Raw genomic sequence first — 72,089 nt, forward strand, 5'->3', positions numbered from 1 at the left:
ACTTCACTGATCGCAATGTACAATTTCCTATTTGTTTGCTTCTTTGACCATGTCTCTCATTATAGGTCAGTTCCTTAGAGGGAGGGAACCTTGTCTTTTGATGTCATTATTGACTCAGCATCAAGCTCAGGGCCTGGCAGAGGGGTGACCGCTTGTTGGACACAAAAACTAATCTGACAAGGTCCAGTGCTGTGAGGCAAAAGCCTACCCAGAGACCACCTATGACCTGGCCTGTCACGCTCCTGGCTGCCCGCCGTCCCCCAAGGGACCAAGTGAAAACATTCTGCATGCTTCCAGCGGTGTGCCCTGTGACGTCACACAGGGCAGGGTTCTCTACCCTTTGTCCTTGTTACAGCTACGTTTTTCATAATACACTATGGAGGGGAGGGAGGAGGAAGGGGGTGGGGGTATCCCCAGCCCCCGGATGAAATAAATTCAGGGATACTATCTGCTCACATGTTCAACTTCAGAAGCCAATGGGTAGAAAAGCTGCATTTTGGAATAAGCTAATGAAAAGAAGGAAGAGAGGAATGAGGAAAATAAAGGCAAAGGAGATAAAAAGAGAACTGAAGAAACGAAGAAAGAAAAGGAAAGAGAAGAGGAGAACACACAAAGTGGCTGTGGGTGAGGAAAAAAACCAGGTAGAGGAAGATGAAAAGGAGGAGGAGGAGAGGAAGAGAGGGACTTAGGCCCTACTTGGCTTTGTAACTCTTGGGTAATGACCAGCTTTGGTGTGGAAGGATGGGTGGCTCTGGGCGGTAGATTCCCAGGTATCTTGTTGAGGGGTCACTTAAATTCCTCAGATGTCACTTAAATTCCTGAGATGTATATTAAGAGCTCGAATAAAGTCATCTCAAGGGTGACTGTCCTGAATATATTCACAATAGTAATTTGGGAACAAGGAATGTAAATCTTTTCTTTAAATCAGAATTATGGAGGAAGGTAGAGGGAGTCGCAAGTAGACTAAAATTTGTTCCAAATTTTAAAATGTTAATCCTAACCCACGAGCTTCCTAGTTCGTATCAAAATGTCCCTGAAAGCTGTCTCCAGAAATAAGAAATAATACGAAGGTGCAGCTTGATGGGCAAAAATCTTTTAGTTCACATTTTCTATTTGTCTTCTGGTACAATTGACCCAGATTCTCCTACAAGGGTAGAACAGAGAAACCGGGAACGAACGCCTAAAGGAAGGAAACTGAGGCAAAAGCTTTCCGTTCTTTGGAGTCCACGACTGACCCTGGTGCTTACTGAATAAGGCAACAACGTGCTTTTTAAGAGCACTCCAAGTGGTGTCGCCACAGGGGGTTTTCCATTTCAGAATGTTAATGAGTCCACTAGCATGCTAATCATGCTGCTACTTGTCTGAAGTATTAAGGACTCCAGTAAGGTAGAGCTTCAAAGACCTTTGATCTAATTTTCTTTGGAGGGGGGCAGGCGTGGATAGAAAATTAGGAAATATATCCTCCAATGATATTGGCACCAAAATGCAGAGTATTATTTGTATTTTGTATACCTGGAAATGATCCATGTTCATCTTTCCCTAAAACATTCTAATCTCCAAAATATTAGGTAGGGGGTTTGGGGCTTCCTTGAAGATTTGGTCTGCCAGTGACCATGTGATCCTGTTGTTAGGTTCTCTCTGAAAGGTACAGAACTTTCCCTGAAAAGTCAAGTTAAAAAAGAAAAAAAAAAAATTGGAGGTAGCTTTTAGATTTTAAAAAGCAGTTAAATAATGCTTGGTGAATGACAAAAAGAAAAAACTGTCTTTTTTTAATCTAAGAGAGCGACAACGTGGTCCTCAAGAGATACAAAGTAACAGGGTACAAATTCCCAGTTAAACTCCCGCGATAAACTGGGGAGGCCTCCTCATAGATTTATCTATTTCCCCGCCAGAACTCAATTTGGCTAGCATGTTTAGGTGTTCTTTTTGGCGCTCTTGCCCCCTACAACGAAGTATCGTGTTTGTTTTTTTCTTTGTATAAACCGGAACATCTTTTAAACATGAAGATTTTTCTTCTCTAAACTCGTGTCCCCGCAAATGCAGTAAAAGCAGGGCTAAACCAGCCGAGAGGGAAGCGCGCCGCGACCAATGGGAAGCCGAGCTAGTGACGCACTGCTTCCCGGCCCCCTTTCATTGGCTGCGCAGGCCCCGCCCCACCCCGACGCCCACACGCGGCGTGGGTCAGCTGTGCTGCTGTCCCGCAAGCTGGGGTGGGTTCTGGCGGCTGCACGTGCAGCTGCGTTAACTTTAGCGCATCCCCAGCTCTTAGTAGAAAAGGTTGTTACGTTTTCTGATCATCCTCCAGATGCTGAAAACATCCTCAGTTCCATTAACCTCTTTGGAGGTCGCTGGAGGGTCCGTGACAGAATCACGTGACTGTCTAACTTGCAAATAAACACAATGCGGGAGCCCACGAGCCACCCGAGGAAAACCTGCCGGAAGCTCGGAGTATGTGCCCTGGCGTGCGGCCCGTGCCCTCCCACTGGCGGGGTGGAAGGGCGCGCGGCCGAGGTGTGGGGCCGCACCCGCGTGGGGCCCGTGGGTGCCACCTGGAGAGGTGTGGCGGCGTCCTGGGCACCGATCCGCAGACCTGGGAGCGGGTGTGTGCGAGCAGGGGACCCCAGCAGGCGCGGAGCCCAAGTCCAACTCTCCCCGCCACGGGTTCCGAGCGCCGTCCACCCGCGGAGCTCCAAACAGCGGCAGACACCGCCCAGGCCCCGGCGTCGGACCGTGGAGGCCCTGATTCTGGCTCCGACCCGGGATCCCGACGCTCCCTTCGGTCTCGGCCAGGGCGCCCGCCACCAAAGGACAGCAGCCGGAGAGGCTGGGCTGGGCGGTGACGTCATCAGTGGCCACCCCTCCCCCGCCGCAGTTTCGGCCCCGCGACATCCGGGTCTCTCCAGCTGCTGCGCCGCACCGCAGCTGTAGCGGCGGCGGGGCGGGGCCGTCGTGAGCGCGCCTGCGCGGGGCCGCGCTAGAGGCGGCGGCGGCGGCGCTGGAGACGGGCGCGCGCAGGAGCTGGAGCGCAGTGGTGTCCGCGCCGGCCGGCTAGGAGGCTTCGGGTGCCCGGCGGTTGCGGCTCGGGAACGGGCTGCTGGGGAGGGGGGTGGGGGGACGCCAGGCAGGTGGGGCGCGAAAGCGATGCGTCCTCGGCTCTTCCTCCTCCTCCTCCGGGTCCCGGTCTCTGCCGCCCGCCCCGGCGCCCGGATGATCTGAGCCGCGAGGGCGCCGAGAGCCGGGGGCCCGGACGCAGCCGGGCTCCTCCCGCCGCCTCCCCGCCCGCCGCCGCCGCGGTGCCCCCCTCCGCGCCCCCTGCTGGGCCGCTGTCGCCGCTTGAGCCGACCAGGGACCCGCCCGCCCGCGGCTCCTCCGGGTAAGCGCGGCGCGGGCCGAGGGCGGCGGGCGGGCCTGCGCGGCGGCGGGCGGGAAGGCGGTGCAGGCCCGGGGCCTGTAAACAAGCGGCGTCCGCCGGGCGCTCGGCGGGAGACGCCACAGCTCCGCCCCCGGCCGCCTCCTCCCCAGGCGGGCGGCGGGGGTTGGCGGGCGCGGGCGGCTGGGGCACGACCCCAGGCGGGCGCGGGCGGCGGAGGCTGGGCAGCTCCGCGGCGCGGGGGGCGGGCGGACCGGCGGGGCGGGGCGGAGCGGAGCGGTAGGCGCCTCGGACCGCGGGGGCCCGGCCGCCGGCCTTTCGGGCGTGCTGGGAGGAAAGCGTCGAACTCCGGGCGACAGTGCCCCGGTTCATTCGTGACCGAGGTTCGAACACATGCCTTGAAGTAAATCCTTCCGATTTCGCATCATTTTAGACGTGTAAATGGGGCAGAAGTTCTTGTTGAGGAGTTTGGTCGAGGTATGGTTCTGTAGATGTTAAATAAACTTGGAGCCTTTTCTGTCCCAACCGCAATTTTAGATACGTTTTGAAAATTTCATCACTTGAGGTATTTTTTTTCTTCTCATGGACCACATGGTACTTGAAATATCCACAAAGGTCACGTACTTCAGTTGTCCAAGCCAAGGAATCTGTGCCATCCCCACCCCAAATTGACTGCTAATTGGAATAATGAGCCGGATGTGTTTTAAAAAGGGATTGGAAGAGTGTGGGATACAGATATTGTTCCATAGAATAAGTGGAAAGTAGAAATTTTTAAAAATTGTTCTGAGGAAAAAGGTCTCTTCAAACTTGCATGTTGGGATTTTAAACACAGCCAGCTTTTTAGGTGCAGGGCACTCTGAAGAGACATAGAATTTATTTATTTAAGCAATACTCTGCTCAGCCTCTTTCCAGAGCCTTCAGGAATCCAGCAGATCCCAACTCCCTTTAACTAGAACACTTTATTTTTATATTTTCATCTTTCTATATATCACACTTTTGTCACAAATTGTATTTCAGTGATTCCCTATTTTACAGATGCGAGAGCTAGACAAGAGTGACAGTCCACCCCTATTTCCTAATCTTAGATGTGACCTTTATTGACTTAATATTTCCTTTGCCAATAGATAATTCCCATCAGAGTAACATTTCTTTCCCGATGTTACGTTTCTTTTCTTACGTGTACCATGATTAAACATTTAATCGTGTAAGGATGATTACTTTCAACGTGGAAGTTTACAGCGCTACCACGTTATTGAAACAGTAATGAACTGCATGTGAAAATTGCTTACGACATTTTTATTTGATACTATAGGTATTTTTACCTCAGTGAAATAATTGTAGAAGTGGTATATTAAGACTGATAAAGGTTTGACATTAGCAACCTCGATATATATTTGAGAAGTAATATGGTTGGCTACTGAAGTCCTCAAATTGCTTTTTGCATAGTTTGTATCATTTATATTTTTTACATGGATTGTATCATTTTATATTAGTATAAAGGGCAGAAGTGCTGACAGTTACAGTATAACCTGTTGAAGGGAACACTGCACTAGGAGACAAGAATTGTTCAGTCATGGCTATGCTCCAAAATATGTGTCTACGGACAAGACTTAACCTTTTGAGTCTCAGCTTCATATCAGTAAAACCAAATGGAGTAGATTATACTGTCACATGTACTGTCCAATTATTAATTTTTCCATTTTTCTTACTGTTGTGTATCTGTTCAATGTACTTTTAACAAATAGATGCCTGGTATGTGCCCGACACTTTGATGTTTTAGCATTCTAAAAGTGATTTTTCTTTTTATTTAGCAAACATTTAAGTTGGTGATTGTGTTTTGGGAACAGTATTCCTGTGGGTCGCCCTCACTGATTTTTCTGTTGGATTGGGAAGTCAGAAGAGGCTCCTGGGGGGAAGGAAGGTAGCGATTACACTAAGGACAAGTTTGGTTCAGGCCTTGGGTTTGAACAAGTCTGTAGCCCTTGGTGGTAGCTGGATGAGAAGGGCACTGTAAGAACATATCATGAAGATTGTTTGGGCAAGTGAAGCCCCATCTTAATAATTTTGTCTTGTTAACCTTTTTTTTTTTTTTTATTGTTCCCTAAACCTCATCCACTGCCCAAAAAAGAAATCCATAGCGGCATTATTTTGTCATGTAGTAAACATTGTTGAGCAGTTAGCAAATACAGTCTGAATTTGTTAAGAGTAGCCCTAGACTGTTTGCTTATTACAGTGACTAATAGAATGTATAGCTGATTCTGGTTTAACTATGAATACCTATTTATTTTATAATTTTAAACAAAGACTGTATCCAGGAAGCCTGTTATCTCTGAAATAAATGTTCATCTGCTAGAGGTGGAGTAATATTTCTGAGGTGTTAGTCTGTGCTGATGTAAATATTAATTTTTCGCAATATGGTGATGTTTGTTTCAAATGATTCTCAGTTGCTTGGGTGTGTGACTCAGAATGCTACTCTTGAAGTATTTTCATTATTAATCAAGTCAGAGTGAGACAAACTTGTAATAAAATCAGCCTACTAGTAAGCAGAGTTTTCTAAGGAAGATACCCAGGAAAATAAAACAGGTCAGAACAAGGTGTGGTTCTGTAAAATATATGGACCTTGGGAGTGGGGAAAAGTTCATGTGAGGCAGTGAGGTAACAGCTGTCTTCTTATGCTTTGGGTATGAATTGTAGGTCACGATATGACCTGTCTTCCATCTTAGTAGATAGATGTCTGTTTTCAATACTGGAAGTTGAAGGCAGAGCCTTTGGTTACCCTGAGCTGCATCCCTAGCTCTATTTCATTTTGAGTCAGGGTCTTGCTGAGTTGCTGCTTTCTTCATTGTGAATCTCCAGAATATAGTCTTTGATCATTTTTGACCTTTGTATGTTCTAGCTATCTAGATAATCTTTTAAGCTTTACTTTTGCAGAGATAGGTGAGAGGAGCTAAAGAAAGTAAACTGTTGAAGGAGGTTTGCTCTGCCTATCTTTGTCTAAATGACTTACAAATTTTTACAAGAAACTGAAAAATATAAATTATGTATATCAGTTGATTACACTGTTACTGTGTTTGTAGTAGTAGAAATGTTTTAAGCATTCTTTTAGTAAATGTTTAAAAATGGAGCTTGAGTTTGTTCTTTTTGTCTTTTACAGTACTGGGGGTTGAACCCAGGGCCTCATGCATGCTACACAAGTGTCCTACCACTACACTACATCTCCAGCCATCTTTATTTTTTGACACTGAGTCTTTTATATGTTGCCCAGGCTGGCCACAGACTTGTGATCCTCCTATCTCAGTGTCCAGGGTTGCTGAAATTATAGGCATGAGCCTCATACCAGAAAGTTTTTATAATTCTTAATGTGTTTATTTGGAATCCATGGACACAAGCATACATTGTGTTTATTTTTAGGGGTCTGATTGAAATTCATTAGTTTTTGTGGTTGATAAGATTTGAATCAAAATCCTATGAGACCGAACTACTTTTAGATACAAGAGGACATAAATAATAAAAACTATACTTTATTGATCATTTACTTATGTCAGGCTTTAATTTCCACCACAGCCTTCTAAGATATATGCTGTCTTCATTTTACAAATGAAAAAATACAGTTAGCCTTCCTATGTGTTCTGCATCCATGGATTCAACTAACCTTAGACTGAAAATATTTAGAAGAAAACTGTGCTGACCATGTATGGACTTTTTTTGTCATTATCCTTTAAACAATACAGTATAACTATTGATATAGCATTTACATTATGTTAGTTATTACAGGTAATCTAGAGATGATTGTAAGTATATGAAAGGGTGGGTATAGGTTATATGCAAATGAGGAACTTGAGGATCCACTTTTATATCCCTGTAGTCTTGGAACTAATCCACAAGGATAACAAGGGATGACTGCATAGGCATAGAGAACCCAAGTAACATGCCAGGATCGGGTCTATATAGATATAAACATAGTTTTAAAATAGTTCTCAGTGGATTCTTCATAATTATATGAGCCTTCTTGCCCCTGGGAACCAAAATTTTAAAAGCTGAATGTCAACATTTCTATCTGTTCATAGATTTCTAGAGTTAAAAATGTGGCTTTGTAAGTGTATATAGTTGTCTTCCAATGCAAGAACCTCATTTAAAATATTCAAAAAAGATGTACACTTTTAAGTTCATGTTCTCATTTCCAAATTTTCAGAAGTTAATAGAGCCAAAATATTGTATGTTTTTAACAGCCACAGTCTAGTTTGAGGACTGGAATCAATATTAATTTTCAAACGGTTGCTATCCTTAATGAAGGAGTTGGGGAAATATTTCAGTGTATATAATCAATAGACCCATATCAAAGGCCCCATAAAGTAGATGGTAAAGGTAGCCTTTAAATTCAGATATAACTGAGTCTTGAGTACTTGCTCTCCCCCTTTCTGGTGAGATGATTTTAGGTAAGTTTCTTGATTTCTCTTAAGTCACTGTTTTCATTATCAAGTGGAAATTTTCTTATAAGGTTGCCTTGAAAGTTCAGTGAATTATGTGAAGTGCTTGATATATTTTCAACAGTGAAGAGAGTGCCAAATAAATGGTAGCTGTTGTTCCTAAGTATATGAAATCTTGAGATACTTGGGGGAGTGGAGACTGACTGGGTGTGAGATTGTCTCTGAGTATAGTTTTAACAGTAAGCCTTGAAGCCTAACTAGAGGCGATTGAGAATTTAGAACAGGTTTTAAAGACTGTGAGTATATAGAACTTGCATATGAGTGGACTAAAAGTTAAAATGTAGTAAAGAAAAACTTGAGTATGAGTAGATTTATTTGGCTATCTGAAGTTGGAAGCATGTCGGGGCCTTGGAGCGAATGATTAAGTGGGAGTAAATGGTTAAATTGTAGATGAAGAGTAACAGTAAGAAAGCAAAGGTGAATATTCAGTCTAGAATGATCAGTAAATAGGGAAGAACACAGGTTGGCATTTTGAAGAGAAGTTATATTTCATGGTTAGAAAGGTGTAAGAAGATACCATTGCTACAGGAAAAGATACAAGGGAGTAAGGAAAGTATTGTTTAACAGTTCTACCTGTCGTGTTTTGTTTTAGCTTTATAGATGGGTTCTGGGTTTTTTAAGGTTGAACCCAAACCAAGATAGTACACTCTTCTCTTCCCTTTAGGGCACCCTGTACTGCACCCCATCCCCACCCCATTCTATAAAGCGTTGCATAGTTTTTTCTACAAATACTGCTTATTATTTTATCTCCATAGGTACTCCATGACTCCCTTTTGCATTTAGAATAAAGTTCAGATTTCTTGGTTTTGCATTGACATTTTCTGTGATTAGATTTCAGGCATGATCTGTTTCAATAACCAAACTTGTACACCTGCCATCTCTGAAGCACATCCTTTAGTCTGGAATTGTTTCTTTTCCTTCTCCAGATTTTGTTTTTTATCAACTCATTTTTAATATTTCCTGCTCCACAGAGTCTTCCTTTTCCACCAGTGTTTAGCTCTCCTCCCTCTATACATTGATAGCAGTGTTTATGTACTACTTGTATGGTTTTAACCATGTATTTTACACTAAGTATTTGTGACTTGTGTTCAGTTCTGAAGAGGAAAATATAATAATTTATTATACGCACAGCCTAACACTTGCTTTGTGGATAGTAGACATTCAGATATTTGGTAAATATTCAGCCAAATCTACCTAGGAGTGGGAATTCTAGGAGGAGGTGGTAGAAATAGCTATTAACTTTCTGGAAGCAGACATTTCTGACTCTTCCTGTATGTTTCGGGTACACCTGGATATTTAAATGTGATGACTGTACAAATCTGAAATGTAGCAGAGTTTTTATGTTGGTATGGAAGACTAGGTTGAGTGATTCTGGACCTACAGGTTTCATTTTAACTTCCTGTGATTTTACTTTGAAGTTGAACAGGATACATAATCAGGTAGCTCTTTCCAGAATATTTTATATTTACAGATAATAACTAGGTTTTTAGTGGACAAATTCTTATGGTCAGTTAGTGACTGCTTAGATCAATTTTATATTTGATTCTTTTTGAGCCTCTCATGATTTTCTAGCCTTAACATTAGTTACTAACAACCAGCATTTATATGCCCAGAACTATTACTAGAAATTTTCAGTTATCTTACTAAATCTTCACAACACCCCTATGAGATAGATATTGTAGTGTTATTACTTATATCTTAACAGATGAGGAAATTGAAACAGCAGTTATTTCCCCAAAGTTTTAAGTTGGTAAGAGAAGCCAAATACATGCCCTTGGACTTTGCAAAATAATTATATATATAATATTTTTATATATAACATATATGGGTCATTGCAGTTTTATTGCTATTGCTGCAAGTCTGTCAACAATTATGATGGATCAGAAAAAAAATGAAGGATATGACTGCAGTTCTATTTATCCAGAGAGTGAATCTTATGAAGTAGGGATCTAGGGTGGCATTGTACACCAGGTTTAAAAAGTACATTATCATGTCACATCAGCTCCCTTTAAAACTTTTCCCTGGTAGAGTTATACTAAAGGAGCATCTTAAGATATAACTAACTGTGCTACATTAGTTCTGCGAGCTATACCCAATTTTTTCTTATGGCCAATTTGTGTGTGTGTGTGTGTGTGTGTGTGTGTGTGTGTTTGTGCTCACTACTTTGAAATACCCCCCCCTTTAATTAGTACATGTTTGCAGTTCATGCAGTTTACAGTCATCTTGAGGAGTGCTTACATGTACATATTACAACTTGTTTTTTTTAATCCCCTTCATTCCCCCTCCCCCCTCCAGTTTCCCCATCCCCCTTTTCATACTAATTGATATTATTTGTCTTAGTTCAAGTTATAGCATATAGTGTTTACATTAATTGGGGTTATTAGGTTTCTGTACGTGGCACATCTTTATTCATCTCATTTCCCCTTCCCCTCCTCTCATCCTTCACCCTTGTTCCCTTGGGCCACTTCTCTATTGTAAGTGATCTGTCCTCTTGTCTCTTTCTAGTCATCCTTTATCATTTTCTTTGTTTGTAGGTTACCTCTCTCAAGTTAGAGATACTATATGGTATTTAAGCTTGTATGTGTGGTTTATTTCACTCTAACATATTTTCCAGGTACATCCATTTTCCTATGTCTCAAATTTATCATACTTTATAGTTGAATAGTATTCCATTAGATAGAGGTACCACATTTCCCTTATTCAGTCATCTGTTGATGGGTATACAGGTTGTTTCCAGAATTTAGCTATCATGAATTGTGCTGCTATAAACATTGGTTGCATGTATCAGTGTAGTATAATGACTTAAGCTCTTTGAGGAAGATACCTAGTAAAGGGATAGCTGGATCTTGAGGAATTTCTAGTTTCATTTCTTTGAGACTCTCCATACTGATTTGCATAATGGTTGTACTAGTTTGCATTTCACCAACAATGCAGGAGGGTTCCTTTTTCACCACAGCCATGCCAGCATTTGGTATTGTTTGATTTCATAATGATTGCCATTCTTTCTGGAGTAAGGTGGAATCTTAGTGTTGTTTTAATTTACATTTCTTTACAGGACAGAGATGATGAACATTTTTCGTATATTTGTTGACCATTTGTATTTCTTCCTCTGTGAAGTGTCTGTTTATTTCTCTTGGCCTTTTCTTGACTAGGTCTTTAATTTTAGGTGTTTTAATTATTTTGGGTTCTTTGTATATTCTAGATATTAGTCCTCTGTCTGAGGAGTAGCTGGCAAGAGGTTTTTCCTATTCTTTAGGTCATCTCTTCTCTCTATTGATTAATTCAGACTAAAAAGCTTCTGTACAGCAAAAGAATCAATCACATTTGAAGATTTTTGTTGGTATTTCTTGTGTGATTTAAGTTCTATTTAGGAAATCCTTTCCTATACCTAAGTCTTCAAGTGTTTTACCTATTTTATCTTCCAGTAGGTTTAATGTTTCTGTTTTAGTGTTTAAATCTTTGATCTCTTTTAATTTAATTTAGTATATGGGGAGAGATAAGGGTCTAGTTTCAATCTTCTGCAAAAAGATAATCAGTTTTCCCAACACCACTTGTTGAATAGGGTGTCTTTCCTCCAACATAAGTTTTTGGCCCCTTTGCCAAAAATCAAATAGTTGAATATGTCTGGGGAGGTTTCTGTATCCTTAGTTCTGTTCCATTCATCCATGTGTCTGCTTTTGTTCCAGTACCATGCCATTTTTAATCACTGTTGGCTTTGTGTAGTATAGCTTGAAGTCAGGGATTGCTATGCTGCCTGCTTTGCTCTCACTTTTATTATTCTGGGTCTCTTCTGGCTCCATGTGAATTTTAGGATTGTTCCTCTAGATCTATAAAGTTTGCTGTTTGTATTTTGATTGGGACTGCATTGACTCTGTAGAGTAGTTTTGGAAGTATGGCTATTTTGACAGTATTGGTTCTGCCTATACAGGAGCAAGGGACATTTTCTGATGTCCTCTTCAATCTCCTTCAGAGTACTGTAGTTTTCTTTGTAGAGGTCTTTCACTTCCTCGGTTAGGTTAATTCCTAGATATTTCATTCTCCTTGAAGCTACTCTGAATGTATTGCTTTCATAATTTCCTTCTCATTCTGTTCATTGTGGTGTACAAATACTAATGATTTTTCCATGTTAATTTTGTATACAGCTACTTTGCTGAAGTTCGTTATTAACTCTTAAGAGGTTTTTTTGGTGAAGCTTTTTGCTCTTCTATGTAGAGTATCATGTCATCTGCAAATAATGATAATTCGAGTTCTTCCTTTCCTATATGTATCCCTTTTATTTCTTTCTCTTACCTAATTGCTCTGGCTAATGTTTCAAGTACTGTGTTGAATAGAAGAGGTGATAGTGGGCATTCTTGTCTTGTTCCTGATTTTAGGTGGAATGCTTTTCATTTTTCCCTATTTAGTATGATGCTGGCTATTGGTTTGTCATAAATAGCCTTTATCATATTCAGGTCCTTCTGTTTTTCCTTAGGGTTTTTATCAAGAAAGAGGGTTGGATTTTGTCAAAAGTCTTTTCTGCATCCATTGATGTGATCATATGGTTTTTTACCTTATTCCTGTTTGTGTGATGTTACATTTATTGACTTTACATATGTTGAACCGTCCTTGAATCTCTGGGATGAAACTTACTTGATCATGATATATCATCTTATTGATAACGTGCTCCATTCTGTTTGCTAATATTTTGTTGAGGATTTTTGTGCCTATGTTTATTGAAGAGATTGGCCTATAGTTCTCCTTTTCAGTTGGATCTGGTTTTGGAATCAGGGTGATACTGGTTTCCATCAGTGAGTTTGGGAGCACTCTATCCCTTTCAATTTCTTTGAAGAGCTTGAGGAGCATTGGTGATAACACATCCTTAAAGCTTTTAGAATGTAGCAGTGAATCCATCAGGTCCTGGGCTTTTCTTAGTTGGTAGATTCTTTATTACTGTGTCAATTTCATTGCTTGTTAAGCATGTTTGTTTTCTTGGGTTAGTTTTGGTAATTTGTATGTGTCTAGGAATCTGTCCTTTTCTTCAAAATTTGTTAATTTGTTGAAATATAATTTTTCAAAGTAGTTACTATCTTCTGCATTTAGACAGTGTCTGTTGTGATTTCACCTCTTCCATTTCTGATTCCTTTGATACAAGTCTTTTCACTCTTTTTCTTGGTGTGTCTAAGTTCTTATCTATTTTAAATATTCTTTCCAAGAACCAGCTCTTCAATTTGTTGATTTATTTTTACAGTATTTTTAGTCTCAATTTCATTGATTTCCACTCATTTTTATAATTACCTTCCTTAATTTCAATTTGGGGCAGGTTTGTTGTTGATTCTCAGGTATCTTAAGATTTCTCAAGGTTCTTTATTTGGGCTTGCTGTGTTTTCCTAATGTGAGCACTGGGTGCAATGAATTTTCCTTTTAGGACTGCTTTCATACTCTCCCAGAAGTTTCATTGAGTTCTACAGTCATTGTCATTAATTCCTAGAAATTTTTCAATTTCTTTGATTTCTTTGTGACTCATTGATTGTTTAGGAGTATGTTGTTAATTTCCCAGGAGCTTTTGCCTCTTCTGAAATTTCTTCTGTCATTGATTTCTATTTTCATTGCTCATTAGTCTTGAGTATTCATTGGCTGATTTCAATTCTTTTATATTTATTCCCACACTTTGTGGACTAGTATGTGCTGCTAAAAAGAATGTATACTCGTGTAGAGATAATCTGTTAAGTCCATATGTTCAGGGGTATGGTTCAGCTCTGAAATTTCTTTATTGATTTTTTTGTGTAGTTAATCTCTTTCTTTACAAAAGTCTGGTTTTAGAGTCCTCTGCTGTGATTGTATTTTTGATCTTTTAATTTCAGCAGTTTTTGTTTTATAAAGATAGGTTCTCCAGTATTCGGTGCATGTATGTTTATTGATATTATCTCTTCTTGTGGGATTGTTCCCTTAACTAGTATGTAGTGACCTTCTTTGTCTCTTCCAATCAGGGTAGTTGGTTGGTTGGTTGGTTGGTTTGTTCTTTGAGACAGGGTCTCCCCATGTAGTTCAGGCTCTTCTTGAAATCACTATGTAGCTCAGGCTGGCCTTGAACTTGTAATGATCCACCTGCCTCAACCTCCCAAGTGCTGGGATTATAGGCATGTGCCACCATGCTCGGCTCTCTAATTGCTACCTTGCTTGCTTTTGGCGTCCTGGGGTCTGTTTCCATCCTTTAATTTTTAGTCTATGAATATTCTTTTTGGATTAGATGAGTTTCTTGAATGCAGCAGATTGTTGGATTGTGTTTTTTTATTTAGTCTGCTAGTCTTTGTCTTTTGATTGTTGAGTTGAGGCTGTTAATATTGAGAGATGTTACTGAGAAGTGTTGGTTATTTACTGTCATTGCTTTCTTTATCTGTTGATGAATCTTTTCTTTTCCTGATTTTTTTTTTCTGTTTATCTGTTGACGTCACCTGTGCATTTAGCTGTGTCCAATTGATTGTTTCTGTGGAGAATATTCTTGAGTATTTTCTGTGGAGGTGGTTTTGCACTCATAAATCTTCTGAGCTGATCTTTTTCATGGAAATACCTTATTTTTCCATCTAGTATATTTTGAAGGATAGCTTTGTTGGGTAAATTAAACTGGGTTGGAAATTATTTACTTTTAGGGCTTAAAATACTTCAGTCTGAGCTCTTTTGCCCTTCAGGGTTTATGCTGAGAAGTCTGCTGTGATTCTAATTGGTTTGCTTTACTATGTGATTTTTTTGTTTTTCCTCTGTCTTTAAAATTTTTTTTGCTGGATATCTGTGAATTTAATAAGGATATGCCCTGGTGTCATAATTTTGTCATAATTATTTGGTGTTCTATAAGCATCACTTACTTATATTTTAAACTCTTGTTTGGGAAATTTTCTTCCATAATTTTTGTAAGCATGTTAGTGAATCCATCTATCCTCTACTTTTTCTGTAACTCCAATTAGCCTTAGATTGGACCTCTTCTTGTTGTGTCTAGTAGCTGCATAGTCTTTTCGGCTTCTCTGAGCTTTTTATTGTATGTAACTCACTATTTTGTCCTCACTGTCAGACACTCCTGTCTTCACATTGTCTTCACATACATTTCTGCAGTGTATGAATTCTGTACTGTTTTTTATTTCAGGCATTTGTGTCTGACATCTTTATGTGGATTCCATTCCTTCTTGATTCTGTTGTTCAGATTTTGAACTGTTTTGGTTACCTCATCCAGTTTTTTGGGGGGGTTTTTGTTTGTTTGTTTTTGTTTTTTGGTACCGGGAATCAAACTCGGGTCCTTGCGCTTGCGCAGCAGGCGGCGAAACCACTGAGCTAAATCCCTGGCCAGCTCATCCAGTTTTTACCTATTTCCCCAAAATTCACCATGGGCTTATCAAGGATAATTGCTGTGAACTTTTGGTTCATTTCCTTTTAATTATGTATAGCTTTCTCTTTTTTCTCCTTTTTTAGGGGGAATGGGGTAGTGCAGATTGGGGTCTAGAGAAGTGACGAGAGTTTGAGGCTTATACGGAGATTTTTAATAGGATGTTGCCCACTTGTGAATAATTTTCAGTTTTGTATGTCTAGTGCTAGTATTTACTCCTTCTGCTATTTACTTCAACCCATTTTGACTCTGTCCCTATGTTTTGCCCAAAGAATTGCTTCTGGTTATTACAGTATCCACAGATTCAGTCTTACAACACTTCTATATGCTTGTACTTGCTGTTACACTTCCCCTTTTTATCTGTTCTCTTTGTACACTATGACAGTTTATTTGCTTGAAAAAAAATATGGAACACTTCACAAATTTGCATGTCATCTTTTGCAGGGGCCACGTTAATCTTCTCTGTGTTATTCCAATTTTAGCACATGTACTGCTGAAGCAAATAACCCCTCTGGTTTTTGTTTTTTTGTTTTCTTTTTAAGATAGGATCTCACCATATTGGCCTGGGCTTGAATTTGGATTCTCTTGTCTTGCCCCCCGTGTAGCTGGGATTATGGGTGTCTGCCAGTCGCCTTGCCTGGTATGTTTACTACTTTGGAAACCCACCATTCTAAGTTAATTCATTGACTGCTCCATGAAATGTTTATTTTTTGGTGCCAGTGCTCAAACCCAGGGGCTTTCACTTGCTCAGCACACACTCCACTGCTTAACTATACTCCCAACCCCCCAAAAATAGTCTTTAAACACAAGCTACCTAATTGGCTTTACATTAGAGATTATATTGTAAATGAAAAGTTTCATGTTAAATTTATTGAAAATAAATAGCTTGAAAACAGTGACCTTTCATTCATCTGAAATAGGTCTGCAGTGTAGGACTGTTTAATCTTTATACTGTCTACTTATTTTTGAAAAACACTTGAGAAAATTGAATGTGAGCCGGAAATATACCAAACAGTGGGAAAGCACAGGTCATGTATAATACAGTTTAAATTTAAGCTAGTGCTTTATACTACTCTACATGACTGTTTTAGGCAGGGATGTAGATAAACTTTTTCTGAGTCATGCTATATATAGCTTAATTATTTTAGTTAGAGAATACGTCCCTTGCAGACATGGTTTTGCACACCTTAATCCCAGTGCTCTGGGAAGCTGAGGCAGGAGCATCCCAAATTCAAGCGCAGCCTGGGCAACTGAGCAACTTAGAAATAACGTGTCTCAAAATTTAAAAAATAAATAAGGGGTGATGGAGCTCAGTGTGAAGGTCCTAGATTCAACCCCAGGACCAGAAAGAAAAGACTGATTTAAGAATTGTTTATTGTACTGTTTCCAAGAATAAAAACATAATTTACTACCAACTCTTATTATCCTGGATTCTTACCACTGCTTCTTTTTTCTTTAGTGTGAATGGTAAAAAATTTCATTAAATTGGATATTGCATTTATAGAAGATGCAGCTTGCCTGCCCTTGGTACCAAAATTTATAGAAATGAAAGTATTAATGATTAAAGTTAAGGAAAGCATTGCTGTGTATTTTGTTTTGTTTTTGTTTTTCTTTTCTAAACAGAATCTCAAAACTTACCTTTAGAAAAATACACTTGCAATATGCCACCATGCTTCAGAATGTTGAGTGTAAATAAAATCTTCACATTTTAAAAGCAATAGAATATTACTAAGAGTCTGTGATGTAAGACTGTTACGGGTGTCAAGGAGTTGATGTTAAAAGTGGCAGCTTTTGTTCTACTGTCAACCTATAGCTTATCCTGTGTTACTCTGTATCTGTCATCTTTGTTTTCTCTGTTGGGGAAAATGCTTCCTCATATTCTGAGTGCATCAACAACTAATCAGCCATCTAGTGATGTTGTATTGCTTTGCTAGTCAGGAGAAAAGGAGCTTGGTGCAAATGGGATTATTTGGTATTTATGTAGTAAAACTGCAAGACTAAGGCATTTTTGTCTAATTACATTAGAGGTAGATTTCTCTGCTCCCAGAAATTATTCCTCTTTGTGTCCAAATTATTTTATTCAATGCTTTTCATGTAGAAAAGACTAAGAAAATTAACCTATCTATGAATGTTCAGTAACTGAACAGATGAATAAATAAATAGCTCAGGGAAGGAAAATGTGTGGGCTCTAACCTCTAATCATGACTATATATTTTTTCTTTTTATCATTTCCATTATATTGTATATGGCATCTTTCAATAATGGGTGTGTGTGAATAGTGATGTTGAGAAACTGTTTCAAGTCCTAAATGAAGACTGAGGATATAACTGGGTGGTAAAGAGCTAAGCTAGCATGCATGAAGCCCAGAGATCAATCCCCAGCACTGCACAAAATAGTTATCAATGAGCATGTATCTGTCGAGTTTTTGATAAGTTGATGATTTGCTTTTCTGTGCACGTTTTTTCCCCTATTACTAGGAAATGAACCCAGGGCCTTCACTGTGAGCTGTGCCGTCCCACCTCCCTTTTAAAAATAATTTTTAAATTTTGAGTCAGGGTTTCACTAGGTTGGTAAATGGCCCAGACTAGGCTTGAACTTGGAATCCTCCTGTCTCAGCTTCCTGGAGTGCTGGGATTACAGACATGTGCCAACATGACTGCTGAATGCAATATTTTCTTATTAAGGACTTGTTAAAAATATTTTTGAAGGGAATATTTCTGAAGGAAAAACTATATTCTATAGAATAATCAAGATGAAAATGGTAGGATGCAGTTTGTTGGCAGGTCACTTTTTATAAGAATACCTATTTCTGTATAGAAAAGATTCGCTGCTGAGGAGGGAGAAGTCAGAATGATGGCTGTCATTCATTTGTCCCACACATTCATTAAGTGTTGTATGCTAACTACTAAAATCAAAGGCATAATCTCTTCCCTTATGAACCTTAAATCTAAAGTGAGAGGTTATTCATGTAGTAAAAGCTATAATGAGGGAAATAAATGATTCTGTGAGCTTATAGCTAATGGTAGATCTGTTTCCTGAGATAAGAAAAGTGGTAGTAGTGACTTGAGAAGTTCCCTTTGGCCCATGTCATTTGAGGTGAGGCTATTTAAGTGTTGGAAATAGTTGGCTATAGTTTTGTTTTTTTGTTTTTGTTTTTGTTTTGAGACAGCGTTTCACTTTGTAATTCAAATTGGCCTTGAACTCACTGTGTAGCCCAGGCTGGCCTCAAACTTTCAGCAGTCCTCCTGCTTCAGCTTCCCAAGGGCTGCATTACAGGTATCCGCCACCACACCCAGCTCTGGACATAATTTTTAAGCTACTAAATTTTAAAAAGTGTTCATTTTAAAAATATTTGTTTTTCTCTCTTCCCCAGCATCCATTAGTCAGTGCACAGAACATTTAATATCACAATTTGTAGACTGAAATGTTAGTATTTCCCCTTTTCAAATTACATATGCAGGGTTATCAGCAAATACTTAGAAATGTTCTATGTGAAGAGTTTTGTTTATTTAAGCAAGAGAAAAAAGGATAGATTGGCCCTGGGAAGTTTCCTATTGTTTTCTGGGTCAGTCTTAATTTGAATCCTCAAATATGCAAAGATTAAAAAATAGCAAACTAGGAATTCACTTCTGAATTTATAGACAAGTTATTCAAAACCATAAGTTTGAATTAATTAGTAGTTGAGGCCAGTTGAGACTGCAAATACTAGGACATTCTTGGAAAACTTTGAAGATGAAGTAGCATTGTGCCATGTAAATCTTCAGTATTTTTCTTGTACTATAATTGTGTGCGAAAATAGGTCAGTATTTTACTTTTATAGTCACTGGAGCCCTTCAGCTAAATTTAGATTAGATATTTTTCAGGCAATTATATAGTATACTTATAAAAATTACTTTATTATGCAGAACACACCTTTGTAGAAATTTTAGACAGCTACCTTATTCAGTAGTAATTCAGAACAAAGCATACTTATCTAGATGATGTTGATACATTAAGAAATCATGAAACATGAAGGAAACATCAGAAGTGGCAAGGCTCTGTCTTATATGAACTTTGCAAAATTGAAATTGCCACTAATATACAAGCTGTGGTTTCTGCACTTGTAAATTTTTATCTGATATGGTAAAGGCTATTTTTCCTTAATTGGGGGGTAAAGATGCTCTCTTACACAGAAAAGCTATATCCTTATTTTGGCTAGTCGTTGGTTGGCATTAGTTTACTTTTTGAAATTTGTTTTTAAGCTTTTATTTTGGATAAATTTAGCCCAGCAGTTCATTTGCATTAAAATTGTTTGAGTGAAGTTTAGTTGCTTGGACAGAGGGTAAGTTAAATATTTAATTGAAAAAGTTAATATTTAGTTGAGGCTATAAGATGAAAACTTTGGTAGTTGAAAAATTTCCAAGTAACTTTTTTCACCTTTGAAATTAACAAATATTTTCCATATTAATATATATATATATTTATATTCTATAGTCATTTTCAATCATACTGTTATCAGGGTTCCAGAGTGCTGTGGACTCCTTCTAGAGATTCTTTCCAGATTCTTGTCCTGAACAGTTGCTCAAGATACATGCAAAAGGCAGCAAGGTTTTACATTTATTAAAGGTAGAAAAGGTACATGCTTGGAGAGTGTGAGCCAAAAGAAGTAGGCTCTGCAAGGTGAGAGCAGATCACTGTGAAAGAGAGCACAGTGGCAAAAAGGTTCATGCCTGCTGTCTTGTATCGCCCATTCTGACGTCAGATCTATGCAGCTATCAAAAACTGCTTAATCGCCTGCTGAAAGACTTGAACATAGCATTTTCTGATTGGTCCCAGGTGCAAGGCTTGATGCTTGTGTCCTGGATCTTTGTGATTGACAGGTCATGTCCACTTACCCAGTCGCCTTGCCAGGCCCTAATTGCCTCTCTCAATTTGTAAAATTCATACAAAACCACAAAAAAAACTGTGCTGGTGTTTTAAGAAGCTTTATAACTCACATGTCTCCCTTTTTATTTTTCCTCAGTGCTCAGGATTAAACCCAGGCCTTGTGCATATCAGGCAGGGACTGTACCATTTTAAAAAGGATATCCCCATCCTTTTTAAAATTTTCTTTTGACACAGTGTCTGGTATCAACTTGGATCCTCCTGTTTCAGCCCCCTAAGTAGCTGAGACCACAGATGTGCTGTGCCATGCCTAGCTTTACCACTGGTTAATCTTGAGATATTTTAACAACCCCCAAGAGAAAGCCTATGCTCATTAGCAATCACTCCCTGTTTTCTTCTTTCCCAGCCCTTGTCACCTTCTCATCTACTTTTTGTCTATAGGTTTGATTTTAGGGGATATTTCGTATACAGTGTAAATAGAATATAGGTAACTTTCATCAGTGATTTTTATCCCTTGTATACATTATGTATGTTTCATAAAATAGCCACCTATGAGTAGGTTAGCAGTTTCTCCCCCCCCCCCCAAAAGGTGTTGCTGCTAGTCATGGTGCCACACACCTGTAATCCCACCATTCAGGAGGTTGAGGCAGAAGGATTGCCCCAAGTTTGGGGACACCTTGAATTACATAGCGAGACCCTACTCAAATAAATAAATAAATTAAAGAAGGTGTTGCCATGAATTCCAGGCCAACCTTGAGTTCATATCCTCCTGCCTCAGCTTACTGAGTGCTAGGATTATAGGTGTGTGCCATCACACCCATCTAGCCTTCTTTCACGGTTTAAAGACTTTACTTCTTGTCAGCCAGGGAAAATTATTCAGTAATTGGGAGGTTGTATCCAAATTTAAGTTGAGTCAAGCTTGTCACTACTGTTATAACAGAGTAGAGGAGCAGGTGCCACTGGTCCTCACTTTCCCTTGGTGCATTCACTGTGGTTCTCGGCAGCCCTCAGCTTTCCCTGAAATGCCTGTATAGTGACCATTTCTCCTCTACCTCAAACTCAGACTGTTATGAATGAGTTCACTGAAATACATTTGCCTTTGCAGCTGCCTTGCCTGGATTCTAACATCTTATTCTCCTATCGAATCCAAGAATGAGGGAGGAAGAATTAAAAACAAAACATAATAGAAAAAATAATTGCTCAGGCTGGGAAGGGACAAATTGGCAAGAAAGGATAAGTAAGGGATATTCAGATTTCAAGGATACTTGCTGTGGCTAGCAGTATATAACTTGCAAGCTGTTTAAGAGAGAATAGGCCTAAAAACAAAAAGCAAAGGCAGTATAATGTGGTAGAAGATAAGTGAAATTTAAATTTTCAGCTCTGAATTTTAAATTTTAATCACATCACTGAAACACAAAGGATAATTCTCTTTTCTGATGAGATTTAGTGCCTTGATATACTTTCTTTCTAGAACTTTGTGTAGGAATTTTGAAGCTGAACTGTAATCATGTGCTGTCTTTAGGATCCAGGGTCTTAAAGTTGGAGCCAGGTCAATCACCAGAAGACTGTCACCATTCTCCTGGACTTTCCAAGGTAGAGCAGGAGAATCCCATTCTGGGTTCCACCCATACTCAGTGGGCTGCACTAGAGGTCTCTCCTCCAGACAAATGGAGCTCATTGAGAAATTGCTTGATTTCATAGATGAGAGGCTTTCTGGTTAGATCAGAATTGTTAGTGAGACTTTAGGGGCAGTCAGTAAGTGTCCCGAGAGTGTCAGAAACTCGCATATAAAATAAAGTCAGTAAAATCTTGTAGTAAACAAACGAAATTTTCAGGAAGGAAATTGAACTATTAGAAACTCTTAATACCTGTATTTGACCAGTTAGATACTGATTTTTAAACTTTTATTTAGTTCTTTGTGTCAAAAATATTGCCTAGAATCTTTTGTATATAATTTTTTAAGAAGCAAATAGTAAAGATGAGATTATTTAACAGATAAAATTATTATCTGATTTAAGGTTTATTAGTAATGAAAACTAAGTTTATAAAACATGTTTAATAACAAGAATTCCTTTATAAAAGATTTCCTCTACATAAATCTTTGTAACTTTTATTGTTGAACTGCATTACAGGTGGAGAAAAATTTGTCAATGTAACTAGCTAACCTTCAGGATTCAGTTTTGTTAAAGTATATTGAATCAAAGGAATTTGGGAGAATATTTTTAGTCCTGAAGGAGATTAGAGGAATAGGCTAGAGATGTTTCTGTAGGGGCTGGGGATTTAGCTCAGTGGTTTCGCCGCCTGCTGCACAAGCACAAGAACCCAAGTTCGATCCCCGGTACCAAAAAGAAGTAGAAATGGAGATGTTTCTGTAAACTGCAAAGTAGTAGGCCCTATAAGAAAACTTCTACCTCTAAATAAAGTAACATTTAGAAATTTAAATATTGCTGTGTTTGATAGGTGTTTAGAAAACATGAAGTATTAGAGAAGCATTTGTTAAACAAGATTAAGCTGTCCTATGTAGATTAAGGTACCATTATTTTGCTCCTCTTTTCTGATTCTTTCAATACAATAAATACTGATACTGGGCCGGGGATTCAGCTCAGTGGTTTTGCCACCTGCTGCACAAGCGCAAGGACCCAAGTTCGATCCCCGGTACCAAAAATAAATAAATAAATAAAATAAATACTGATATTAATACTGGTATTACCAGTCCGATTATTTAAATACAGAATGACCAAAATTGGCATGTTATTTTCATTAATTTTTTTTTTTTTTTTGGTACCAGGGATCGAACTTGGAACCTTGTGCTTTCAAGGCAGGTGGCAGAACCACTGAGCTAAATCCTCAGCCCTATTTTCATTAACTTTTATAAGATAATATAACAGGAAATAAAATAACAATTTTATCAAATTTATTCAATGTAAGAATTGACTGGTTGAAATGACACCTGCTGGAGCGACACTCAAAACAGTAAGCATGTAAACACGCTGCCCGAGTGCTTCTTGGGATAAACTGTTGATGGTTAAAGAACTCTGCTCCTACCTTACTTAGCTGGGGAATTGATGTGAACAGTTACATATTTAATAGACCTTCGGCTTCGGCCCTATTAAAGTTTTCAGGAATGTCCAGGTGTTAAACTTCTTTAGAGCCGACCTCTGTAGGATGTTTATGTTACTCACACATCCTTCAGAAAGATAAAAGTAGCCCTTTTATTTACAGGAAGTATGTTTTCACTCCTTTGCCAACAGTGGTCATTATATTATACCTTGGAGACAATATGTAAAAAGTAGATGTTAGTGGCTAGTGAGGTTGATCGTTGGACAATTTATTAGCCATTTTTATTTTATTCATTGAATTACCTGTTCATGTTCTTAGCCCATTCTTTTCCTTCACAGTGTTCATTTTGATTGTCTTATAGGTCTTTTATCTTAGAAATATGAACTCTGTATGTTGCAGACCCTTACAGATACTTGCCTTTCAGGTTTACGAGCTTTTTTTTTTTTTTTTTTTTTTATCAGGGATCAAACTCGGAACCTTGCGCCTACAAGCTTTGTTTTACAGTGTAGAAGTTTTTCTCATCTTCAGTCACTTTGTCTGGGATCAGTCTTTTCCCTTGTGCCATTACTGTCATCCTTAGAAAATTCTTCCCTACCTTAAGAATACAGAAATATTTATCTAGATATCCTGGTATGGTTTTATTACTAGTATTTCAAACATAAATCGTTAATCTTCTGGTATCTATTTTAAGAAGTGAGGCAGAGTTCATCTGCTCCAACACCAATTGTTGAATCTCTGTTCCCACAGCTCCTTTTGAAGTCTTAGTTGTACTCTGCTGATCAATTTCTTGTACATCAGCATTGCCTTTTAAGAGACCAATTAAGATCAAGTTTGTTGTTTGTTGTTTTGTCTATTGACATATTCTCTCATACATACTTTCTAATCATTTTATCGAGGTCTGAGAATCAAAGGCTCAGCTGTAATTATTTTGAATGTATTGAAAATTAATAGCCATTTTTATAATAATGAATCTCTTTCTCAGAAAAGTTTTTATTTGAAAGCCTTCTTCTTAAAAATCCTGAATATTTCTTGTTAATTATTTACTTTTAATTGCCATTTTTTCTCTCCCCCTCTCCCTTTTCCTCTCTCTCCCTCTTTTTCCTGTCTTTCCTGAAAAAAAAAAAAATTTGAAAAGATACTGGGGATTGACCCAGCACCCTCACTTGCACCGAGCGCCCGCCCCCCCCCCCCCCCCCCCCCCCCCCCGCAAACAGGGTCTCACTAAGTTGTCAGGCTGGACTGGAACTTGTGATCCTCCTGCCCGAGCCCATTAGAGTGCTGGGAGTATAGCTGCACTGCCATGCATGGCTCTCTTAATTTTCTCGGTGCTTATTGTTCATAATTTTCTTATATGATTTTATATGTAGTCTGATTACTCTTTTGAACTATTTCCCCTGGGTGTTGTTGTTTGTTTGGGGTTGGGCTGAGTTTTTTGAGACAGTTGTGCTGTGTAGTCTAGGCCAGCCTTAAACTTAACTACATAGCTCAGGCTGGCTTCAAAGATCCTCCTGCCTCAGTCTCCGAAGTTCTGTGATTACAGGCATGAGTAAGTGTTGTTTTTTGAGTTTGCCATCATGTTACTAGCTCCAGATAATAATCTGATCTCTTTTTATAATTTTGCATCTTTTTGTTTATGTTGAGTGCATTGACTAGTCTTTTGAGACATTGCTAAATTACAGGTATAATAGTAGGCAACCTTGTTTTTTCCTTACTGTGAATTGTGCTAATCACAATGCTTTCTCTTTCACTTGAAGTGTGAATTAGCATATTAGGGAATGAATGAATTTTACCAAATCTCTTATCATGTGACAAGAGTTTGCTTTGAACTTTAAATAGCCTGCCTAATGTTGGCTCATACTTAACATTCTTAAAGTGAACCCTACCTCATGATTCGTAATGTACATTTTACTTAGGACTTTTTTCATTTGTGTTAATGAGCACATCTGGACCATAGTTGTTTGGGGTTTTTGTTGTTGTTGTTGTTGTTGTTGTTTTTGTGCAGCCTTTGTCAGTTTTATATTAGGATTATGGTAAAAAGTGGGAAGTTTGTTTTTTTCTTGATCTCTAGGTTATTTGGGAGTTAGACAGTATGATCCTTTAGGGCTTACAAAATCTTGGTTTTGAGATTTTCTTGACTAGGTGAAGTTTTATTTTTAATTGTTTTATTTTGAAAGCAACTCAATATAAAGAAAATTTGCAAAAAGGGTACAAAGAACTCCCATTATTTAAATGATCAGTTATTAGTATTTGCCACATGTGTTCTGTCAACTCTTTTCATTCTGTGTGTGTGTGTGTGTGTGTGTGTATGTAGATACTCTTCTGGCACGTAGGTGCACACCTGTGCCTGCACACACATACATTTTATTATTTTTGGGGTTTACTGAATCATTTAAGATTATGAACATCATGACGCTTTATTCTTAAATATTTAAATGTGTATCTTTTAAGAACTAGGACATTTTCTTATCAAATTTAGGAAATCTAATATTTATTCAATAATATTATGTATACATACCCATATTCGGATCTTACTCCTCCACTACATACCCCCACCCAGGTCAGGCTGTAGTTCTACATTCCACTTTGTCATCATATCTTTTTAGTGTCTTTTAACCTGGAGTGGTTCTTGAGCCTTTGTAAAAGTTTTTTTGTGTTTGACAAAGTTTGAAGTTTTTTGAAGGGATAGTTCTTTGATAATGTTCTCATCTTGTTTCAGCTGCTGCTCTTTGTTCAGAACTTCTTTGGGGAAAAGAAATTAATATGCTTTCCAAGAATCATGTTAAACTTCCACGCTTTTAAATTTATTAACATAATTCTACAGTGTGTTTCATTGAAAATGAATTTCCTGTTAGTGTAAGGTATGCATGTATACCCTATTTTGTTTCCAATTTTAAATAATTGTTTTCCTCAATCAGACTAGCCAATAGATTACCTATTTTATTCATTTTTTTTCTTCTAGAACTGTTTTGCCTTAGTCTATTATAATCCTTTAGCATTTTCTTGTGTTTTGTGTGTGTGTGTGGTTGTTGAGTTGAACATTTAGTGTGTTGATTTTCTTTTTTTTGCTTTTGCTTTTTTTCTCCTGGTATTGGGGATTGAACCCAGGTGCACTGTACCACTGAGGTGCATCCCCAGCACTTTTTTTAGTTTTTATTTTGAGGCAGGGTCTCACTAAGTTGCCCAGGCTGGCCTCAAACTTGCCATCCTTCTACCTCAGCTTCTCAAGTAGCTAGGATCACAAGCATGTGCCACTGCACCCAACCTTTTTATTTTATTTTATTTTGAGTTTTAAGTTGAATATTTAATATACTATTTTTTAAAACAAAATAGGACCTGGACATGGTGGTGGTGCATGCCTCTAATTCCAGCGTTCAGGAGACTGAGGCGGGATTGCCATAAATTTGAGGCCAATCTGGATTAGAGTGAGTTCAAGGCCAATCTGAACTATACAGCAAGACCCTGGCTCCAAAAATACATATATACATACATAGTTTGATTATGTCTCAGAATCTGATAGGAACCTTTTCTCTTTATTGTTCCTACATATTCTGCAGTTGTAGAAGTAAACTCAAAGTGAAGCGGTTTAGGAGCATACTTTAAGCAGTTTCTAGATGTTTGAGATTTTCTTTCATTATTCTATTAACATCATAATGTGATCTGTACCATTTCATTTGCTTTTCTTTGAGTTTCTTATTTCAGCTAATCTCTTGATTGTGCAAATGTGATTTTTCAGAAACAGGGCCTGTGCTGGCATGTTTGTCTTTCTGTTACTTTCACATATAAATGGCAAATTTGCTGGGTATGAAAATTCTTGGAATAAATTTCTTTACCCACATTTGTAGGCCATTACTTCATTATCAACTATCGCCTGATGTTACTAAGAAGTCTGAGGCCACTTGGATTTAGGATTTTCCCTTTTCTTCCTTCTCTAGTCTATTGGGATAGGTTATGGTCTTCAAATTTAATACTTTTGCCAAATTGTGCTTTGATGTTGCTCAGTTTATATATAATTTATTTTGTACTCTATGAAGATAATTTCCTTCAGTTAGAGTTTTCTCTTTCTTCCAAATTTATTTTCTCTTTCATTAATTGATTTTCTTTTTGCCGTGTACTGGTTAAGCTGATGAATCGGCATTGTGTATATTTTCTTTCCAGTCAGTTCACATTTGTCTCTGTGGTTTCTTTTGTGTGTCTGAAGTTTTTTTGACCTCCTGTTGACTGTTTGCTACAGCGTCTTCACTCCTCACTGTTGTTTCTCATGCCATTTAAAAGATTGCCATGAGTTTTAAAATATCTTAAATGTCTTTTCTTAGCTCTTTTAAATACTCTATATTCTAGTTTCTTGTTTTTCATCTTTGTTTCTCAAACTAGATTTTCTTTAATTTTCTTGTATGTAAATTGTTTTTCTTTTGTTCTCTAGGGTAAATCAGACTGACATGTTCTTGAATACATTTTAAAAGTTAATAGGTTTTATTTTGGAGCCTGTATATTTGGGTTCTGTAAATTTTGTTTCTGTTTTCTATTTAAAGAGTAGCAATTTTCTCTGTTGTTTGCCCAAAAATAGTGTGACTAAGACATTTGTTGGATCTCAGGTTTCCTGAATACCATTTTTGTCTTCTTAAAATTTAAACTGATGGGCTGAATTATAAAAAATTATTATATTAGTTGGGAAACTCAAGTTTTTTGAGAGAAGCAATAAGGAGCTGGTCTTCTTAGCTTGTTATAGGTATGGCTGCAGATTTCCATCTTCACCAGTTTCAGATTTTTCTTTCCTAGCAGGAAGACTTGACTATTGGGTATTATATTAGTTCCTATGGCTATCATGTTACCACAAATTTTGTGGTTTAAAACAATGCAGATTTATTGTTTTCTCTTACACTCTGGAGGCCACAAGTCCAAAATCAGTTTCACTTGGCCAGTCCAGAGGTCAACAGCAATATGCTCTTTCCAGAGGCTTCAGCGGAGAATGCATCTGTTCTTGTTTTTTCTACCCCAGTGGCTTTCAGTCATGGCTCCAACCTTCAAGGCTACCATCATCACATCTCTCTGTGATGTGTATCAGGTCTTCTCTGCCTCCCTTATAAGGAGGCATGATTGCATTTGTAGACCTCTGGCTATTCCAATATTCTATCAGGAGATTCTGTCGTGATTCTTAGTTTAATTACCTCTACAAAGACCATTTTTTCAAATGAGGTAGCATTTACATACACGATTAACACCTGATATCTTTGGGAGACATCATTAGCTTACCACTTACAAGTGTAAGCCACATTAGTCAATAATGGGATCAAAGCTGTGTAGGTTGTGTGCTGTATTTTAGAATCACAAACATTGTCCTCCTGACCAGGATGTAAACTCAGGTGCCATATTGGAACAGATGAAATGCACTAGGAGTGTGAGGGCTCTGGAGAATGCACGTGGCTCTAGGGAGAGGGCTAACAACGTAGGTGAGGTCAGATTTAGGCTGTGAGCTTGCAGACCTAGTTCATCATTGCATTTTTGTTTTTTCGTTTCATTTTTACAAGTTGATCTTTCTGTAGTAAAATAGTCTTGTCTCAAAATCTTCATCTTGGTATTAAGAAATAAGAGTTTTTAATAGGGAATTTAATCAGCATAATTTTAGATAACTTAATTTACTGACAATGTTTATCAAGGTATTCCTAGAACTTTAGTCTTTTCACTTTTTTTGATGGGGGTGGGATTTTTTGGTTTTTGATCTCTGGTATTAGATAATTGAGCACTTCTAAGTGCTTTTTACTTTGTAATTTTGTTTTTCAAGATGTATTTTTAAGAATTTAGGTTACTTTTTCTGTAAAGGTTAAACTGATAAAGTCTTACAGAGATAAGCTTGGTTTTAGAGCATAGTGAGTGATACTTGCTTGGCTGTTTTGTTTTAAATAAGATATAAGTGTATGTTTTGTGTCCTTGTGTGCCTTAAAATGAAGAATAGTTTGGGGGATTATGTTATTCTAGGTTCACAAACTTATTCTTAGAACTTTATTTTCTGATGTCTTTTAGGATTCAGTTTTACATTTGAGGTGCCAAATACCAATCTGATACTCTTTGGTGAAAATTACGTAGAGAATTTTATATTTTTCTTTGATTCCTTGAATTCCTGTAGTTGTGAGCAACTAGGAATGGGTTTTAAGCAGTGAATCCAGTGAGCTTTATAGGTTTAAAAATATTTCAGCTGAGGAATTTTTCTAAAAACCTAATTTATAGCCTCTATGTTCTCCATTAGTAAGTTTTTTATATGTTTAATTTCTCCCTGTTGCTGAATTTTTATTATTTGCATCTGATTTTCCTTTCAGTTCACTTATCCAGCAAATGTTCTACAATGTGCTGTATGCTGGGGAATTGACCTAGGGAATTCAGAGAAAGGAGGCTGTCCCGAAGAACTGATGCTGAAGTTCAGATCTGAAGAGTGCATAGAAATTAGCTAAACTAAGAGCGGAAGGAGTAGGCTTTTAGGTAGAAGAAGTGGCAGTTGTTTATCTGTTTGCAGGAAGGAAGGATGGTGAGTTTTGTGTAGTGTTATGAAAGCCCTTACGGCTGGGGTGGAGACTGGCCGGAGGGCAGAATGGAGTGAGATGAGGCTTGAGAGTGAGGGGCAGGCCTACCTGCTTAGGGCCTTCGTGGGAGTCATGTCAAGCAGTTCTTTCTCCCACAGCAGTGGAAAGGCATCAGAAATCTTTAAGTACAGATGTGCCTTGGTGCTAGCTTGCACGAGAAAGGACAAAATAAACTTGTTCTGCAGAGAGGATTGATGCTCACCTGGAGGCCAGGGTGCAACAGGAAGACAGTAGACAGACTTGAGAATATTTGGAAGGATAATCTGTGGGACTTGATAAAGGACTAATGAGACATGAGGTGGAGAGACATGTCAAAGATGTTCTTGGTTTCTGTTCTCCTGTTTGGGTGATAGTTTCATTCACTGGTAAAAGCCAGAGACATTTGAGAGGGTACTTAGGCGGCATAGAAAAGAAGGCCTAGATGAAGTAAGCCTTGAGGAATGTCAGTATTTCATGGCCTGGGATATGAAAATGAGCTTGCAGAGGAGACAAGGATAGCAAGCTATGGGTAGGAGGAAAGTCAGGAGTATGTAGCATTTTGAAAAGCCAGTATTTCAAGGGGGATTGTTCTGTTGAATGCTGTCAGGAAAACTCAATTAGGCCACAGCTAAAAATGTTCATTGAATTAAGTGACTTGGAGCAGCTTGATTTGGTCAAATGGCCAGACAGTGTTTTGGAGCATCAACACTTTCACCAAGAAGTTTAATGATACAGGAAGGAGACAAGCAGGTGGGTAGCTACGAGGCTTTGAGTCACATGAAGACTTACTTTTAATGGGTGACACACTGAAAGAGAAGTAAGTATAAAGGAGAAAAAGAGGAAAATAGTGTAGGCTTCCTGAAAAAACATGTAAGATGTGTGAGATGCTGTTAAAATGTGAACTCCAAAGCTCTAGTAGAGAGATGTGTTTCATCAGTGAGAGGGCAGAGTCCTCTATTGGAACAGAAACATATGAGGAGACGATGGGGTCAGAAAGAATTCCCGTGAAGTGATCTACTCATTTATTGATATCCCCCCATGGTATCAAATCTGCTACTCATTGTCATTATTGCAACTCTAAGTTCAGTGACGTTTTTATTTCCGTGAGTCTACAGTATTTTCATAGTGCCTTTTTAAAAATCAACAGCTTGCTCAGGGTGTGGTGGTGCGTGCTTGTAGGGAGGCTGAGGCAGGACAATTGCTCCAGGTTCTAGGCCAGCCTGACCTACATAGCAAGACGCTGTCTCAGGAAAAAAAAAAAACAACAGCTTCTGATTGTTTTATTCATTCAATCTCATATCTTGATTGGTATTTTCTAGTTTGGAGCTAAAGAAGCTTTTCGGAGCAAAAAGTCAGCATCTCTTTTTCTTCTGAGAGCTAGATAGATAGATAGATAGACAGATAGATTGATAGATTGACAGAAAATATATATAGTTTTCCTATTTTTTATATTTAATACCAGAATTGGCTTTGCCACTAATTATAGTTTGTTCCTTTCTCTCCCTTTTCCCCTCTCCCCCTCCCACCCCCACTTCTTTTCTCTCCCTCTCCCTCATAGGCCTTTTGTCTTTGGAAAAGGAGAACAGAGTACAAATTCAGAAACCCAGGTCCTATTTTCAGCTGAACCAGCTTTATAACCTTGGGCAAATTATTCTATTCCTCTGCACCTTCTCATTTGTAAGATAGGCCTAGATCATTTCTGCATTTTGGCTCTTGATTACACGTTTCCAAAATCAAATTTATAAATATAATTAGGTATAATCATTTTTAAAGGAATCAGTGGGAAATTTCGTATTTCAAATGGCAAGAAAAAATATCCAAAGATTACCCTTTTTTAAAAAAAAAAATTTGCTGTAGTTTTACTTGCTTTTTCATTACAATAAGATAACCTTGATATGACTTGTTGTATTACAATATATAATTTATTTCTGTGTCACATAGCCTAGGAAGTTAAAAGTGCTTTGGAGTCCTAAATTCTCTTTTATTGAATACCATTGATTTCTTAATATACATTCCGGAGGTCAGCTGACTGACCTCATCTTGGAGAGCAAAATTCACTCACGTATAGGCATTAGTTAGGAGTGTGGAATATGAAGATTTGGTAGCCCTAGTTGACTTACATTCCATATCCCACTACAAGCAACTTCTTATACACCGTTGCCTATGCTGTTAACCAGTGTTTCCTTCTTTCCCCTCTTGCTTTATATATTTTTCACTCTGGCTTTACCCTCAGTCCTAAGTTCTTGTCTTTTACAGGTCTACTTCCTCCACATTTTATAATTAAACCTATCTCAGTGCTGTCAAAGGTCTCTCCTTTGGTAGAGTTACTTGTTTGGCATTGATCTTTTACTATTGGGGTGTATTGTTTGAGCTTTACCCCATATCTTAAATATCTCTCAAAGAAGTAGTTTCTCAGAAAAAGCAGGGCTTGTCATAAAAAATAATTCTACTATCAATTACTAAGAGAATATAATTTTCTCCATATTGCTTACATGTATCTGTATTTTGTTCTGTTTATGGATCCTGGAGAGGTTCTTTGTGAGATTACATGTCCATAGGTAAACAGAAAAATGTCTTGTAGAGTTCAACTTTGAGTTATTAAAAATATTGTTTAGTGTAATTTAGAGTGAATTAAACCAAATGATCATATTCAAGACTGCTACAATGGTTAGATCAGCTTTGCTTTTTTTTTTTTTTTTGGTACCAGGGATCAAACTCGGGTCCTTGTGCTTGTGAGGCAAGCAGCGGAACCACTGAGCTAAATCCCCAGCCAGCTTTGCTTTTTAAAAAGGCAATGCAAACATACCAGTTAAAAGATACTTTTTCTAAAAAAAAAAAAAAAAAAAAAAGACAGTGGCTAACCTTTAAAGAATGGCTTCCTGGCCCAATTCTAGAAATATTCAATTAGAGATTAGTTTGGTTTTAAAAGACACAAAATAAGGCCAGGCATGGTAACGCATGTTACCATGCTTTAATCCCAGCACTTGGGAGGCTGAGGCAAGAGGATTGCCATGAGTTCGAGGCCAGCCTGGGCTACATAGTTTAAAGCCAGCCTGAACTGCATAGCAAGACCCTGTCTCAAAAAAATCCAATGAACGAAAGAATGAATGACACAAAATATTCACCAAATTTTCTGATTATATCTAAGATGTATTCAGTCTTATTATTGTAATACTTTGTTCTCAAAAGTTCGGCTCAGCTGTTAGTGTTTGTACTGTGTAATGATGAAACCAGCATATACTGAAGTAGATTTAACACTAGGGCAAGGACAGGAAGGTAACTCAGTGGTACAGTGCTTGCCTGCTGCCTGACACCTGAGGCTAACAGACTCTCATGGGCAAATTGAATCCCCTTGGGGCTATTTATAGATATATGCCAATTTAATAATTTGACTAAATAAGACACTTATTAGTAGTCCACTTATGCAGGAGGACTATGTAAAGGTAGTATTCAGAATAAGTAATTACTTTGTTATTGTATTTACATAACCAGCTGCTGTATTTATATAACTTATAGTTGACTGCTTCACCAGCACCCTACAAATTACTCAGAACCCAAAGAGATTAGGTTTCTGAATTGCCTTTTTTTATCTTTAAAGAATTATTTGGTACTGTACTTTCATATGCATATCTGGAAAATAACTTCTGGACTTGTTTATAAAACGGAGACTAAGATCCCTATTAGGTGAGGTAAGAATCTAGATGTGGCTGTGTGGGTAGGAACATAATAATAGTTAATCAGTTTCCGTTTGCTGAGTGCCTCCGTTTTGCAGGGTTCTGTCTGGCTACTTTGCCGTCATTGCCTTATTTAAACTTTGCACCGACATTCAGAGGTAGGCATTAATACGCCCATTGTATAGATGAGGAAGTTGAGGGACTCTAAAGTAGAAAGGATCAAGTATCTTAAGCATAGTGCCTCCCAACCCTCCATCCTAGTTAGGGGAATTTCTACACAAATGAAACAAGTTGCTGTTGACCTTCAGTAGGTAGCTTAGCCTCACTGCAGCTCAGTTCCTTCCTTTAGGGAAAGAATCATAATACAGTAGTAACACCTATCTTTTAGGATTCCTGTGAAGATTAAACATTGACTACCACATATAAAACTTAAGAAAGTGCTTGGCCAGTAGTAACCACTTATAAATGTTAGGTGGTAATTACTAAGCCCGTAAGCACTTCATCTCTAATTGCTCAGAGGTAAGGTTGTGAGCTTTAGAAAGAATGAGAAATCCAAGATAACCCATCTAGAGGTTAAATAAGTTTTAAGAGAATCTTAGGTGCTTTTAAACAATTTGATTTCCTGTTTTTGTTGTTGTTCTTTGGCTTGATTTCCTTTTGACTTTTTAATAAAAGTAACCTTTGAAAGGAGTTCAGTTTACCTTAGATGAAGCACAGAAAAATTAACGGTAAAACAGGTTCCCAAAGTTTGTTACTGCATCTAAGTCCAGGAACCATCGTTTACTGGTAAAGTTAAGTCCCCCTTTTGGACCTTTTCCTGAGCTGTTCTATTCTTCTTCCCAGAGAGAATCAAGTCATTGTCAAGCTTCCTCCTGTGTGTTAGGCTCTATTCTAAGTGCAGAGGACATACCAATGAATTAAACAAAAATCCCTGCTGTCGTGGTGCTTGTGTCTATTCTAAAGCTGGTGTGTATTCTGCCTGTCCTTGTTTTTATGTACTTTAACCCTAATTGTTTTTGCTGCATTATTCAGCATATTGCCATGTGTTGTTTTTAAGAAATGTCTGTTTTGATATAGGTATGTCTGTTTTGCTAAATATTCCATTATTTATCTATTCTACTTTCTAATGAGCAGTTAGATTGTTTCTAATATTTGTTACTACAGTTCTCCAAAAAGATCATTGCACACATCACTTTGGGCAAATGGGAAGGATTTTTAATTTGGTTTAATTTGGTTTTTTGAGACAGGATCTTACTAGTTCAGGCTGGCCTCAAACTTGCAGTCTTCCTCCTTCAGCCTCCCAAGTGCTGAGGGGGATTGCAGGCGGCAGCATCACCACACCCCACTGGCAAAGTTACTGAAAGGTAGCACGCTGAGAAGTGCAGACCTTCGCTTAGTAATGCAAAATGCACATCTGGAACAGAAACTTCAGGAATAGTACTGTTGTGGAAGTTAGATCAGTAGTAGAACACTCCCCTGCCACAAGCAAGGTCTTCGTTCAGTCCCCAGCAACAGAAGAATAATAATATTTACTTACTCTTGCCACCTGGGATGCATTTTATTCCATCTTTTAAAGACACAGGGCCTCATAAAACCTACTAAGTTGATTTCATCATGTAGGTGTCCACAGTTTATGAAACATTGCTCTGAAATGCATAATTAGGAGTGAAATTGAGTTGATGCTCATGTACATCTTCAGCTTCACTAACTTCTGCTGTTAGCAATATAGGGGAATTTCCTTTTCCTCACTCTTACCAACTCTTGATTTTGCCACATGCACAAGACATGACATTTTGTTTTAAATTTACCTTCCCCTATTTACTAAGGAAGTATTGACAGTGTTTTTTAATGTATATCGTGCAGGACTGGTGGTGTAGGTCAGTGGTAGAATGTTTGTCTAGGGTGTTTCGGTGAAGCTAGCTCTAGGTTCAACATTCAGTACTGAAAAAAAACAAATTTTGGACTTAAGCTGGTAACCAAGAAGAAACATTAGTATGACCAACCCCTCCCTCTGGCAGAAAATAAATAGCTTAAGAAGTATATAATAATAACGTCTATGTTATAGTTACGCTGTGCTCAACACTTTATGGAGTGAATTCATTTAGTCTTATAAGAACCTTAGCAGCTTCTTACACAGATGGAAAAATTCAGAAAAGCAGTCACACAGTTACAACTGGTGCAGTGTTGTTAAATAGAACTACAGTGTCAGCCCGGCTTGGTCTAACTACATAATGTATATTCTTTAGGACTTTATGTTGTGAGGAATTCTCAGAAGAGGAGTGTTTGTCATTCCCGCTCTCTCTCGTTGGTATGTTTGTTAAATACAGTTGTTTCTGAGTTTCCCTCAGGCCTTTTATTTTACTTTTTTTCCTAAGAAGGAGCTTTGCTCTTGGGAAATTTCTTCTTGTCATTTCTAGCGTAGGATGGTGATCTTGTAGCCTAGTATGGTGGTCTTGATTGTTCTCATTTTGAGCTCATTTTCTCTTTGGCCCTTACCTTTTATCTCTTTTCCCTCACGTTCTACACCTCAGGCAATACATCTTATCCCACCACCCCTGTGGTTTGCAACCTTGCTTTGCCTCAGAGTCACATATGAAAATTTAAATACACAGATGTATAGGTTCCAGCCATATTCTGGAAATTTTGATTTGGAAATCTTTTCAGAAAGTTCACAAATAAACCTGTAGCATAGCCATGAGTTGAGAGCCATTGGCTTAGTGGTTAATGGTGCTTTAAAGTCAGGCGGATTTAAAATAGAGTTCCTATATTCCTTTAAATTTACTAGTTGAGTGACATTAACTCAATTCTTTAATTTTGGCTATTCTTTATAGATTGGCGTTAATATTAGTGTTCACCCTAGAAAGTTGTTGATGAGATTAAATGAGGTCATGTTTGTAGATGTCAGAATGATTTAAAATTCTTAAACATTGTCTGCTAATAAGATTTCATCCTTCCATTATCCTTTCTCCAGTCAGAATACTCTGCCATTAATGTACATGAATATGGTATCAGAAAAGTAATCTGATAAATACCACCATACCAGATGACTGATGGCTAGTTTCATTGTTTACCTTCCATTTGGAGACTCTTAGGGACAGAGGGGGAGGCAAAAAAATTTTTTTTTAATTTATTTTTTTTAAACAACAGTCAGCCCCTCTCTTTGCTTGTGTATCATTTTGGCCCTTGAAAAAGAAAGGGTTTGGAAAAGTTGCTGAGAAAACAAACATTTTTGTTTCTTCATAGAGGCTTTTTATTCCCTTTTCTCTCCAAGCTTAGCATTACCAACATCTTCAGTCCTTCTGGTTTCAAAACTGCCTATGATTGAGCTTATCCTACTGCCTGACTCTTCTTTACCTCATTCTGTACTCATTATTCTATCCTGCTCCCAGATTGCCTTTAATTCAATTGTCACTCATTTGATTGCATAGACCCCAATTCTCTACTTTCCTAAGCTATTACTCAACTAAAGGCCAACCTACATGTACATCATTACCAAGTATCTCTTTTTTCTTGTGTGGGCCCATTCCAGATGAGGGAGTAAACTTGAGTGTTATATCTGTATATAATAAGCTTTGTCATTTGTATGTATAATTGTTTGCAACTTGAAAGTTGAAGCAGGACCACTTGCAGTAATTAATAACTTACTGGCTTTAATCAAACACTGAAAAATCTGATGGAAGAAGCAGAATTTGTTCTAGGGTGTTGTTTAAAGGGTGAGTATATAGGTTGGTTTGGTTTTCCCTAAGTAAAGAGGAAAGGCAAGGGATTCGAGTTAAGGAGACTCACATGAGCAAAGGCTTAAAGGAAGGAACATGAAAATTTGGACCACTGTGAGTAAATCATTTTTTGCTTTTTTAGAGGGTAGATAATAGCAGGAATGAAACTACATAGTTTTGAATCAAACTCTGAAAATTCCTGAATGTTTGAATTAGTAGGCTTTCGTATGACCTGTGGATTCATTTGGTTTTTCTTGATTAATACACACACAACTTAGTTCTGATTACATGTGTTCTTGTTCCTTAAATGCAGTGCTTGGCACATATAAGTTGATAGCCACTGCCAGGTGTCTGTTGACTTTAAGTGGTTGTGCCATACCGTCACATCAGTTCTTCATCCCAGTGCTATAGTTCTCTCTGCCTACTGTCCATTTTGAGCTGTGCTTGATCAGTCTTTCCTACCAGTTCTTTGTTAATCTCCAGATTCCAAGTCAGCAGTGTAATCAATGTCTGCTTATCATAAGAGTTGTAAATTCTTATTTAAAGCTTCCTTTGCATCTCCTTTACTCTTAAAAAGATTAGTTGATATTTTTAAGACAATTACTGACTTTTTTCCTGTTTTTCTTTTTTTTCCTCTTTTTATTTTTGCAGACCTAGAGGATCAATACATAATGGGAGCATTTTTAGACAAGCCAAAGATGGAAAAGCATAATGCCCAAGGGCAGGGTAATGGGTTGCGATATGGGCTAAGCAGCATGCAAGGTTGGCGAGTGGAAATGGAGGATGCACACACGGCTGTGATCGGCTTGCCAAGTGGACTTGAAACATGGTCATTCTTCGCTGTGTATGATGGGCATGCTGGTTCTCAGGTTGCCAAATACTGCTGTGAGCATTTGTTAGATCACATCACCAATAACCAAGATTTTAAAGGATCTTCAGGAGCACCTTCTGTGGAAAATGTAAAGAATGGAATCAGAACAGGTTTTCTGGAGATTGATGAACACATGAGAGTTATGTCAGAGAAGAAACATGGTGCAGACAGAAGTGGATCTACAGCTGTGGGTGTCTTGATTTCTCCCCAACATACTTATTTCATTAACTGTGGAGACTCAAGAGGTTTACTTTGTAGGAACAGGAAAGTTCACTTCTTCACACAAGATCACAAACCAAGTAATCCTCTGGAAAAAGAACGAATTCAGAATGCAGGTGGCTCTGTAATGATTCAGCGTGTGAATGGCTCTCTGGCTGTGTCCAGGGCCCTCGGGGATTTTGATTACAAATGTGTCCACGGAAAAGGTCCTACAGAGCAGCTTGTCTCACCAGAGCCTGAAGTCCATGATATTGAGAGATCTGAAGAAGATGATCAGTTCATTATTCTTGCATGTGATGGTATCTGGGATGTTATGGGAAATGAAGAGCTCTGTGATTTTGTAAGATCCAGGCTTGAAGTCACTGATGATCTTGAGAAAGTTTGCAATGAAGTAGTTGACACCTGTTTGTATAAGGTAGCTAGACTTTTTTTAAGAACATAAAATGGTTTTTTTATATCATTAATTATTGCTCATTTAATCACCTTAGAGCATGTAGTTCTCAATAAGTTTCAGGCATAATTCAAAGATATTTTTAATCAGTTATGCAAGTATAGGAACACTTTTTAGAAATAAATTACTCAGTTACCATCTATATAAGATTTATCATCTAAATGTTTAGACTTTAACCATGACTACTTCAGCTTTTTAGCAATGTAGATTAACAAAGGTAAAAAGATTGTATCAGAGTACATGTTCTAAAAAAAAAAAAAAAGAGGGTGGGGAAGGTTAGTCCTCAGTATCAATAAGTGAAAAGCATTTTAGAATTTTAGTGTTTTTACCATGTAAAAATATCTTAGTAATTTATGGACATACTTTGCAACTGTGTTTTAATGAATCTGTAGCACCAGCGAAGGGACTTTAGTGACTATTTCATGTGATGTAATAGCAATAGCCTTGAACATGGAGTCAGAAGAACTTGGTATGAGACTGTATGACTTCAGGTAAGTTATTTTAACTCTCTGAAAGACCAGTTTCTTTAATTGTAAGAAAGGACAGATACCACCTTGTCTCTAGGGTTGTTGGGAGGATCAAATGGGATTGTGTACATAGATAAGCTAGCTCAGCCCCTTTATTTTACAGATGAGGAAGCTGAATCCAGAGAAGGTTCTGTGGACTTAAGAGTCAAACAGACCTGGGATCAAGGTTTATTTCTATTACTTTTGTACTCTTCAGTCTTGAACAAATTGTTCAACTTCTCTCAGCTATAGAGCAGAGCAATAGTAGCAAATTAATAGGACCGCTGAGGCTTTACATTAATGACCATGTGTAACATATACTTAGTACATGCTCCTCTCCTTTCTAGAGAAGTTATAACTGACTTCTGTAGCATTATACAACTTTAGCAGCATTTAAGACTAGCATTTAGCAGCATCCAAGTCCTTGACTTGGGTTCATTGTTCTTTCTGCCACACTCTGCTATATTTTGTCAGTAATACTCGTTTAACTCACTTGGAACTTTTTAAACAAATACTGATTTTATAAAACTATCTGAGGGTATATATTTGGTTTACTTTGCAGGAGTAAAAATCAACATGTTTTTTGTAGCTGTATATGCACCTGACTAGCTCAACTTAAAACCTTAATTAAAATCTGATCTTACTTAGGAATCAGGTTTATGTAACATCTAACACGTTTTAAAAAGGCACAAGTAATGACTTGATAGTGCATGCTGTCAGTTTCTGAATTTTGGGAAAACAATGATTTGAGGTACATATGTTCTTTGTCACTTTGAAGTGTGCTTCAAAGTAGCATCCATTTGTTGGGATTATTCTAAAAACTTGAGAATTAAATGTCAGCTAAATTAAATTTTTTTTCTTGAATTGTCAGATTCAGATATTAGTAAATTATGACTCAGGTTCTATTTTATCTCTTCTATGTTCTACTCTTGTTTTAAACAGTCAATGCCTTGACATTTGGTACATTTTGTATAATTTTCCTACCAGACTATCTTTTAATATTAAGTTATTTATATTGTTATTTAATGATTCAAGATCATTTTTTCCATATAGCCTAATCAAACATTCAAAATATAAAAGTTAATCCCATTTACTAATAGAGTAAAGGCATGTCAACATCAGTCAAGTGTGTTAGTTACAGAGTTTGAATGGTTATGTGTCTTTAAAAATGAATGTATTTCCTAAACTAAATTTTACGTTACAAGCTAGTTTATAAAGTTTTACTGCTAATTTCATATTTTTACTTAATGAAGCAAATGTATTAGCCCTAAAGTTTATAATTTATATATTTCTATAAATTTATATATTTATATTATTATAATTTGTAATTTATTTTAATGTAAATTTGTCAGATACACATATATACAGATAAAACTGCAGGACAAACCCTAATTGTAAAGAATAACGCTAGTGTTTTTCTACCATGTTACATGGAGCGAATTGAGTATGAATGTGTATATTTGTATTAGGTTTCACTTCAAATTAAGTAGGCCACCACCACCAGCAAATATTTAGAAATCATTTTGTTTTGTAAAAATTTTAGAAGTGATTATAACTGTAGGATTTAACCAGTAATGTTCTCTCCTATCTTCTGAACTGTTGATTATAGTATATATTCAATATGCTGTTTGAGGCCAACTGACCCCCGTACGCATATATTTCTCATAATTAACATCTTTATTAGAACAAGTGTAACTGCAATTGGCATAGTTATAAATGTTCTCAAAGTTTTGAAAAGCACAAAGGAAACCAAAATATTTTCTCAAACTTTTTTCTTCCCAGGGAAGTCGAGACAACATGAGTGTGATTTTGATCTGTTTTCCTAATGCACCCAAAGTATCTCCAGAAGCAGTGAAGAAGGAGGCAGAGTTGGACAAGTACCTGGAATGCAGAGTAGAAGGTGGATCATTTAACAAAAAATAAGTAGCTTTATTAAAGAAAAACCTTCAACAGAATCACACTTAAATGTTTTGGCTTTTAGTTCTTTATGTGACTTTTACATCTAGTGTTTAGTGTACAAAAGTGGAAAAGGGCACTCTGTAGCAGCCGTTTAGATGTGTGCATGCAGCTGTCCTACCACACTATATAAAAAATAACAGCTACTGCAGCCTGTTAAATCAGGGTAAATCAGGTTGTTCTAAAAAGCTAAAGTCTTGTAGGCTCAAAAATTCTTGATGAATTCACTGGCATGAGTAATTTTATGCCAGTGAAAAACTAATTTGTGGTTTAATTATACCATCTTTCTGTGAAAACCATGTATATTTAATATCTAGAGGGGTTTTTTTTCCTCGATAATTTGGAGGTTACAACCTGGTTAACAATTTTCATATGCCACAGATTTTAAAATTTTGTTTTAAACTGTTTTACAGCTTTTTGGCTAAGCCATAAAATGTCTCACCTAAACAAGACAAAATACTATAGTTCTGTACTAGCAAAAATGAACTACTGAATAAAGATCAAGAAGTGAATTAGGGATTCCAGGAGTATATTTCTCATACTTCTACAAAGTACTCTGAAACAAATAGAAAAGTGCTTGTACTTCCTTTAAGTATTTCAAAAAATTTGATCTTTGATGCAGCTACTTCTTGGTACAAACATTGCCTCCCCAGAGAATGTCAGTTTGCTGCATGTGTACAATAAGCTCATAGATTACACTGTTTCTTTAAGTAGAAAACTTGCCGTGAAAGTGTAAAAAATGTGCTCTGGGATGGCAATGTCATTAATGTGCACATTAAAGATACAGCACTGTTACTTCCCACTGTGTCTGCATTATTAAAATGAGTATGCACCTTAACTTTGTTCTCTCCCTTTTTACTGTTGGATATCCGTCATGATCAGTAGGATATTAGAATCATGACTGGTTTTGATTTTTAGCATTATCTAGAACTACTTTGTTTTTATTGCCCTCTACCACCTGATAGTAGTACAAACATATACTAGACATATCACTAAGTATTGTCATTCATTGGCTGTACTAAGCAGTGTATTTTTTCACTACTTAAAAGGCCTTGAATTTTTATTTTTAATCATTTCAGTATAAGTTAATTATAGATAATGTAGTTTAAAAGTTCGAATGCTACAAAGTCATTGGTTTAAACCACTAATTAGAAGGAAAACATGAAGCCATAAGAATAATATGTATGAGATAAGTTGGTATTTAACGTTTTGGCACTTTAAAGTAACTTGGGCATACATGTTTTCTTACTGGCTTAAAGAAATAATTATTAGTGCTTTTACTACGAAATGGAATCAGATTTTAGAAATGTATGGCTACTTTTAAGTGTGCATTCTAAGTTTTTGATGGAATTATGAAATACTCATTTTACATAATTTTGTTACAATATTTTTATATTAATTCTCAAGCAAGTAGTTGCCACCTGGATAGAATTTACATTCATAGTCAATATTTTTGATATGTTGACCTGTTACACTTGTACCATTCAGTTGGAGATTGTGTGTCATAAATATGGTATTCTTTATGTAGATGTGGTGAAGCTGCAGGTAGAGAGTACATATTACATTGATTAAAACTGCTGCTATTTAAAGACATAGAATGTAACTGCATTGTAAAAGATACTGTATGTTTTAAGAGAAAAAAAAAAATGCATTCATTTCCAAAACAGGGACCGAGTCTCTTTTTCTTTCTTTTAAGGACTTGCCTTGACTAAATAGCTGTGACCTACTAAACTTTATTTTATCTGCTTCCAACATTTTGGGTTTTTCTGTCCAAAATGTTCAAAAAGACAAAGCTTTCCACACTTGCCTCTCTCCCGTCGTCTGTGCCCTTCTAAGTCCTTGACTGGAGGTGTGAAGAAGTTCTGCTTGTTGTTTAACCAAACTATCATTAAATTAGTAGTTCTTTGAAGCCAATTTAAGATTATACTCCTGTGTATATATTTTTAAAATACTTGCTGTGGGCTTCGTGAGCTATAAAGTCAATAATTTGAAGACAACTGATAGAATTCCTCAAAAGTTGATGGGGAAAGGAAAGAAGTAGAATGTGTTTATATATATGTTTTTGAAATATTGAGAATTCTATACCTATATATTCTACATAAAAGCAGTCTTTATAATTCTAATTAAAATGTATATTCCAAATGCAACTAAGTATTTCTTAAATTTTATTTTTCTCTTTTCAAGGAAAGAATGAAGGCTAGCGTAGTATTAATGTTCAGGTAGTATTGGATTGGATTTTCTGATATGGAATAGGAGATAACTGTTTTTAAACCTTTCCTCATTTTTTTAAAGAGTTTGGTTTCTTATAATTTTCTTCACAAATAATACAACATAATTTAAATTTTAACACATCAAATATAGATGATTCAAGGTAATGTTTTTTTAGACCTGAAACCATATTGGTTGAATTCATCATCAGTGTTCATTTCTGTTGTATCTAGTTACCTATCCAAATAATTGTATTGGCTTAGTAGAGACTGTATGTTAAGTGTATTACAGTTTTAGATTGTGAAATTGTGTAGTTTAGATAAATACCAAATCCCTTTATTTTTGTATAGCAGATTTTCAGCATTAGAACCATGTAGAATAAATATACTAGATGTTGAAAGATTATACAATAAAGGAACTTGGCAAACCAAATCTGAGATCCTTGCTTTTTGTTCAGATTTAAGACTGGTTTTCAAAAAGAAAAAAATAAAGGAAAACATAATCAGTGACAAAATTTGGCTTTTATTCTAAAAGGACAGTTTGAGCCATTTTAAGAAATTTTATGAGGCCCAACATGGTGGCACACGCTTGCAATCCCAGGTACTTGGAAGGTTAAGGCAGGAGGATTGCAAGTTTGAGGCCAGCCTGGCAACATAGCAAGACCCTGGCTCAAATTAAAATTTTAAAAAGGGTTGGGGATGTAGCCCAATGGTAGAGCATTTGCCTCATGAGCGAGGACCTGGGTTCAAGCCCCAGTACCACAAAAAGAAAAAAAAAAGGGACAAAGGAAAAGATAAATTTCATGTATAGCAATGTCTGTCTTTTTATATGTACCTCTAATAATAAATTCATATCTTAAGGCTTGATCAAAAGATGAAGGATCTTTATAAGCACTGACATTTTCAAAGGTATTTGCAAATTGAGAACTAGAGTAATAATTCCTTGCCTCAGTGATGACAAAGAAAATAACATTTCTTACTATAAACAGTAAAAAACAAAAACTAAACAGAACAAATAACTTAGAATGTCCTTGGCTTCAATTTGCATGTAGAGTAAGTGTGATATAACTTCAAGCAAAGATTTCTGCTAGTTCTTGAGTTCTTTGTAAGGTTCATTATTTGCAATGTTTGCTATTCTGTAACGTAAATAACAGTGTATCTGCATGATAACACTGCAGGTCATATCACTATACCCATTTCATAACTGGATATATTGTAGGACTATTAAATCTGCTTTTTAAATTTTTATCATGAAATTTAAGGCTTTGCTTATAATGAAGGAAATGGTATTATGTATCTATATATTGTTTAAAGATATTTTAGAGAAAAACTGAGCTGAGAGTAATATCCAAGTACATAATCTAATCTGTGCATGCTATTTATATATCATTTTTCAACTATAAATATATATGTAAACTGATTTGGGTTAGTGTATAATCAATAAATTCTCATGTACTTAAAGGTTTTATTTTTTTCAAATTCTGAATGTTAAAAAATTATTTTTTAAATCTGTGCAATGTATTTTATAGGACAATGTTCAGGAAACATGTATCCAGTCTAAGAAGGAGTTCGTCTCCTCAGAAGTAACTAGTTGGCGTCTTAAGGATATCTTCATTTGTGTGCACATGTCCCTGATTATGTAACATGTCAATTTAACATGAGCTATTTTTTCTTTTCACATTTTTACCTTGATTGTTGTCATTCTTTGTAGTCTTCTGTGTCTTTTTGTGCATCCCTTTGTAAATTTTCAAAGGTCAGTCAGATTTTTTAAAAATAATGAAATCTCAGATGTAAATGCCATTTTGAAAACCTAAGTTATCTTTGTTTCAGTTTTTTTTTTAATTAAATATGGATAACACTTACAAAAAAAGTACTTCTGATTCCCAGAAATCATAAAGAAGCAGGGGGAAGGCGTCCCAGACTTAGTCCATGTGATGCGCACATTAGCAAGTGAGAACATCCCCAGCCTCCCACCAGGGGGTGAATTGGCAAGCAAGTAAGTTACATTCTGCACATTAAGGCTCTCTGTCAGTGTATGGAATGTTAGGTGTCCATTGACCAAATGTATTTACCTAATATCTAAGGTGATACAGTTATCTGCTTTCAAAATATTTAACCTGCAGTGTCACTGGTTTTTGTTTTTGTTTTGTTTTGTTTTGTTTTAGTATTGGGATATATGGTTCTTGTTTAGATACCAGAATACCATTAACTGAGGATTGTCTCTAGTAGAAGCTTGAGGTAAAGTTGATTTCCTCAGAGAATAAATGAGATGAAACAGTTAAAGAATTTTTAAACTAAATTACGTCACACTACAAAAGTTACTATTAGTAGTCATAGTCCAATTTGGTTCTGTCTATTAGTAGTAGGATTCTAATTTGATTTTGTCAGTCCGTGGGTAATTTAACAGCGAGAGATTATCTTGCTGCATCTGGGCTCTTTCTCCATCTTTGATTTTCCCAGCCTTCTGGTTCTTGATTGCTGGTTAGATTTGTTTTTGGTGTCAGGGAATGTAGGAGGATGAGTTTCTTGGTCTTTTCCCCTTTCCACCTTAGTTGATAGAGTGGGTTAATTTGTGGTAAATATTAAGCATACATCTGTACTTAATAGTATAAATTGGAGAATTCAAGCAGTTTTACAGTTCAGTGCTCTAAACATTTTTACCTCAACTGTACAAGGAATTAACCTGCACAAATCATAAAAAAAAAAAAAATATATATATATATATATATATACACACAGTACATATGTGTGTGCATGTGTGTACACACAATGTAAAGGATTGAACCCAGGCCTTTGCACCAGGTAACAACCCAGCCCTTATTTTTTGTTTTGATAAAGGTTCTTACTAAGTTGGTCGGGCTGGCCTTGAACTTGTTTGTGATCCTCCTGCCTCAGCCTCCTATAGTGCTGGGATCACAGGCATGTGCTACCACTCCTGGCTACAGATATATTTCTGATTTATTTTCTTGATTCTCCACTGTAGCCACCGTCTCTTTTGCAAATATAGTCATTCATTGTAATCCTTTCACTGAGTAGTAGTTGTAGAAATTCCTGTTTGAAGCTTTTATTTTTTGGAAACTTCTTCCACATGCTATATGATAACTGTCAAAAAAATCCCTTCAGATTAATTTTGGAAGTCAGGAGGCTATACTTAGAAAGACCACTAGAGATTTTTAAATAAAATTTTATTAAAAGCTGATTCCTAGACTTCCCATGGGGATTCATTTTAATGTTTCAGTTTTTAATATAGTTTTTTCAAAGGGACCTTAAAGCTTTATACTTTGTATAAAGTACATATGAATTATTTTACTACCACAGATGTTGAAGTTGCTTCTTCATAATTAGTATTATGTGTTAGAATTGGCCTTGCCATTGGTGATTCTTAACCGCTTACACTCGTTCAAGTAGACCATATAGACTTGTGATTTTGTTGTGATTTAACTTATAGCTTTTAGTCTTCAATTAACTACATTAGTGGAATATATATAAATTCACTTCTACTGTAACATTGGGGCACAAACATCTTAAAGCGGGGCTCGATTGTTGATAGCAAGAAATATTCTAATGATTCTGAATGTAAGATTATCACTGAAACTTTAATGAACACCAGGCTGTGAGTTATTAAGTAATGTTGTACTTTCTGAAGAATTAATTTTCTGTATTTTTTAAAAATTTAGGCGGAATGTAATTGAAGCCGTTTACAATAGACTGAATCCTTACAAAAATGATGACACTGTAAGTAGCATTTTATGTCCTTCTGCTTCCCCTTCCCCTCCGCCCTAAATACATACCCTTCCTACCTGTTTTTGCAGAGCTGTTCACTGTACCCATTCTCTTACACACAACCCTGCTTGATTGTTCTGAAACTTTGCTTGCTCTGATTTCTCCCTGCACCACAGTTCTAGTGATTTGAGGATATAATCATGGTGAGTGGCCACCTCTCAAAAAAGAAGGTTCCTTTGAACTATTCTGGAATGTTTAAGCCTCTACAGTCAGCTTCAGAAGGTTTGCCTCCACCAGAATTTTTTATAGTTGGGAATGATACTTGAACTCAAAATCTTGGATTATTCTGTTTTTTAAGGAGCTACAACAGAACTCAAACAGAATGTTCATCTTCACTAATAAGTTTTTATAGCTGGAAATATCCTTGTCAGGAATATACTTCATTTAAATATTAGAGAATTCTGTTTCTATAATTAAACATTAGAATCCCATATTCAATTAATTCCTCTTGTAATTTTGTTATAGTGTGATGTTTATAGAAAGATAACTTAAAATCATTTGGGCACATCTCTGAAATAGTTTATTGCATTATGAAGCTTGCTAAAATCTCATTTAAGGTTTTAATTTCTTATGCAATAATTTTATAGAAAGTGTTCTAAAAACAGGTTGAATTTTATTAAAGGAAACAGCTTTTAGTAACTTTGTGAATTTAGTTATACATTTACATTTAGTCAACCACACAGTAAAATCGTTCCAAATAATTTTCAGGAACAAAGGTTAGTAATTTTTTTAACAGATTAAATACTGATACTTCATACACACAAACTTCGTCTTTCTTTGCATTATCCAAAAAGCAGCGTATTTCATCATCTTTAAGCTTCAGTTTAGTTCCTGGTTTTGTTTGTTCCCTTATAGGACTCTACATCAACTGATGATATGTGGTAAAACTACTCATCTAACCATGGAGTTTACCTTCACCTCCAAAGGAGAGTACAGCTCCACTTTGTTGAACCTTTTAACATCCATCCTCAACTTTAAGGAAAGGGACATGACTTGGGTGAGAGTGATCACACCAGAGAACTTCAGCAGTACAGCAGCTAGCCCAGAACTGATTTTTTTTTTTTTTTTGTAAATTTGAGACTTATGTAAACACGATTTCAAACCATAATTCATGTTGTAAATCAGACTCCAGCAATTTTTGTTGTATGATTTTTTTTTTGTAAAGTGTAATTGTCCTTGTACAAAATGCTCATATTTAATTATGAACTGCTTTAAAATCACTATCAAAGATATAAGAAATATTTGGCTTGTTGTGTGATGCAATAGTCCTTTCAAGTCATGTTGTGTTTGGACTTGGAGTTGGGACAGGGAGAGCAGCAGCCATGTCAGCTATATGCTCAAACATCCACATGATGATGGAGAATAATTTCAAAACTTTACAAAGCTGAAATTCAAGGAGTTATGGAAAACTGCCTTCATGGTCTTTGGCAGAGGATTGGCATGGTTGGTAAAGCCATTCACTTCACTTCACTGTTTTCAGAATGTTGTCTCCATATTGCCACAAGTATTGCAGGTAATACAGTATATTCATATGAAGAGCAATCTTGGGGCTAAAATGCCTTCGTTCTTTGCACCTCTTTTACAAGTCCTTACATTTAATTACTAATTGATAAGCAGCAGCTTCCTATATAAAGTAGGAGACTGCCACATTTTTGCTGTCATGATCGGCTGGGCCTGCTGCTGTTCCTAGTAAGATATCTGAATTCCATTTTATCAATAAAGCTTGATTTAACAAACAAGAAATTTAATTATGTATGTGTAATTCCTGTTTTACCCCGGCCTTTTAAAACACCATGCCATTGTAAATGAGATATTTTCTCATAGGGAAAGATGTCAGTCTCTTAATTGGACAATACTGTTTCTGAAGACACAGATGGAACTGTTTCCCTTCCATTAGAAAGACTCAAGTTTTAAGTCTCTGCTGTTGTTGAATCTGGGTTTGGTTTTTTTTAATAGGTTTCTTTCAGGCTGCGTACTTTTCATAAAGATGTTCATCAGCTTGAATTTGCCAAGTGTTTAGTTATAATCATTGTCAAAGTTTGACAGTCTAACTCTATGGTAGGTATGTATGTGTGTTCATGAGAGAGAGACAGAGAGAGAGAGAGAGAGAGAGTGTGTGTGACTTTCAGTTGGCCCATGTCTTTATAATCCAAGTGGTTAAGATGTATTTGTGATTTGAAACATAGCATGTTGATACTATTTAGCTGTTGGCCTTTAAAAATATATTTCAAAACTTAAGGAATTGTAGATATAAAAATACCTAATTTAATTTAGGCTTAAATTCCTCTGATGAAGCATGTGAAAGTTTTACAATCTGTCACATTGAAAAGACTACTGTTCTGTGCGCTTTTGTATTTTTGTCTCTTTAGGTTGAATATTGTATTTATCACTGTGTAATTAAATCAGTTAATAGACTGATTCCCCACTAGAAAACTATTAAAATGTAACATTAAAATACAACTTTAGATACAAAGTCAAAATTTGTGTATAAAAACTAATATAATCCATTTTGTTACATTTACTTCCTCCCTAACTTGGAAATACACATATTTGTATATATAGTCTTAAAACTAATGTGAAGTTAGGGGAATTGTAGGAGAACTAATGTGAAATGTCTTGGATTTAAGTAGTTAAATACCAGCGAACACTTCATTATCCCTCTTATTTGTGAGGTGATTAAATATAACTTATTGTATTTAATTTATATCTTAATTCAGCATGAAGAAAAACTAAAGTACTATTTATATTTAGAAATTCATAACAGTTGGAATTACAGAACCAATTCCATACTTAATTTACAATAAATGCTTTAATGTCTAAATCTGTGGTAGAGTGCAAAGTATAATAATGTATGGCTTTATAAGCATCTAAACGCATTTAATGAATACCATTGCTTCTAGTATAGATTGATTACCAGTTGTGCTAGTACTGTACTGAAAATTAAGTCTGTGTCACAACAAGCTGGTTCTTTAACTTTTTAATTTAGTTCCAGAAATTATAAAACCTTGAGCTGGACTGTGGTAGCTTTGGGGATGCAAAACATAATCATAAGTAAAATATGTGATGGAAAGCTTATATTTCAAAACATTAACAGTATATTTAGAATGGGTTTTTTTTTGAGAATCTTTAAACAAATTAAAACATTACTGTTAAAATACTGAAATTAAGATTGGAAGTGAGAAAAAACTAAGTGTGATCTAACAAGACTAAATCTTTCCCACATGAGTCAGCACTGCCATACTAGGTACAATTTTTATTATAAAATACAATAAGGAAGTATACATTGTAACAGGAGACTGTATGTTCCTGATTCTTGGGGACAATGGTCATGGTAGAAAACGAACCCCAGTTTAAAAGGCTCTTTTGTACCTCTGCTGTGCACTTCAGTTTTGTACCTCTTAAATTCACAATCTTCGCCCTCTTTTTATGCACATTAGTGTCTCAGGGCATTGCCTCAAAACTTTTTGATGTATTCTATTATTTTCCTTCTTGAGGGGAAAAGTTCTTGTGTAATGATTATATAGTACTCCACATACACTTTCATTTAAATATCTCAGTAGGAACCCATTTTGCTGCTGATAATAAGAGATTCAGTTTTATATAGCAGACTCTTAATACCTTAACATTTTAAAATTTTACATGCTTTTCATTGTTTTAACAAGATTTGATCTCCCGATTTCCACTTTCTTCTGGAATAAACTTTTACAGATAACAAGCAGTTCTTAGTATTGGCATTAACTAAAATACCAAAGCGGTACTTCTTTACTCAGTTTTAGAACTATCCTCATGCATAGTTTTGGTTATAGTATTAATTTGTTTCTAGAGTATTATGCAATTCTCTACTGCTTAATTTTTATACTAATTTCATAACTAAGAATTGTGGATTAAAAAATAAATTAGTTACATAATTCAAATAATATTAATTACGGTATTGCTTGAATGAGCATATTTGACCATATGTTAATCCAGCTAATGACTCAGTTTTTCCACAGCATTTTGAATGTTAGCATACAAAACACTACTCACGGTGTTAAATTCCTCGGGAAATTAGAGATGACGTGGCTCTGGTCTTCCTGGAGCTGACAGGCAAGCAGAGCTAGTATTATAGCTGGATCGCTCACCAAAACAGTAAAATAACATGAAACCGAGACTGCCAGGCACATTCTTGCCCTGAAGAGCTCGTTTGTTTGTACTTCTTTTATTCATCTGAAAATTCTTTTCTGCTTATTTTCTTCTCTTCAAAGTTAAAAATCTCATTCAGAGTGTTACTTTTTTGTTTGTTTGTACCGGCAATCGAACTCAGGACCTTGTGCTTACAAGGTAGGTGCGGTGCCACTGAGCTAAAATCCCTGGCCCTATAAAATCTCATTCAAAAGAAATTTTTGTGCAGTATTAGAAAAAAATTGACATGATGAGGCAAGGCTTATCAGTACACTTGAGTAGAAGGAATGGCCTTTATACTCGTGCTGCAGCAACAAGTCAGAGAAATAATGAATTCCTTACAAATCTCACCCTGGGGAACAGATGGGGTTTGAGTTTAGGGTGTTTAAATAGCTATCAAATTAAATTCATTTAAATAAACTAAATACATCTTATTTAAGTAAAACTTTATAACACAATGCCAATGTTAGTACCAAATTTTAGACAAATGATCACCACATGTTTGAATATTTTAAAATATTTTCACTACTGACCTTTACTGGACAGATTCATCCAGAAATTCAACATGTGATTTCAGAAAGAACCAATGAGATTTGGTATTGCTTTGTTTTTTAAGTTCATGGCATATACTTTTAGCTCAAACTTTGCCATCTTTACAGTATTATGTTAGAATTTGGTGTTAGAAAAAACATGTAAATATTTCTATATATAAATGGTTCTTATTTGAGGTGTTTCTTTGAAGGGACCTTAAAGAGTTTCATGTACTTTTGCTTACAAATACTGCTAGAGAGACATTTTTAATTAAGTGATAGATAAGTCTTTAGTTTTTATTTGAGGCATTAGAAAATTTTTACAGTTTAAAATTTAGAAGCCTAATTTTACTTTATTTCCTTCAATAATGTGCCATGTATTTTGGTTTATATTATTTTTAATTATATATTATTTCTTCAGAAAATGCTTGAAATATTTAAGAATACATCTTTCTAAATGTATTGTTTTGTCAATATAATACATTGTTTAAAGGTTGATTATTACTGATGTTCTGCAGAAATGAGAGGCATTGATTCCTACTTTATTGGCAAATGAACATTTTCCACTCTTGTGGTTGACCTCATCACAGATTCTTTCCCTTTTGTTTTATATATTAATCTAGCAGCCTCTGCTCTCAATGTTTTCCTATTTATATTACCAGGAGGTAGGAGTGCTAATTAGAAAAGCTTAGATGATATTGAAAATTTAGGTTTTTATTAGACAGAGAAAAGGCTTGTTTATGTTACTATGACAGCACAGAGACTTTTTTTTCTTAATCTGCATGAAATACTGCCCCTGTTTTCTCTACTTCTCTTCCTCTTTTTACAAATCAAAAAACAGACCAATTCCAATTTCTTAAGCAAAAAAAGCTTGATGCATTAACTCATTAAGATCAGTTAGTACTTTGTTAACCCGGGCTGAAAATAAAACTTGGGATGAGGAGTAGTGGGCAGTGCCAGTGAGAAGAGCAGAGGAGGAGGTTTCTTCATTCTTGCCAAAGCTATAGGAAAGTCTCGATGCTCAAATAATTGCATTTTTCAAGGAAGGTGATGGTAAAGTTACTAATTTTCCAACATAAAAACAACTGGGAAAAACAAGTGTGGTGTTTCTTCACCCCAAAACCCAGCCCTTCAGTTCGTTTCATTTCTCCATTTTTGGTGGGGTGTTTTGGGGGTTTTTTGGTACTGGGGATCGAACTCAGGACCTTGCGCTTGCAAGGCAGGCGCTGGAACCACTGAGCTAAATCCCCGGCCCCCATTCCTCCATTTTTGTTAGTGACTCTCCCAAACTCAGTGTTAGAAAAATTGTTCACGTTTTCCTTCTTTTTACATTGTTCTCATCTACAACAAAGACTCTTTAGTGATATTTGTGTTTATAGCATCTGAAGTAAGCTAGATTTGTATAAGAAAAATTTTACAAATACCCTAATTTGCAGTCAGTGGCACACATTCATTTTAGCAGTGATTCTTAGCCTTTGGGGAGTCACAAGCCCTTTGGAACTGATGAACCCTAGGGACTCCTTAACCCAGGAGAATGTATGAAACGTATATGTAACTTCTTAAATTTTATAATACTGCAGTGGTTCATAGGCTCCGTGGCTGAGATCCCATTTTACAACATAATAGGGCATCTTTTCTCCTACAGAGCCCATAAAAATATTTCAAGGACAAAAAAATAACTAGTCTGTCTTAAGGAATTTATATCTTTTAAAAGAGAGGAAATGGCCAGATAGAATTTGATTTTAAAATATTATGTACAGGTACAAATTCCCCATGATGAATGTGATCATTATGTAAAGCAAATACGTACTGATAAAAAATATCCTTTTTAAAAGAATATACTTTGGGGGAAATGAATTCATAAAAGTAGAAAAAAATTGGTCTAGTTTTGGAGAATAATGTCTTTGTCTTAAGATTTGCCACTCTTAAAATTAAACAGAAGTAAAACTAGTGTGTCTGGAGTTTTTCTGACCTTATTGTGCAGATATAATATTAACAACATTAGTGTCAGATCTCACGCAGATTTTAAGATTTTGGACTTCCTGGTATTAGACTTCATCAAATGTTTAGTTCATTTCAGATTCTAAGGAATTTAGTATTTACTATAGAATGTTAAAATAAGATCTAACTTGGATAGCCACCAATGTATAGGATTAACAGGATTTCTACAAAAATATAATTACAAGTTTTAAAATGTATTGTATTGTTATATTTGTTGCCAGGGATGGATGTTCAGTTTACTTAATTCCACTTGATGGGGCTTTTGAAACTGTTGTCTTACATGGTTAGCCCCTAACTCAGCAGCATATCTGCAGGAAAATTCCTTGATTAATGATAATGCCTCAGTGATGGTTGATTGGATTCACAGTTGAAATGATTTATTTCACCTCATTTATGTTTCAAGTGGAGCATATTGCGTTAAATATTCGGGTTTTTTATATCTATAAATGTAAAACTAATACAACTGCAGAGATATTTTTCTTAAACACAGTGTGTAATGAAATTCTGTACAGTAATTTATCCACTTTGCAGTTTATATGATCCACACTTGTGAAGTTCCATAAAGGTGTATAATGTATTATGTACAATCTCCCAGTCCAGAGAATTCAGTTCTAAAAAGAATGTACTTTTGTTTTGAAGTCCTTTGAAGAAATTGCATTCGGGCTCTGAATGGTTACAGATTGTACATAAGATGAAAAATAGAACTAATTTCTAATTTCCAAAACTGGTGACACTAAATAAACAGGGAATTGCATAATCAGTGTATTTATGATTGTTTATATTGCAAGCAGCATTTTTGTTCTGAAAAACCTGGAAATTTTGGCTTAGTTATTGTTGGGAGACATCAAGAGAATTTTTCCTGAACTGGTGTATTTGCTAAAAAGACAAGTCTGATAGTCAAAAACTGAGCTAAACTTGTCTCTTTCTAACCTTAGGAAGATTACCGAAAGCCAAAAAGTTTAGGTTGGTGGCTATCATGAAAACATTCCAGAAATACAGCCAAAAATTGTTATCTCTAAAGCAAGAACATTTCCATGCCACCTTCCAGTTAGTGATGATTTCTTAGGGCATTGAAGAGTTGAGACTGGGCATTGAGAGTGGCCTGGGAAAGGGCCTCCTCACCCAGTGCCCATGGCATGATGACATTAAGGAGATGCAGCTCTGCCAGTTATGATTGCTTATATCTTCCTGTGTTCACCCATGTGCAAAAGTGAATTACGGCTTTAAAGTGAACCTAGTCTTAGCTTCTATAATTGGATTTGAGAGTTGAACTAGTAATAAAAGTAAAATTCTGTGGGCTGCAAGAGGTGATTTTGTGTATTGTAAAATGTGTAATGAAAATAATCAGGCATAACAAGTTTTGAAACAAGATTGAGGCCACAAATGAGTTATGTTTGATTTGTGTAACTGATGCCTCTTGTCAAAGTATATCCTGTGGTTTTGTTTATGGTTTTAGTTTGTTTTTTTAATTCTTTAGAATGTTGAACTTTTGTCTTTTAATTGTGTGTTTTTTCCTCTTCAGTCATTGCTGAAAATCTAGTATTGAAGCACTCTTTTCTTTGCTGTTACTTAATAGCTTAGATTGAATATCCCATTAAATCAAATTTGATTCTAGCCAAAATATGTGTTCTTTGGTGTAGTGCTCTAGAAAACTTGGTTTACATGCCCTCTGTGAAACTTTATTTGCCACAAAACCCACCATTTTGCTGCTTTGCTGGCTGCTTGTTGTTTGCATTAAATTTTAAGTATCTTAAAGGCTTCTTATAATGTCATGTTTCATGTTAATAATTGTATTGTTACCTAAACAGGTTAGCTGAACATACTACATGTGTGCCATTCTCTGCTATAGTTCAGGTACAGGCTTTGGGGCTTCTGATCCAAAGCACTTTTTATAGCTACACAAATTTTTCCAAAATTTATTCTGAACCAGTAAACTTTCCAACTGATTTGACCATTTTTTAATCCACAAAACTTGTTAAAACGAATTTAAACTCATTCTGATTGTTTTTGAAATGAGATATTCTTGACCAGTCAGATTATCAATGTTTGCTACATTGTACTACTTTACCTCTGAGTATGTCCTCAGAACTCCATGACAGGTCCAAAGAGCTGTACCTGTTTGAACAGATTTGCAGATATGAAGTTTGATAATATGCAGTGCTAAATTTGTACAGATGCTTAGTATTAGATCAACATGCTGCTTAGATATCAGTATGAGAAATGTTATTCCATCAGTGACCAAGAAGGAAATGATACTAAATTTCAGTGTGCATAGCAAGATTATAGTGAGTGAAGATGAGATGGAAGAAAAGTTGTTTTTTTTCTGGTACTGGGGATTCGAACTTGGGACCTTGCATTTGCCAAGCAGGCACAGCGCCACTGAGCTACATCCCTGGCCCAGGTGGAAGAATAATTTTAAGAATTTCTTATGAATTGCATAATTAGTCATTTTAGTATGTCACTGAAGTATTAAGGTGGATGGATCCAGCTCAGTCAGTCATCAGTGAAACTAATTGTGCTTTAAGTGCACTCTTGGCTAAAGAGACTGAGGTCTCTTAAGTTTTGTTCCGGGAGGCAAATTGACTTCAGCTCTAGCCATGCTGCCTTTCTAAAGCTCTTTTTTATTTATAATATTCATATTTTATCATTTGTGCTTGACATGGTAACAATAGACTAAAATGGTATAGTATATAATAAGTAGAGGGTTTGCTAAAGAGTTTGTGACTGTTCTAGGTCAGAGAAGTTATATGTGTACTTTACATTACCACACTGAAACTATTTAGACATTGTTTGTTCTGATTCTCAGTATAGTAACAGTACTTTTTTTAGTGGTGACGGTGCTGGGGGATCAAACCCAGGGCCTTGAACATGCCAGGCAAGTGCTCTGCCACTTAGCTACACCCCCAGCCATCAGTAATACAGTCTTTTTTTTTTTTTGGTACTGGGGATCAAACTCAGGACCTTGTGCTTGCGAGACAGGCAGCAGCACCACTGAGCTAAATCCCCGGCCCAGTAACACAATCTTGAATGTGTATATGTTTGTAATGTAGAAAATTTTTTTTGCAAAGATTCACTGTTTATCACAATAGAAACACAGTTCTCAATTTAGCCATTGAACTTTTAACTACTTACAAAATATTGAAAAGTTGCTTAACAAAAAGTTTTCAGAAAATTTTCTAGAAATAAATTTTTCTAGAGATTAAATATACAGTAGTACAGTCAAAAAAGAAGTGACTTTTTAAACTTGTCATTAGGCGTAGGAAGCAAATATTCATGTAATTGATACAAATTCAGTTTTCTAACTATCCACCTTTTTTTATGTATTTCAACAGACATCCTGCTGCAATGATCCTTAATAAAATAAAAGCAATCTTGGCATTTAATAAAGGCAATGAAACTGTTTTTGTGTCTGGATCACAGAAAGGAAGGTAGTTGGTTTTTTTCCTTAGTGTTTACTTTTAAATGTCCAAAATCAGAATGCTTGCTTTGTTTTGAAATTTTTTTCGCCATTGGTTTTGTTTTAAATACACAGTAGTGCCTCGGTTCATGAATACTTTTGTTTGCAAACAATTTGGTTCACAAACAGAAGTGTTTGGCAAAATTTTGTCTTTGTTTGCAAACCCTGGATGAGGTGACAAACATGACCACAGCCATCTTTCCCACATAAACATGAACATGGCCACCTTTTCCAGAATTGTGGAACAAATTAAGTTTGTGAACTGAGGTGCCCCTGTATAGGCTCCCATACTACACTGTACTTCAGGGATTCTGTAAATACTTTTTAGAGGCCACATACTGGGCACCCCTTTGTCTCTCTTAGACAAAAGCTGTTTTTCAATAAGTACTTCATATTCTTTTTTAAAAGTACTTTTCACAGAGTCAGAAATCATTAAATTCTACATCCTTAAATATTATAAGGACTAGTCTACCATCCTGTTCCAATTTTTATAAAACACACAAGGTGGGCTATTGGATGACAGTATGCTCATGAGTGTATTACCTATCCTGTATAAGTATCTTCATCCAAAGTCACCTTCACAGTGACAGGAGTGTCACTGCTTCACGTTGACCTTCAGAGGGGTTTGCCTGCTTGAGTACCACCTGAATTTGGCATCTGACAGGACCACAGTTCCCAGGAGGACCCGGGTTCTGAAAAGGAAACTTCCCAGAGAGCAAGTCTCCAGGATTTGAGATCAGTTTGTGAAAATTGTATGATTGGACCACTCTGTTGGAATGTTTTAATACTTTTAACTTCATGGACTGAATGTCAAATAATTTTGCTCAGAAATCATTTTTTCAGGTATAAAAATTTCAATATGTCATGTAAAACATGTACTTTTTAGTTTTAGACTGTGATTTTCTTAGTCTTTAACTTGAAAGATAATCATTTAAAATGAAAAAGAAGGTATGTTTTTTAAAGTTAAAATTCTTTAGTGAAATTAAGGCACCATAACTTGTCTAGAATGTTTTTTAGCAATCACTGTTGTGCACCATTGGTACATTGATCTTGTCTCTTTTTTCCTCCCTCCATTGTGGTTTCACTGGCCCCTTCAAAGCGCCTGAGCTAGGGGAAGGGAGAGATGATACAGCTTCAGTTGTCAGCCTTCACTTTTAGGCTTGACTAGGAAAGCACTTAAATTTTATTTGAGGTTTAAAATAAATATTACAGATGTCTCATCTGTTACACACTTCTTAGCTTCTCTGAAACCGTGGTTCTCAGTCTGCAAGATGGAATGAGCTGGAAAGCTGTAACAGTTGTCCCTGGGACAAAATACCCAACATCCACAATGTAAGCAGAAAGAGGTTTATCAAAATAAAGCTCATGGCTGCTAGAAGTTTCAGCCCACAGTTGACGTGCTCCAAGGCAGAAAGGGCCTGGTGGGAGATAATGACTCCTGTGGCAGCCAGGAATCAGAAAAGGAAGGCTCTGGGGAGGAAATGGGGCCTCTGGGCCATGCCCGCGGTGACAGTGCTGTCCGACCAGTCCCTACCACCTAATAATCCAGGTCACCTCCCTGAAGTCCCACCTCTGGACACATGAGACTTGGGGGACATTCTAGATCTAAACCGTAGCAGGTTAGAAGAGTCACTGTGGATGTTGCTCCTCCCAGGTGAATCCCTGTCATCGCCTCTTGCTCCCCCTTGGATCCTGTCACTCCTCTGTTCAGTTCCCTAAATTGTGTTAAATTGGTTCTTGTGACCTTGTAGGACTCAACTCCCTCATTCTGTAGCCACGCTGGTCTGTCTCCAGAGCATGTCTGTCTTGCTCAAGCCCTGGCGTCCTAACAGACACTTGTTCTTGCTCTCTTCCCCTGCCCAGATGGTTCCATTATCCAGAGTTCAGGGGGCTTGAAAAAACTTAATCACTACCGAGGAGCCCACTGTGTGCTTGTGTAGAGGATGAGGTTGGCGTTGTGTGTGCCCAGAGACGCGGTCTTGAACTTTGCCATTTGAGACAACGCTGGAAGCAGAGAGCTGGGGACCACCCTAAATGCCTTCACATTGTAAAGGCTTGAAATCGTGAGAAAGGATCATATTCGCGCCTCTGTGGGGAGGAAGTTAGCTGCTCAGCTATGCTAGCGAGGTTAGAGTTGCATAGGCAGAGCTGAGTAAAAAGCTTTGCTATCCCAAGGAAATAGATGAACGAGGAGAAATAAAGCCAGAGAAGGAAGGTCAAAGAGGCCCGTGAAGATGTTAGTCTTACCAAGGACTTTCTGCACTTACTCCTGTCCCTTAAGGGGGCTGAGGCTTAGGTAAGGATATATCCCTCAGAAAAATCCAGGTCTTGTGTGTTCATTTTTTTGTGGCACTAGGGATTAAATTCAAGGCCTGGCACAAGCTAGGCAAGCACTGTACCACTGAGCTACACCTCCAGCACCTTTATTTGATCTTTTGAGACAAGGTCTTGCCAAGTTGCCCAGGCTGGCCTTGGAACTTACGATCCTCCTGCCTCAGCCTCCCATGTATGGTGGCATGTGCCACCGCAGCACTCAGTTTTTTATGCCCTTTGCTTCTTGAAAGCTTTCACTTAAGTTTGTTGATGGCCCCGTTATGAATAGGCACTGATTACCTCAACTCCGAGGGCATGCAGTAGTCATCCCCCCCCCATCTCCCAGGGAGGTGGTGCCCCAAGCCTAGCAGTCTGTAAATAATGTTGGTAGGCCACTCGGTCAGGGACATTGACCTGTTAGTCTCCGCTAGAGTGGGGAGTTCTGGAGCCCTTGGAAGAGATGCTTGGCCATGGCTTTCGAAGAATTGCAGGTCCACAGAAGTGACCGTGGCAAGCGATGCTCTGCCGGCCTGGCTGGCAGCTGGGCAAGATGTGCCCACAGTCGGTCTAATCTGAACTGTGCCCTGCAGGACGTGTTTGAAAGCAGAGCCTGCACCCATGTGAAACATGACTGGGGCTTCCTGTTTGTTCTTGCTCTGTGGTCTGCTGCCTCCAACATCTACCCCCACCCTCCAAGCCAAAGCAACAACACTGACATTCACAGGGTGGAATCAGCTCAAAGCATTCACAATTTCATTGGTCTTCGTCAGTTTCCACATTTCTCAAGGTTGGTTGGTTTCCCTTCCTTACTGAGCGTCAAACCCAGGGGCGCTACCATCCCCACACAGCCCTTTTTACTTTGAAACGGACTTCCTATATTGCCCAGGCTGGCCTCAATCTGGCAGTCCTGCCTCAGCCTCCAGAGTAGCAGGGATTATAGGCTTGTGCTACCATGCCCATCTAGATGTGCTTTTTTGAGCTGCTTCCAGGTGTCAAACAAACCCATTCATTCTGAATAATGATCTGGTCAAAACATCACAAGCCTTGTAGCTTTATCAGAAAGCTTTCCTTCCCCCAAGGTTCCTCCCTTTGATCGAAAGCAGTAACCTACACCTTGGTGACTAGGACATGGGTAAAACCAGGATGGGTTTTTGATGAATGTAATAGGTCAAAGCAGAAATTCTCTGAATGTGAGTGGTAACCAAACAACGAAACCCCGAGTGCAGACTCTGCTCACTTACCTAGATACTTCACCTTACTGCCTCCCACTCCAGCTGTCCTACCTGATGTTGCTTGGGACAATAATTAACCAATATCAAATAAATAATCACCTGCTGTCACCAATCCCAAAATCCTGCACGGGCCAAGCTGCACTTGTCAGGGCCCTCCCACCGCCACCCACACCTGCAATTTTAAGTTTGTCTTTGTGACTCGGTAGGCAGCGCACCTTAGTGGTCAGTGTCTCTGCCGCTGCCATCCCTAGATGATAACTCCTGTTTATAGGGTGCTCCAAGACCACTACACAGTTTTATGCTGTTGCAGACCCTCTATTTTATATTAGACTACTGCAAGCCTCCAAACTTGATGACAGTTTTTCAAATCATTTTATTGTGATGCAAAGGAAAGACCAAAGTCCTTAAGTGGTATGGATTATCATATAAGCTGAAGAATATTATAATTAAAATATGCTAAATGTACCTGCCACCATAATTTAGAATAAATGTTTAGAAAAGAAAAAAAATCAAAGCTTGGGAAAAAAACCTCACTTTTTTCTAAACATCTTTGACCAACATTATCCAGGTGAGTTCTCAGTAAAGAAAACATCAGCTTTATTTTTTGGCATTTATCATTGGGGTAAAATGTGCATAACAGGGCCAGGGATTTAGCTCAGTGGTTCCATCGCTTGCCTTGCAAGCGCAAGGACCCAAGTTCGATCCCTGGTACCAAAACAAAAAATGTGCATAACAAAATTTGTCATTTTCACAATCTTAAGCATACAAAGCAGTGGTATTAAATATATTCACAACATTTTAGAGCCACCAGTATTAGCAGCTTTTCCCCATCCCAGATTCTTCTATATGTTCCATAAAAGTGGAGTCGTACTCTTTGGCCTTTTGTGTCAGGCTGATTTCACTTAGCTTAATGTTTTCAGTGTTTATCCATATCAGAGCACATATCAGAACTAGGAATTGACTGGACCATGAGGGTGCTGATACAATGAATGGATGAGTTCATAGCTGCGTGGACTGTTAGAAGGTGGGCCCAGTTGCAGAAGACAGATCACTGGACATGTGCCTCTGAATGGTATGTCTTGTCCCAAACCCTTTCCTCCCTGGCTCTCTCCCCCTCTCTGCTTCCTGGCAGCCGTGAGGTAAGCAGCTTTCTTCTGCCATGATATCTTTGTCTCACCATAGGCCTAAAAGCAATGGATTGAAGCCTTTGAAAGCATGAGCCAAAATAAATCTTTCCTCCTTTTAAGTTCTCAGGTATTTTGTCACAGCTAAAATGCTAACACGTACATACTATGGTTTGTTTATCCTTTTCTCCATGACTTCTACCTTTTAGCTGTTGTGAATAATGTGTAAGCATTGGTTTGGAATTCCTGGGTCACACGGTAATTTTATATTCAACTTATAAAGGAACTTCCAAACTCTCTTCCACAGTGGCTGCACAACTTTATATTCCCACTAGCAATACATAAGGGTTCCAGTTTCTCCCTTGCCAATACTTACTTTTTGTTGGTTTAATAGCCATTTGCTAATTGTGCACTGGTAGTTCATTGTAGTTTTTGACTTGCATTTCCCAAATGATTAATAAGGTTGAATATCTTTTCATGTGTTTATTAGCTATTCCATTAACACTGGAGAGATATCTTTAGTGGTACCTCAGAAACATTGGTCATTAAATGGTTCTAGGAGGTGTGAAGAGTACCAAAAATAATGAGTAAAACAGATTGTCTTAGCTGAAAAGGGTAGTGAGTGAGTCACCAGGCAATTGATATCAAGTTCTAGTTTGATGAGCAGTGACATCAAAATGCATCATGTACAAAATTCAGTGTGTTTCAAAGCAGTCACATATCAAGATATGACTTGTGTTTAAGTTATTTGCCCTTTTAAATGGAATCAAGTTTGTGTGTGTGTGTGTGTGTGTGTGTGTGTGTGTTATAGTTCTTTTATGTATTTTGAATTTTAACACCTTATTAGATATGTAATTTGTAAATATTTTCTTCCATTCTGTGGGTTCCTTTTTCTCTTGATAGTGTCCTTTCATGCACAATAGTTTTTATTATTGGTAAAGTCCAGTTTTTTTCTCTTATTGCCTATGCTTTGACATCATGCTTTTAGTAACTATCATTGCCTAATCCACAGTCATGCATATTTTCACCTGTATTTTAAGAGTTATATAGTTTTGGCTCTAACATTTAGGCCTTTGATCTACTTTTGAGTTGATATTTGTATATGATGTAAGATAAGAATCAAAATTCATCCTTATGCGCATGGATGCTCCATTTTCCCAGCACCATTTGTTGAAGAGATCACCAGCTTTATTTATGACAGTGTACTGAGCTGCTTCTTTCCTCTTCCTGCCTCCCCAACACTGAGCAAGGTGAGAGACAGGGAGCGTGCAAACTGCTTCTTCCAACTCTTTCTGTTACCTAGCTGATGAGGATCAACCCTGATTCCTATAATGACTCCTGTACTTCTCATTTAAAAGTCCTAGTTAGCCAAGGCGAATAGGCTCTGTGGTTGTTGTTTACCCAAAGTTAACTTTTACATATTGTCTTTCCCAGAAGAATGGTAGATGGCTGTGAGAATTGATGAGGCAGTGTGAGAGACCCTCAGAACGGTGCCTGCCACCCCATGGATGGATCAGTTAAGGGCCTTGGTTTCCAGGGCTCTTTGATTCTGAGTCCAGCTGGCGTAAGCAAATAAGATTTCTAGTAAGTCCATTCAAACCTTGGGGACTTACGAAAGGCTGAAAAACAGGTTGGTAATGGGTGAAGGCCACAATAATTAGAGGAAAGATCTAGACTCTTAGTTTCAGTGAAGCACTGAGAGTGCATGCAGTGCTGTAAAGAGACTTCTCAGAGGAATCGGTCCAGTTAGGAAGAGAGGGTGAGTGCTGGGTGGCAATCTGTGGCAACTGTCAGCTTTGATAAACCTGTGGCTTTCCCAGTATCCACCTCCACATCGTTTTACATCTCCCCACATGCCCACATCTCACATGGTACAATTTTGTCCCCAGGGGGAGTTACTGTTTGAGGTCCTAAATATCTCTGTGAGGCCGACTTTTTAGTTCTGTCAGTCTTATCTTGTCATTTGGTAATATTTACTAAATGATGACCAGCAGTAGATTTGTGGGCAGATGGGGGAGGAATAACATAAAAGATCTGAAAATTTAGATGTGTACATACTATTTGTATCAGGAACACTATTTCCCCTTCATGGTCTGCGTCAATTGTCCCACCTGTTATATTTTATTAAAAATACTCCTTGACATTAACAGACACTTTCTATGGCACATTACCTTGGAGAGATTGCACATCCCCATCAGGCTGGCCATGTGGTTTGCTTTAGTCAATGAATCTAATCATGTGTTCTGCCCTAGCCCTCATGAGCTTGGCACTGCTCCATGTTGGGGACAGATGTGCCATTATCCTGGGTCACAAAAGGAAGAGAACAGGGGCACAACTATGGATTCATGACTGACAGATCGTATGAATAAAACATAAACTTGGTATCATAAGCCACTGAGAGTTGGGATTCATGTGTCAAAGCAGAATTTAGTCTTTACAAGTCAATAACAATATCCTAGCCTTTGAAAAATCTATTTGCCCACTAGAATGAGGAGCCCCAAATGGCCAGCTGGCAATGTCACCATCCATCCTGTTGGAACTATGGATTTGAATTCTTCCTTTGAATGTGGAAGCTTCTAAACTAGCAGACATGAGAATGGAAAGCAAAATCTTTGTATGTGACCTGCCATTTTGGTTCTGTACCAACACCATCCAAAAGAACTTTCTGCAGTACTGTCATACATGAGGACAATTAGCCACCCCTGGCTACTGAATACTTCAAATGTGGCTAATGTAAGGAATTAAATATTTTAAATTCTGTTAAATAGCAACATGTAGCTAGTGGCTACCATTTTGGACAGCACAATTCTACATCCTCATAACTGGCTTTGGGAAAAAAGCACCATATTCAGTTAACTGGTTCAGAACATAATGGAATCAATAATAATAATAATAATAATAATAATAATAATAATAATAAGCTACCTCTTAGCTAGCCCTGGACTGATCTTCAGTAGGCTGATCTACTGTTCTAGAAACCCAGATGATTCTGGGTAATGGAAATATGATAGAGGTAGTGAATCCAAAAGTATTAGCCCAGCCACTTTGTGCTACAAAGTGAAAGCAGATATTTGTTAAACAGGACTTGGTCTTGCTCCAAAACCGTGTGGATATCTGACACCCCAAACTCATTATCCCTGCTGAGTCCTGAGACCAGGTGGCAAGCTTCACCTATTTCCAGTTGGGCCACTTGCATTGCTTTTTCTTATCCTGGGTGTCACTCAAAGCCCAGGGGTGTTTTAAGTAATGGTTTTAGGGAAAAAAAATAGTTTACAAAAAAAAAAGCCCTAAATGATGTAGCCAAGGCGGTGTCTCAAATCTTAATTCTTCAGCTTCATTGAATCTTGAGTCCCCTCAAGAGCCCTTCTGATGCTCTACGAAAGTCACCCAAACCTCCTTCCTCTTTCTCCCTGTGAAGGCAATCTCAGCATAATAGAACACAAATTATTAACTTGGTCTTTTGAGTGAAGACATTAGAGTGCATATCATTTTCTACAGGCAAGCTAAAACTTATGCTTGGTCAATAGAGAGGTCTGGTGGTTTTTCAGTGAGAGCACATGATCTTTAGTATGTCCATCTTGACACTATAAACCATTTTAGATGTACACTTATACTATGACCCCAAAAAATCATTTGACTATTTTTTGTGTGTGTGGTAGTGAGGATTGAACCCAGGGACTTTGCACTGAGCTGTACCCAGCCCCCTTTTTAAATTTTTTTTTTTTTTTTGAGACAGGGTCTTACAAAGTTGCCTAGACTGGACTTAAACTGGCAATTCTCCTGCCTCAGCCTCCTAAAGTGCTGAGATTACAGGCACCACAGTACTGTTGAAAGAAAGAAAGGAAGGAAGAAAGAAAGGAGAAAGGAAGGAAGGAAGAAAAGAAAGATGAAAGAAAGAGTAAAAGAATAGTACAATGAATTCCTAATATCATTTACCTAAATTTACCATTCTTTACATTTTGCCTCATGTCCTCTCTCCCTCTCTCTCTCTTTCTCTCTCTCTCTCCTCTGTCAACTCTTACAGAAGTTGGAAACCTGGTTCTTTACCCTAAATACTTCAATGTATGTTTCCTGAAAACAAGAACGGTCTCTTATGTAATCACAATATCACTGTCACAATCAGGGAATATAACACTGACAAAACACTGTTGCCTCGTCTATAGTTCATACTCAAATTTCATCCATTACCTAAAAATGTCCAATATAGCAGAGCCAGCTGTTTCAGTCGTTTCTTTCTCCAGGGTTTCAACCCAGGGTCGGGAGATGGCATTCGGCAGCTGCGTCTCTTTAGTTTCCTCCTCCTGCATCAGTTCTGCCCACCTCCATCTTGACTGACTGTGCCACAGTGGAGGGGTAGAGGCAGTGACTGAGAATCCCCTCCATCTCGGTTGTCTAGGGCTTCCTCTTGATTAGCTCCAGATCACCTGGTGCTGCCAGGAGCCCCACAGGACCAGGGTCACGTGGAGGGCACGGCAGTGGCAGGCACAGGCTCTCTGTGCCATCGCTGTGGATGCTGGTTTTCTCCACTGTGAAATCACTGTTTGTCCCTTTGCCATTCATATGCAGTTGTTAGGGAACTTATTAGAGACTGTTTAAATGACCTATTTCTCATTAATCTCCTACTCACCCCTCAACATCAGTTGATGTTCTAACTCTGTTCTTCCCATATTCTATAGGAAAGGCTTTCTCTTTTTGAAAATTAACAGATGTGCCTACCATAGTCTCACTGGACACGACTTTCCCAATCCTAAGCCTCTCCTGAGGAGTCCTGAGCCCTGTTCCTGACTGCCGTCCTGTCCTGACTCCTTCACCCAGCCCAAGCTTCCATCGCGCTCCCCTACACCCTGGCTTTGAGTGTGGATAGTGTGTCCTGGAGAGCAGAGTGGACACTGATAACATACTATTGAAAGCACTTTATCTGTGAGAGAACATTGCATTAATCTTCTTTTATAAATTTCTTATCTGTTTGTTTATACCTTATTCCAAAAGGTAATTTTCAGAAATATACAATGTGGTGTTTTGTTTGCTTGTTTTTTTTAAAGAGGACTGGGATTAAGGAAAGCAAAGCCGACAAAGGTAAGACAAAGCCTGGAGTAAGCCCTAGTGTGTGAAATGCTGGTCAGAGGGACTTTGTTTGATTTTGGTCTTCCTAGCAGCCAGTGCAAAAGGAGGTTTTATTATTAGCTGGTCTTTATTCATCAAAAAGAAATGATTCTTTTAAATTACCCAGTTAAGCTAAAGTCACTCAAAGTTTGCTCTGAACTTGCAGCATATTTATCATCATCCCAAGCCAGTGCTTCCCTCCCAGGTCTCATGAAGTTGCTACACCTGCTGATCAGAGCTCAGCAAAAGACACAGAAATTTCTGCAGACCCACAGCTCTATCCCTCACCAGCTCTCAGGAACACTGTTTTGAGAATTCTAGTGGCCTTATCTTCCCCAGATTCCCAGTTCTGTCTGCTCCACAAACCTCAGCTTCACCAGGTTCCTCTGTCCGTGCCATTGCTGGGAACCTCTGACCAGGAAGGAAGGTGGGATATTCCTCAGCTCACATTTCCTCTCTCAGGGATCCTTGTGCCTTGGTGATCCACAGTCCTAAGAACCTTTGTTTTGTGTCTTGTCTGTTTCCTTGTTTGCTTCACGTGGAAGGAGTCCATCTTGACTGGGATCACTGGTCCCTTTGCCCCTGGCAACACCATAACTTTAAGTCTAAGGACACTTGAAACTCAGGAATTCATACAAACCTGTAATGAGCTTTCAGGAACCATTGTGTTTTTCAGAAAACATATATTAAAAGTGTCCTACCAGTGGATCTGCCAGCACCAAAACAAAACAAAACTCCATGACATTTGTTTTCTCTAACTAGATCCAGGATAGATGTCCTAGAAAAGGACATTTTATACAGGCTGGTCAAGTTACTAGCTGATCCCAAGATTTGCTTTCTAGGATATTGTGGGCCATTATTGTTGATTTTCATGTCATATTTGTTGATAATACTTGTCAGATACACATGTTTGCATCTTTTATGGATAAGTGTGGGTGGATGTGGGCCTACTGAGTCTACTGAACTCATTACCCGAAAACAAGTAAATTATAGTAGGAACTGAAAAAGACAATGTGCTTTAGCAAAAAAATTAAAATGAGTAGGAATCAAACAAAAGCACCACCATATTGGAAGGCATCATTAATAACAGCCGAGCACACAGTGATCAGTTGCAGTGTGAGAATGAAGGCTTCCTCTCAACCAACTAGCAGTGCAACTTACAGAAACAGAGCTTGGACTTTCAATCCACAGGCTTCTGGATAGATAAGGCAGAGGCACTTAATCTAGCTATAGCGGCCAGTCAGTAATGAGGACCAGTGAAGTGGGCCAGGAAGGGAGTTGGAAGAGAAGGAAGGCTCAGGCAATGGAGAATGCTTGGTCCTGTGCTGTATTCCAGAATGGTAGGCTCAGCTAAGAACTAGCGGGAAGGTTGATTTTCATCTTGATGTGTGTCCCCAAACGGTTTAATAATCATACATTTGGTTAATGGTTATGAAAGAGTCAACACGTTTCTGAGCACTGTATGTCATTTTAGCTAAACAAGTCCTTCAGGGTTGCACCACTCAAGGATACCATGGCTCCAAACTCTTACAAATGGGTATCCATTGCAGTTGGCTATCAAGGCTCCACCACATTTGTGACCTAACTTGTTTCTACTTTAGCTGCCACTGATTAATGGACTTCCTCCAGAGATTGTTAATTCAAATTCTCCAAGAGAGGATCTGATTGGCTGGCTGGTCCACATCCATTGTCAAGAGTCCTTGTTGGCTGAATGCTCTTTCCAGGCCACCTCATGGGTCACAGGCCAGCCTGTGAGACAAGTGTCTCCAGGTGCCAACCTCAGGTAGGGCCACAAGGTCAAGCAAGCTGCATAAAGCTGGATCATTTACCCAGGCCACTATAAAAGGCCATAAGGATGGTAGGCGCTCAGTTTCTCACATGACAGCTCTAAGTGGAGGATTTGGCTTAATAGTTTCATTAGTACATGAAAGCCTCTGAGCTAATCTTTGTGGGAGATGAAGAAGTGGAAGAGACTTAATGGCTGCCCCTCAGGAGCAGTGACAGATGCTGTACTGTATGTGTTTAGGGGACAGGGGTGTCAGTAAGGAACAGGAGAGTGGAAGGGAGGCAACAGAGCCAGCTGTTGTGGAAAGTTAGCCAGGGCCTCAGTTAATCATGAAGGGCAGTTGTTTAACTCAGGGCCTGCTCTCAGAGAGCCCAGTAAATGGCAGGTGTTAGTATGGAGACAGCAGATAAAGCAAACATGTTCCGTGAACCAAGAAGGTTTAAGAGAAGCATAGCCAGTCCGTGATGGTACAGTCACCTTTGTAAAAACAAAGGGGAGGGGGGTAGTAGTGCCAAGGGGCTGCTATTGTCATTCTAAATTGTCCCTAAAGGTTCCCTCAAGGCTGTCCTGTGCCTGAAGAACACCTGGCCGATGGTGAGGTGCAGACCTGGGACCCTCCTTTCCTAGAAGCAAGGCCTGGAAGGAGCTTTAAGTGTACTCAGCTCTGCAGTCCTCTAGTCCCTTGGCATGTCAGCCGGCCAGCTATCTGATCATCCTTTCATGGGACACAACTCAGATGTCTGCCTTGGGATTTGTGGATTCAAATGGCTCCTTCTCTGGGTTCTTTGTAGCACTTTCAACCTCTTCAAAGCCAGAAGTCACAGTGGTAGCTTGAGGTTCCTCCTAAACAGCAGGGGCTTTGTTTCCTCAGCATTCCCGGCCCCTGCAGAGTCAGCCTCATGACCAGCCGAGGCCTGAGCTGGGCTCCCATGCCCGTCCCACCACTTGGCAAGCAGGTGGCAGCGCTCCTCAGTCGTGCTTCTTCCCAGCTCTGCTTGAGTCAGGCGGAGAAAACAGCAAGGAATATTTGATGGAGCGCAGCAGATGCTGCGCTTAACGGCTCTAAATTCGAATCCACCCATTAAGCTTTTAAGCTTTTAAACCAACCACCAAGGGAATCATGATGGAAGCATGACTTGAAAAACTGCCCTTGGACTACTTGGTCAGGCTCTCGGCCTTTGGGGAGCATAAGAGCCAGCACTGTGATGTCCAGGACCACTACTGAGGCTGTCTCAGTCCTAAGGCAGCCCAGAGCTGGACGTGCAAGTCCCAGGACTGCTCCCTAGCAGCCCAAAGCAGACTTCCGAGGATGTGAGTGTGAATCACACTTCTATGACTGATTTTGACTTAATTTCATGATTTTTTTTTAGAGTACTTGGCATTGAGCCCAGGGCCTTTGCACTGAGCTACATCCTTAGCCCCTTTTATTTTTAAATTTTGAGACAAGGTTTTGCTGAGTCACTTAAGTTGTCCAGTCTGGGCTCCAATTTGCCATCCTCCTGACTCAGCTTCCCAAGGTGTTAGTGATACTGCACAGTGGATCTGACAGATAGATTCGAGGCTCTTGTGTAGGATGACCAAAGAATTGCAAGTGTATGTCCAATGGTAAAAGAAAAAGCAGCTACATTTATTAAAGATGATGGGAAGATGTCCACAAACAGAAAAGTGGTAAATGGGCAACAGGGAAATAAAAAGTGCAGCATTGCACATAGATTCTAAAAGACGTGGACCCCAGCCTGGGTGCCTCTGACAGGGTCTCTGAGTATGACTGACAGGAATGATCTTCAGGTTCGGAATCACCTCAGGGGCTTTTAACAGGCACACGTGCAGAGTTCACACTGAGTAAATGACATGCATGAGATGCAGCCCATATTTATGAACTTTTAACAAGGTTTGAGAGGGGAAAATATTACTGAAGGTCAGGCTCAAGATCTAACATGAATGTGCTCTGGCCTGGAGCTCTACAGACAACCTGGGTCTTTGTTACATTGTGTTTTTTTTATTTTTTGCTTCTCTCAGGACAACAGTTGGCCCAACCCAAGTGTAAGGATGGGAATGGTCTCCCAGCCCCAATTGTGCCACCAGTACTTCTAGGATCCTGGTCATGCACCACCACACCCACCACTGGGTGATTGTTTTAAACAGAGGAGAGACAGGATTTTCAGCTGTTGCCAGAGCTAAGACAAGTATATCCCAAGCACCATGCTTCTCACCTAATGCTAGGTATCTGGTCTCTCAGGTGCCCTCTATTTTCCAGCTGCCCCACACCAGCACTCTGCTTTATTTCTGACCCTTGACTCGTGCCCTTTATCTGAGACAGAACCCTGCCAGAGAACGAGGATTCCCACCAACTCCACTACAGTGGGTGGGGGTGGGGGTGGGGGTGGAGCAGCCAGGAAGCTCAGTTCCTAGAATAGGATTGCTAAATCCTCCAGAATTGGTTCGCGAAGGGACTGGAGCCCCCCTCTTGCCAGGGAATGATAGGATTTGTTGTAGCTCAGCAGACAGACGTCTGTGCCTCTCACCCTCATCCCACCCCTGAGAAACCCCAGAGACTTCGAGTCCCCTGTATGTGAGTCACAGGATGTTTTATGCTCACCTCTGTCACTGGAGATGAAAGTTATCCACTAATTACTCCCTGCTGGTTTCTTTTAATTTTCCAGAGGGAACTTTCTAACCTCTCAGTCTAGAACAGTAAGTAGGTCCCTTGAGTCTGGCAAAACTTCCTAAGGAGAGACCCCCACAGAGGGCCTAAGCACCAAGAGACAGACGACCACCAGCTTCGGCTGCATCTTTGTCTCCAGAAGCAGAATACTGTTCAGGCCTTTAGGGGATGTGCCCAGGAACGCAGCTGCTCTCTGCCAAGACCTCTTCTCCCAGAGCCAGGCAAAGCTAGTGAACCGATGCCACCATGTGGTTGGCACTCGTGTACACATAACCAGGGCAGGCACTACACTAATTGCCTCCCACACGGCAAGGCATTTCAGTCTTCAAAATAACACCACGGCACAGGCAAGATCATTGTCATCACTTTTGCCTGGAGGAAAAGCTGAGGCTCAAGAGTCTGACCTGCGCAGGGTATGGCATTACACAATGGTTCACTTGGGATTTGAACCCACAAGTCTGCCTTTCAGTCCAGGCTCTTGACCACTGTGGGCCTGGCTTACGGTCTTGGGTGGATTCTTTGCCTCAGTCTCTGGCATTGGAACAAATGCCTCCCGAGAGCCGCTAAGCACCCACTCCCTGGGCTTCTCCCCCATTGAACCCTCCTGGGTTATGGCAAAACCTCAGTCCTGGAACCCTGTAGTCAATCCTAA

The 72,089-nt window shown here is 38.1% G+C and overlaps 1 protein-coding gene and 1 non-coding gene across 6 annotated transcripts; one reads left to right on the forward strand and one right to left on the reverse strand.

Moving 5' to 3' along the window:
• The first annotated feature begins 382 nt into the window (after positions 1-382).
• On the forward strand, positions 383-48,808 carry Ppm1a (protein phosphatase, Mg2+/Mn2+ dependent 1A). Of its 5 annotated transcripts, none has more exons than XM_004837446.4 (6): positions 384-624; positions 37,724-38,577; positions 40,902-41,019; positions 45,170-45,278; positions 46,960-47,017; positions 47,921-48,808. In XM_004837446.4, the coding sequence occupies exons 1-6, from the start codon at positions 477-479 to the stop codon at positions 47,948-47,950; spliced, it is 1,317 nt and encodes a 438-aa protein (XP_004837503.1). In that variant the 5' UTR covers positions 384-476; the 3' UTR covers positions 47,951-48,808. The 5 variants fall into 5 exon arrangements, with proteins under 5 accessions (XP_087051336.1, XP_004837503.1, XP_087051334.1 ...); XM_087195208.1 differs by lacking the exon at positions 384-624 and adding an exon at positions 3,241-3,373; XM_004837447.4 differs by lacking the exon at positions 384-624 and adding an exon at positions 3,626-3,847.
• On the reverse strand, positions 15,609-15,714 carry LOC147822734 (U6 spliceosomal RNA). Its single transcript, XR_015445238.1, has one exon. It is a non-coding gene; the product is annotated as a U6 spliceosomal RNA (small nuclear RNA).
• Positions 48,809-72,089: the final 23,281 nt, after the last annotated feature.

The sequence above is a fragment of the Heterocephalus glaber genome, unplaced genomic scaffold, assembly GCF_053883595.1.
Source record: "Heterocephalus glaber isolate CG9 unplaced genomic scaffold, H.glaber_assembly_v1.0 deba00001608, whole genome shotgun sequence".
Lineage (NCBI taxonomy): Eukaryota > Metazoa > Chordata > Mammalia > Rodentia > Bathyergidae > Heterocephalus > Heterocephalus glaber.

Coding starts and splice junctions, on each gene's coding strand:
- Ppm1a (XM_004837446.4), top strand. CDS start 477: ATGGGTAGAAAAGCTGCATTTTGGAATAAGCTAATGAAAAGAAGGAAG. Junction 625..37,723: donor AACACACAAAGTGGCTGTGG/GTGAGGAAAAAA, acceptor TTATTTTTGCAG/ACCTAGAGGATCAATACATA. Junction 47,018..47,920: donor CTTACAAAAATGATGACACT/GTAAGTAGCATT, acceptor GTTCCCTTATAG/GACTCTACATCAACTGATGA.